General features: G+C 43.4%; 1 protein-coding gene across 2 annotated transcripts; it reads left to right on the plus strand.

Moving 5' to 3' along the window:
* The first annotated feature begins 6,194 nt into the window (after nucleotides 1-6,194).
* ZNF395 (zinc finger protein 395) lies at nucleotides 6,195-58,323 on the plus strand. 2 transcript variants are annotated; one of them, XM_077489253.1, is made up of 11 exons: nucleotides 6,195-6,400; nucleotides 29,884-30,119; nucleotides 32,183-32,430; nucleotides 32,705-32,938; nucleotides 35,324-35,430; nucleotides 36,760-36,995; nucleotides 38,983-39,083; nucleotides 39,365-39,623; nucleotides 41,214-41,306; nucleotides 43,550-43,653; nucleotides 45,564-58,323. In XM_077489253.1, exons 2-11 carry the CDS (start codon nucleotides 29,889-29,891, stop codon nucleotides 45,673-45,675), a joined length of 1,725 nt encoding a protein of 574 aa, XP_077345379.1. In that variant the 5' UTR covers nucleotides 6,195-6,400; nucleotides 29,884-29,888; the 3' UTR covers nucleotides 45,676-58,323. The 2 variants fall into 2 exon arrangements, with proteins under 2 accessions (XP_077345379.1, XP_077345380.1); XM_077489254.1 differs by lacking the exon at nucleotides 32,705-32,938 and having other exon boundaries at nucleotides 6,197-6,400.
* Nucleotides 58,324-72,089: the final 13,766 nt, after the last annotated feature.

Raw genomic sequence — 72,089 nt, forward strand, 5'->3', positions numbered from 1 at the left:
AAAGAGCGAACAAAAGTCCTTGATGGCTTAACTCCAAAGTAATAATGCATATAAAAGCAAAGGAGAAGGCCTTCAAAAAATACTGGGTTGAGGGATCATCATCAGCATTCAGACTTTATAAAGAATGCAACAAGAAATGTAAGTGTGCAACTAGGGTGGCTAAGATGGAACACAAAATACACATAGCGAAGGAGAGCAAAAAAAATCCTAAGAAATTCTTTAAGTATGTAAACAGTAAAAAAGGGAGGACAGACCATATTGGCCCCATAAAGAATGAGGACGGACATCTGGTTACAAAGGATGGAGAGATGCGAAGGTATTGAATTAATTCTTCTCCTCAGTCTTCACGAGGGAATCGGGGGGCTTCAGTAAACAAAACTGCAGTGTTTATCCTCATGACACATCACGGGAAGCACCTCCATAGTTAACAGAGGACAGAATTAAAATTAGACTTGGGAAACTTAACATTAATAAATCACCGGGACCAGATGGCTTGCACCCGTGGGTACTTAGGGAACTCAGTCAAGTAATTGCCAGGCCACTGTTCCTAATTTTTACTGACATTCAAGTAGAGGTACCAGCTGATTGGAGAAAAGCCAATGTAGCACCAACATTTAAAAAAGGCCCAAAATGCATCCCTTGGAATTTACATACCAGTTAGCCTAACATCAATAGTATGTAAACTCTTGGAGGGGGTGATAAGGGACGATATACAAGATTTTAGTAATGAGAATGATATCATTAGCAGTAATCAGCATGGATTCATGAAGAATCGTTCTTGCCAAACCAATCTGTTAACCTTCTATGAGGAGGTGAGTTGCCATCTAGATAAAGGAAGGCCCGGAGAAGTGGTGTATCTGGATTTTGCAAAAGCATTTGATACAATTCCCCATAAACATTTTCTGTACAAAATAAGGTCCATTGGCATGGACCATAGGGTGAGTAAATGGATTGAAAACTGGCTACAAGGGCGAGTTGATAGGGCGGTGATAAATGGGGAGTACTCGGAATGGTCAGAAGGTGGGTAAGTGGGGTCCCCCAGGGTTCAGTGCTGGGACCAATCATATTTAATGTGTTCATAAATGACCTGGAGGATGGGGTAAACAGTTCAATCTCTGTATTTGCGGATGATACTAAGTTAAGCAGGGCAAAAACTTCTCAGCAGGACGTGGAAACCTTGCAAAAAGATCTGAACAAATTAATGGCGTGGGCAACTACATGGCAAATGAGGTTCAATGTAGAAAAATGTAAAATAATGCATTTGGGTGGCAAAAATATGAATGCAATCTATACACTGGGGGGAGAACCTCTGGGGGAATCTAGGATGGAAAAGGACCTGGGGGTCCTAGTAAGTGATAGGCTTAGAGAGGGGATATGATTTCAATTTATAAATACCGTACTGGTGACCCCACAATAGGAAAAAACTTTTCCGCGGAAGGGAGTTTAACAAGACTCGTGGCCACTCGTTAAAATTATTTTTTTCTTCTTTACTGTAAGAGCGGCAAGGATGTGGAATTCCCTTCCACATGCGGTGGTCTCAGCGAGAAGCATCGATAGTTTAAAAAAACTATTAGATAAGCACCTGAGCGATCGCAACATACAGGGATATACAATGTAATACGGACATATAATCACACACATAGGTTGGACTTGATGGACTTGTGTCTTTTTTCAGCCTCACCTACTATATATATATATATAAAAAAAATGTACAGTAGAGGATGTATATGTTCTCTATAGAAGTTATATGTACAAAATCAGAGGGGTGTATATATATATATATATATATATATACTGAACACAGTATATAGTATGCATATATAATATACAGGAACTATATGCATACTATAAGAAATATATACAGAATAAGGGGGGGGGGGTAAGGGGGTACATTTACAATATACAACAGTATACCAAGCATGTGTATTGTATATGCACACTATAGGATGAATCATAATGGTATATACATAGTATAAGAGCTATGTGCACTATAAGGGCATTATATGTAAAGTGTATGCACAGTATGTAGTATTAGTAGTATATAAGGTGCATAAGAGGTATAGGTGGTATATAGGGTGCATATGTAAATTTATAAGAGGTATAGGTAGTATATGGGGTACACATGCATAGGTACTATATAGGTTGTATATGCACAGTATAGGTAGTAAACAGAGTGTATATGCCCAATATGAACTATAGATAGTATATAGGTTGCATATGCATAGTATGAGGAATAGGTGCTATATAAGGTGCATATGCACAGTATAGGAGGCATAGGTAATATATGGGGTGTATAGGAACAGAATCGTTAGTAAATAGGGTGTATATGCCCAATATGAGCTATAGATAGTATATAGGGTGTATATGCAAAGAATAAATTGTATAGGCACTATTTAACGTGCACATGCACAGTATAGGAGGTGTAGACAATATATAGGGTTATATGCACAGTACAGGCAGTATATAGGGTGTATATGCCCAATATGAGTACAGATAGTATATAGGGTGCATATGCACATAATAAAAGGTATAGGTACTATATAAGGTGTATATGCACAGTATAGGCAATATATAGGGTATATATGCACAGTATAGGTAGAAACTAGAGTGTATATGCACAGTGCAGTAGGTATAGGTAATATATAGGGTGTCTATGCACACTATAGGAAATATATATCATATATAGGGTGTATACGCATAGTATAGGAGATATGGGTAGTATATAGGATGTATGTGCACAGTATAAGAGGTATAGGTAGTATATAGGGTGCATATGCAAAGAATAAAAGGTATGTTGGTTGTATATGCACAGTATAAGATGTATGGGTAGTATAGTGGATATATGTGCCCAATATGAGCTATAAATAGTATATATAGTGCATATGCATAGTAAAAGAAGTATAGGTAGTATAAATGGTGTATATGCACAATATGAGCTATAGATAGTAAATAGGGGTACAGGTAAATCATAAGAGATATAGGTAGCATATAGGGTGTATATGCACAGTCCTGAATATATATATATATATATATATATATATATATGTATATATATATATATATATATATATATATATATATATATATATATATATATATATATATATATATATATATAATAAACAAACCGCCATGTTCTTTTCTGAAGAAGCCATACAGCAAAACATGTAGAAAACGTGACCACAGTAAATCATTATCATTAATAGGATGCCTTGCACACACCTATGGCTATCATTATACTGTATGTATTTTTTTTATGATATTGTGCATTTAACAAAATTTGTATATTTTTTTTTTTACATATTGTTGTTTCAATACTTTGCACCTTGAAAGTCATGTCTTCCAAATGTTTCCCATATATATATATATATATATATATATATATATATATATATATACACACACACAGTGCCTTGCAAAAGTATTCACCCCCTTGGTTTTTTACCTATTTTGTTACATTACAGCCTTTAGTTCATTGTCTTTTTAAATCTGAACTATATGTGACAAATCAGAACACAATAGTCTAAGTTGGTGAAGTAAAATTAAATATATACATAAAAATATTTTTCAGAAATAAAAAAATGATCATTGCCATGTGCGTATGTATTCACCCCCTTTGTTATAAAGCCCATAAAAAGCTCTGCTACAACCAATTACCTTCAGAAGTCACATAATTAGTGAAATTATGTCCACCTGTGTGCAATCTAAGGCTGGGTTCACACTGCTGCGGCTACGCGAACCGGATGTGATTCGCACTGCACTGCAGTGCGAATCACATCCGATCTCTGTGCGATGCGAGTTCAGCCATACAGATAGTATGGCTGAATTCGCATCGCACCCGCCCCAAACTCGCACAGGACCCTTTTTTTGGTCCGCAGCAGAATCGGATCGCATATGCGAACTGATCTGGGGGTGTCATTAACGTTTCACTGACACTCCCAGCAGTTCGCATAGGGCAGTGTGAACTGCCACCGGGAGGCATGCGATGCGGGAACCCGCTGCGAATCCTGCGTTCCTGCATCGCTGCAATGTGAACCCAGCCTAAGTGTCACATGATCTGTCATTACATATACACACCTTTTTGAAAGGCCCCAGAGGCTGCAACACCTAAGCAAGAGGCACCACTAACCAAACACTGCCATGAAGACCAAGGAACTCTCCAAACAAGTAAGGGACAATGTTGTTGAGAAGTACAAGTCAGGGTTAGGTTATAACATAATATCCAAATCTTTGATGACCCCTAGGAGCACCATCAAATCTATCATAACCAAATGGAAAGTACATGGCACAACAGCAACCCTGCCAAGAGAGGTCCGCACACCAAAACTCACGGACCGGACAAGGAGGGCATTAATCAGAGAGGCAGCACAGAGACCTAAGATAACCCTGGAGGAGCTGCAGAGTTCTACAGCAGAGACTGGAGTATCTGTACATAGGACCACAATAAGCTGTACGTTCCATAGAGTTGGGCTTTATGGCAGAGTGGCCAGAAGAAAGACATTACTTTCAGCGGCAAAACAAAATGACACGTTGTGAGTTTGTAAAAAGGCATGTGGGAGACTCCCAAAATATATGGAGGAAGGTGCTCTGGTCTGATGAGACTAAAATTGAACTTATTGGCCGTCAAAGAAAACGCTACGTCTGGCGCAAACCCAACACATCACCCAAAGAACACCATCCCCACTGTGAAACATGGTGGTGGCAGCATCATACTGTGAGGATGTTTTTTAGCAGTCGGGACTGGGAAACTGGTCAGAGTTGAGGGAAAGATGGACGGTGCTAAATACAGGAATATTTTTGAGCAAAACCTGTACCACTCTGTATGTGGTTTGAGGCTAGGAAGGAGGTTCACCTTCCAGCAGGACAATGACCCCAAACACACTGCTAAAGCAACACTTGAGTAGTTTAAGGGGAAACATATAAAGGTGTTGGAATGGCCTAGTCAAAGCCCAGACCTCAATCCAATAGAAAATCTGTGGTCAGACTTAAAGATTGCTGTTCACAAGCGCAAACCATCCAACTTGAAGGAACTGGAGCAGTTTTGCAAGGAGGAATGGGCAAAAATCCCAGTGGCAAGATGTGGCAATCTCATAGAGACTTATCCAAAGCAACTTGGAGAGGTGATAGCCGCAAAAGGTGGCTCTACAAAGTATTGAATTTAGGGGGGTGAATAGTTATGCACATTGACTTTTTCTGTTATTTTGTCCTATTCGTTGCTTCACAATAAAAAAAAAAAAAAACATCTTCAAAGTTGTGGGCATGTTCTGTAAATTAAATGATGCAAATCCTCAAACAATCCATGTTAATTCCATGTTGTGAGGCAACAAAACACGAAAAAATGGCAAGGGGGTGAATACTTTTGCAAGGCACTGTATACTCATGTATATGTACACAGTATATAGGAGGAAGGGTGGGATATATATATATATATATATATATATATATACACACAATATATAGGAGGGAGGATGATATATATGTATGTATGTATATATACCACATCCTCCCTCCTATATACTATATATATATATATATATATATATATATATATATATATATATATAGTATATAGCGAGAGAGAGAGTAGATATATAGGAAGGAGGAGGATTTTATAAATATATTTATATATACAGTATAGATATATAAGAATGGGGGAATGGGATATATATATATATATATATATATATATATATATAGTACAGATAGGGTGTGGGATATATATATACAGTATAGATCTATAAGAAGGGGGTGGGATATATATATATACATATATATATATATACATATATATATATAAGAAGGGGGTGGGATATATATACACAGTATAGATCTATAAGATGGGGGGGTGGGATCACACGTCGCCCAGTCCGCCGGCCGCCCTTCTCCTCCTCCGTTCTGTATAGGGAGGGGGCGTGTCCTCCGCCCGCTATATGTATAGGGGAAAGGGGCGTGTCTCTATAGCCCGCTGAATGATGTGTACAGGGAAGGGGGGCGTGTCACTTTCAGCGCGCTGTCTATGTACGAGGAGGGGGGCGTGTCCCCCTCAGCCTCGCTGTCTATGGACGAGGCGGGGGGCGTGTCCCCCCTCAGCCCGCTGATGTGTATGAGCGGTGGGGGGGTGGGCGTGTCCTAATGCGGGGAGGAGGGGCGTGTCCTCCGCGGGTCCCCGGCCACCAATCAGCGGCGGAGGGCAGAGCATGTGGGCAGCTTGTTTACAAGTAAGAGCTGTATCGGCTGTATCCCGGCCGGCGGGAGGAGGAGAGGCGGAGAGGAGAGTCAGTAGCGGGAGGGGGCGCTCCGGACATGTAAGGCTGAGGATCCCGCAGACGCACACCTCCATCCCCGGGGAGAGAGAGGAGCGACACCGGACACAGATCGGACGTGTGTGCGCAGGCTGCAGGTAAGAGGAGCGTGCATCCCGCCCGTCTCTACACCGGGGAGCGTGCACCGCTCCGCTGGGAGGGGGGCGGGGCGCACGGTGATCGGTGTATGGGGGAGGGGGCGCGCCGCCGCCATGTGACACATGTACACATATGATAAGGGGGGGAGGGGCCCCCTTGTTTATCCGCCGAGGGGGGCGTGGGCTCCCCCACACTCCATGACACAGGCATGTTCACCCCAGGCCCCGCCCACCGCGGCACACACCCCCCTCCGACCATCACAGCCGCGCCCACATTCTGAGCCGCTGGGGACACGCCCGCCGCCGAGCCCCGGGACACGCCCTCCTCCGCTCCCTATTGGCTGACATGGATTGGCGGCTCTGACGTCACACCTGGAGGCTCCCTTTAAATGTACACAGAGCAGGGGGGACGGACCGACCTGAGCCATGGAGAGCTGATTAGACTGCTCATTTCCGATCAACTTACCCCAACTGGCCTGTGATTGAATTCCCCCCCCCCCAGCGAACCGACCTATGATCGATTGAGCCATCCGACCTGCGATCAATCATCACCACCACCACCCCCCCCCCCCCCCTCCTTAGCCAACTGGCCTATGATTGATTATTCTGATCCAACCGGCCTGAGATCAATTCCTGAAGCCAAACAGCTTGCAATCGATTATTGACCCCCCCCCCAGCCCCTCCACAGTGATCCAACTGGCCTGAGATCGCTCATCGCCCCTCCATCCCAAGCCAACTGTCCTGAGATCAATTCCCTGGAGCCAACCATCCTGCGATCGATTGATTCCCCCCCCCCCCAAGAACACCAGCCTGCGATTAATCCCCCCAAGCCAACCGGTCCTCAACTTTAAAGTCCATTGCAGACCAGTTGGGGCGGCGGGGATCGATCACAGGTCTGTTGGCTCTGGGGGGGGTTGATCGCAGGTAAAGTCGAGCCAACCAACCCGAGATCAATTCCCTGGAGCCAACCAGCCTGCAGCCTTTTCCCGTTCCGACCTCTGCTGTATTCCATCACTTCATAGCGAGCACACACACACACACACACACGATACAATCTGCCCATAACTGTGTACTATGAAGGTCCCACTAAACATAGAATGGCTTGGGGGTAGAGATTGTGCAATCAGATTGTAAGCTCTGTAGCCATGTATCGGTTGGCTCTTGTTCTACGTGGTGCCTGTTGGGTGTGAAGGTGATTTGTACAATCAGATTGTACTGTGTGTGTTGTGTGCTTATGGAGGTTGTACAGATATTGTAGATGAACGGCAAGCTTTAGACTCCCCCATACACGTACAATCCACATTAGATCTGCCAATGACCATGTGGGACTGGGGTTGGATGCAGATTGTATGTTTCAATCGGCCCCCATATGGTGGTTGATAAGGTCTGAGGCTGAACACACATGGTGCAATCCTCTCTAGATCCACCAACCGTGACCCAGTGTGAGATTCTAATAAGGGCGATACAAATCTTCTTCTGTATTTTATTGTATGGTGTATGGAGCGTGTAAGCCGTCCGCTCTGTCTGTAGCCAATCAGGACCTGGCTGTGTAGAGTGGTGGGTGAATGTAATGAGGATTGTACAATCTGGTGTGTGTGTGTGTCTTTAAGGGGATTTATTTAACCTTCTCTTTTTTTTTTTTTTTTTCAAATTGTCAAACGGTCAGATTGTGTCTGAGATATATTCAGATATCGGATATGAGAGATCCCGAAGGTTCAGGAGAATCAATCACATTGCTGCAAAGGAGCTGACAATCTGATTGTGTACAGCACAGATCTGGTGTGGTGGGACAACAGTTGGCATACGGGGGGGAAATTGTGATCAACCTGAGAGGAAGTGTGTGTGATCGTCCCCCGGAGGGCGCTGCTGAGCCCGGAACTCCACTGCTGATTGGTTATGCATCCTGTACTGTGTGTATACAGTGTAGGGGGTGTGTCTGCAGTGTGTATGGGAGATGTGTGTAGGAACTGTATAAACAATATGTATAATGAGATGTGGAGGAGAGATCTCATCAATATAGGGTATCTATGTGTGTATACAGTACAGGGGGTGTACACTCCTAGAAGGGTTATAGAGGGTGTATGTACAGGGGGTACATACATGTATATATTGGTATAGATGGTGTGTGTAACATATGGTGTGTGTGTGTGTCTACATATTTAGTGTAGGGTGTATATAATGTAGGGTCTGTGTGTATATTTGTAGTATAGGCCTATATAATATAAGGTAGTATTGTAGTACGGGGTTTCTATATGGATGGCCTATACAATTATAGGATGTACATGGAGGATACATTGCGTGTATATATTGTGTGTGTGTGTGTGTGTATAGCAGGTACTTACTGTATATACAGTATACGATCTACACACACCCCACACACCCCCCCCCCCCACACACACACCCACAGCCAGCCACGCACACACACCACCACCACAAACACAACCCCCCCCCCCCACCCAACACACTCACACCACAACACCCCCACACCCAGCACACATACCCCAACACACACCACCACAACCCCCAGCACACACGCTTCCTGCACCCACACACATACGCCAACACACATCCCCACACACTAGGATGAATGCTAAGGTAGATTTCAACTTGGGGAGATCACCCCCTATAGGTCAGGGTTGGATCAAACTCTCTTCTGTGGCTGCCACATCCATCTTCTGATTGGTGGTGCCTCTTTGCGTTCTGTGAGCTTTCTACTTGAAAATCGGGTTTGTCTGGCCATGTTTTTGTTTTGCTCTTCCTGCATGTTGTAGTGTCTGTGTTGCAGTCCTGTTCCAGATCATGTGTGACTTGTTAGTAAATCTTGGCGCGGCGCTCCGTTCCTCAGACTGTCGTGTGAAGACGGTCGGAAGAGGTCCTCACACCTTGTGATCTGTCCTCCGTGGGATGTTTTATGTTCATGAATTCTCTAGTTCCTCTGTAAACACAGGCTTACAGTGTATCTAAATCCAAGAATAGAAATCCAATATATTGAATGCTCTCCAGTCCTTAGATGCTGCATTTGTTTTCTTTTTTTTCAGGTGAAGAACCTTTTCAGTTAGTACAGAAGCCAACCAGTTGGCCCTGCCAGAAATGTCCTGTCCTTGTCACTTCCTGCGACCATAGAACGATGTTCTCAGCATTCCTAGCTGTGAACTACAGAACACCTCCACCCCTTACAAGATGCCACCTCTCAGTCCCATGGAGGAAAAGAGCGTTTTTGTAGCCCAAGGCTGGTGCATTTCAAAAGAAGTAGTGGCTGTCCGTGGCAGCTGTCCCTCAGTCCCAAGTGGCAGCAGCTGTCCCTCGTTTCCCCCATCTGTCCCTCTTCCCCACCCCCTCTTAGTCCCAGATGGCAGCAGCTGCCCCTCATCCCCCCCCCCCCCCCCCAGTCCTAGGTGGCAGCAGCTGTCCCTTGTCCCCCCCCCCCCCCCCCCGTTCTAGGTGGCAGCAGCTGCCCCTCATCATCCTACCCCCCCTTAGTCACAGATGTTCCTCACCCCCCCATCCGCCAGTCCTAGGTGGCAGCAGCTGTCCCTTGTCTCCCCCTATTCCAGGTGGTGGCAGGTGTCCCTCGTTCCCACCCCCCTTAGTCCCAGATGGCAGCAGCTGTTCCTCACACCCCCCCCCCCCCCAGTCCTAGGTGGCAGCAGCTGTCCCTCGTTCCCACCCCCCCTTAGTCCCAGGTGGCAGGAGCTGTCTACCTCGTCCCAAGTGCCAGCTGCCGCCCCCCCCAGTCCCAAGTGGCAGCAGCTGTCCCTCGTTTCCCCCATCTGTCCCCCCCCCCCCCCCGGTCCCAGGTGGTGGAATCTGTCCCTCTTCCCCACCCCCTCTTAGTCCCAGATGGCAGCAGCTGCCCCTCATCCCCCCCCGTCCTAGGTGGCAGCAGCTGTCCCTTGTCCCCCCCCCCCCATCCCAGATGGCAGCAGCTGTCCCTCATTCCCCCCCCCCCCCGTTCTAGGTGGCAGCAGCTGCCCCTGATCATCCTACCCCCTTAGTCCCAGATGGCAGCAGCTGTCCCTCACCCCCCCCCCCCCCCCGCCAGTCCTAGGTGGCAGCAGCTGTCCCTTGTCTCCCCCTATTCCAGGTGGTGGCAGCTGTCCCTCGTTCCCACCCCCCTTAGTCCCAGGTGGCGGGAGCTGTCTTCCTTGTCCCGGGTGCCAGCTGCCACCCCCCCGTCCCAAGTGGCAGCAGCTGTCCCTAGTTTCCCCCATCTGCCCCCCCCCGGTCCCAGAGGGCAGCAGCTGTCCCTTATTCCCTCCGTCCCCCCAGTTCTAGGTGGCAGCAGCAGCTGTCCCTTGTCTCCCCCTTGTTCCAGGTGGTGGAGAAACTGTCCCTAGTCTTCCCCAGTCCCAGGTGGCAGCAGCTGTCCCTTGTCTCCCCCTATTCCAGGTGGCAGCAGCTGTCCCTCGTTCCCACCCCCCTTAGTCCCAGGTGGCGGGAGCTGTCTTCCTCGTCCCGGGTGCCAGCTGCCCCCCCCCCCAGTCCCAAGTGGCAGCAGCTGTCCCTCGTTTCCCCTATCTGCCCCCCCCCCCCCGGTCCCAGGTGGTGGCATCTGTCCCTCTTCCCCCACCCCCTCTTAGTCCCAGATGGCAGCAGCTGCCCCTCATTCCCCCCCAGTCCTAGGTGGCAGCAGCTGTCCCTTGTCCCCCCCATCCCAGATGGCAGCAGCTGTCCCCCATTCCCCCCCCCCATTCTAGGTGGCAGCAGCTGCCCCTCATCATCCTAGCCCCTTAGTCCAAGATGGCAGCAGCTGTTCCTCACCCCCCCCCCCCCCCCCCCCCGCCAGTCCTAGGTGGCAGCAGCTGTCCCTTGTCTCCCCCTATTCCAGGTGGTGGCAGCTGTCCCTCGTTCCCACCCCCCCTTAGTCCCAGGTAGCAGGAGCTGTCTTCCTCGTCCCGGGTGCCAGCTGCCGCCCCCCCCCCCCCCCCCCCAGTCCCAAGTGGCAGCAGCTGTCCCTCGTTCCCTCGTCTGCCCCCCCCCCCCCAGTCCCAGAGGGCAGCAGCTGTCCCTTATTCCCTCCATCCCCCCCCCGTTCTAGGTGGCAGCAGCTGTCCCTTGTCTCCCCCTTGTTCCAGGTGGTGGAGAAACTGTCCCTAGTCTTCCCCAGTCCCAGGTGGCGGCAGCTGTCCCTCGTCTGTTGGTTTTATCACAAAATTTAAAATGCAGCGAAATGCGTTATTGCAATGCACAACGGTCCATGGGAATGTGATGCCAATCCTGTTAATGAGGGGAAGCTGAACTCTCCGCAGCATTGGGGCTCCTTGCTGCGTTTTGCTTAATGGGTAATATTTCATGACATATCTGGCTGACCGTACGCGTTTCTCGTGAGTTGTATTCAAAGCGGAGTGACGGGCGTTCTTTCCCCAGATTGTAATGCTGATCATGTGACCACCTGCTACATTGTATGTGTAACAACCGTCATCAATATTGTATGATTGAGGATGTGTGTGTCGGGAGATCTCCTGACTGCTTGTTATGTCTGGATGAGCCAGATCTGACAAAGGCTGGGTCCTAGGGAATTTTAACCCAGAGTGTGGCCCCTGATGTCACTATGGGGCCACATCTAATGTAGGAGTGAGTGGTCAGAGACTGCAGACGCGGTGATGGGGGAGATGGTCAGAGACTGCAGACGCGGTGATGGGGGGAGATGGTCAGAGACTGCGGTGATGGGGGGAGATGGTCAGAGACTGCGGTGATGGGGGGAGATGGTCAGAGACTGCGGTGATGGGGGGAGATGGTCAGAGACTGCGGTGATGGGGGGAGATGGTCAGAGACTGCGGTGATGGGGGGAGATGGTCAGAGACTGCGGTGATGGGGGGAGATGGTCAGAGACTGCGGTGATGGGGGGAGATGGTCAGAGACTGCGGTGATGGGGGGAGATGGTCAGAGACTGCGGTGATGGGGGGAGATGTGCAAGGTAACATTGTAACCATTTTAGAACCGACATCCTATAGCAGTGATGGTGAACTTTGGCACCCCAGATGTTTTGGAACTACATTTCCCATGATGCTCATGCACTCTGTAGTGTAGTTGAGTATCATGGGAAATGTAGCTCCAAATCATCTGGGGTGCCAAGGTTCACCATCACTGGTCTACAGATATAATTGGATTTGGCATCTTACTAAAGTTTGTATAGCATTTAGTTTCCGGCATGTGGCGTGCTCTAGAAAGATGTGGTCCTTTGTGACTCTGCCTAAGTGGATGATGGGACCCCCGTGACCATGCCTAGCCTGAGGCGGACGATGGGCCTGGTCTGAGGCTGTAACTTCTAAAGCAGTAAAAGGCCTGGGGGGGGTGTGACGGAGGTAGAAGCTCATAGAGGAAAATTTCAAGCCAGAAGGAGATGTTGAATAACCAACCGTACAATCGTCCTCTAGGATGTTGGGTGGAGCCTATAAACGTTTGGTGAGTTGTGACTTTGTAGCGGTTATCAAACAGGAAGGTCCTCTGTTCAAATTGGAAGTTTATGGCGTCTGTTTTTTTTTTTTTAATACATTTTTTTTGCAAAAGCCTTCAAACTTCTGATCCGGTGAAATCCCAAGCGATTTCCCCTTTATCTGCTGACCCAGCAGCCTGTCTTGCCTTGGAGCAAATCCTCACCACACCCACCTGCGTTCTTATATGTTAGACATGTCAAGAATGTCGCCGGTTTCAATCTGCACTACGGATTGAGAACACACCGTTTGGCTGCGGCGCTCGCAGTCATATATATATATATATATATACACAGTGGTGTGAAAAAGTGTTTCCTCATTTCCTGTTCCTTTGCATGTTTGTCACACTTAAGTGTTTCGGAACATCAAACCAATTTAAACAATAGTCAAGGACAACACAAGTAAACACAAAATGCAATTTGTAAATGAAGGTGTTTATTATTAAAGGTGAAAAAAAATCCAAAACATCATGGCCCTGTGTGAAAAAGTGATTGCCCCCCTAAACCTAATAACTGGTTGGGCCACCCTTAGCAGCAACAACTGCAACCAAGCGTTTGCGATAACGTGCAATGAGGCTTTTACAGCGTCCTGGAGGAATTTTGGCCCACTCATCTTTGCAGAATTGTCCTAATTCAGTTACATTAGAGGGTTTTCGAGCATGAACGGGCCTTTTATAAGGTCATACCACAACATCTCAATAGGATTCAGGTCAGGACTTTGGCTAGGCCACTCCAAAGTCTTCCTTTTGTTTTTCTTCAGCCATTCGGTGGTGGACTTGCTGGTGTGTTTAGGATCATTGTCCTGCTGCAGAACCCAAGTTCGTTTCAGCTTGAGTACACGAACAGATGGTCGGACATTCTCCTTCAGGATCTCTTGGTAGACAGCAGAATTCATAGTTCCTTTTATCACGGCAAGTCTTCCAGGTCCTGAAGCAGCAAAACAGCCCCAGACCATCACACTACCACCACCATATTTTACTGTTGGTATAATGTTCTTTTTATGAAATGCAGTGTTCCTTCTACGCCAGACATACTTGGACACACACCTTCCAAAGAGTTCCACTTTTGTCTCATCGGTCCACAGAATGTTGTCCCAAAAGTCTTGGGGATCATCAAGATGTGTTGTGGAGAAATTGAGAGGAGCTTTGATGTTCTTTTTGCTCAGCAGTGGTTTTCTCCTTGGAACTCTGCCATGCAGGCCATTTTTGCCCAGTCTTTTCCTGATGGTGGAGGCATGAACGCTGACCTTAACTGAGGCAAGTGAGGCCTGCAGTTCCTTGGACGTTGTTGTGGGGTCTTTTGTGACCTCTTGGATGAGTCGTCGCTGCGCTCTTGGGGTAATTTTGGGCGGCCGGCCACTCCTGGGAAGGTTCACCACTGTTCCATGTCTTCGCCATTTGTGGATAATGGCTCTCACTGTGGTTCGCTGGATTCCCAAAGCTTTGGAAATGGCTTTATAACCCTTTCCAGACTGATAGATCTCAATTACTTTCTTTCTCAATTGTTCCTGAATTTCTTTGGGTCTCGGCATGATGTGTAGCTTTTAAGGATCTTCTGGTGGACCTTACTGTGTCAAGCAGCTCCTATTTAAGTGATGCCTTGATTGTGAACAGGTGTGGCAATAATCAGGCCTGGGTGTGGCTAGGAGAAATTGAACTCAGGTGTGGACAACCACAGTTATAGTATGTTTTAACAAGGGGGCAATCACTTTTTCACACAGGGCCATGATGGTTTGGATTTTTTTTCACCTTTAATAATAAACACCTTCATTTACAAATTACATTTTTGTGTTTACTTGTGTTGTCCTTGACTATTGTTTAAATTGGTTTGATGTTCCGAAACACTTAAGTGTGACAAACATGCAAAGGAACAGGAAATGAGGAAGGGGGCAAACACTTTTTCACACCACTGTATATATATATATATATATATATATTTTAGTATGTCGACCGATATGGGTTTTTCTCTGGCCGATACCGATATTTAGAAATCGCCACGGCCGATATATGATGCCGATTTTTTTGGGGCCGATATGTTAAGCCGATTGTTTATTTTTTCCCTTCATCTCATAATATCTAACAGTTTGACACCTTTCCCCACTGGGGCGTTTTTCAGGCGCTTTAAAAAAAGTGCCTGAAAAACGGCTCCCCTGCAGTCTGTGTGGAAGCCCCGAGTGCTTTCACACTGAGGAGATGCGCTGGCAGGACGTTAAAAAAAAAAAAAAAGTCCTGCAAGCAGCATCTTTCGAGTGGTGTATACCGCTCCTCCACCACTCCTGCCCATTGAAATGAATGGGCACTGCTGCCGAAGCACCTGCAATGCGATTTGGCAGTGGCGCTTCACGGGCACATTTAAACCCTTCCTGGGCCGCTAGCTGAATTATAAGTGCCCCGCTAAAATGACGGTAAAGCGCCGCTAAAACTGGCAGCGTTTTACCGTCAACGCCTACTTGCTCCAGTGAAAGCAGCCTTAAGACCCCTTTCACACCAGGGCGTTTTGCAGGCGCTATAGCGTTCGAAATAGCGCTTGCAAAACGCCCTAAAGAAGCTGCACCATTGTGTGTAGTGTGAAAGCCCGAGGGCTTTCACACTACACAGCGATGCGCTGGCAGGACGTCAGAAAAAAGTCCTGCCAGCAGCTTCTTTGGAGCGGTGAAGGAGCGGTGCGTTTACCGCTCCTCCCTATTGAAATCAATGGGGCAGCGCTGTAATACTGCCGGAAAAACGCCGCTATTGCGGCGTATTGCCGGTGGGTTTAACCCTTTCGCGGGCGATGGCGCGGGGGGGTAAAAGCGCCCCGCTAGCGCCCGAACTGCGCCGCAAATCCGGCGGTAAAACGCCGCTAAAAATAGCGGTGTTTTACCGCCCACGCTATCGGCGGTGTGGTGTGAAAGGGGTCTTAGTGATACAGAAAATTTCTTACATTTATTAAACAAAACAAACATCCAAACAGTTCACGTGTATGTATAATTTATATTACACAAAAACGGGTAATCAAAACTTTTGGATGAAAAAAAATGGGCTAACTTTACTGTTTTTTTTTTTTTTTTTATCTCTGTATTTTTTTCCCCCAAAAAATTGAGTTTGAAAGACCGCTGCGCAAATACAGTGTGACATAAAATATTGCAACAACCGCTATTTTATTCCCTAGGATCTCTGCTAAAAAAATAAGTTTTGGGGGTTCTAAGTGAATTTCTAGCAGAAAATACAGGATTTTTATTTGTAAGCATCAAGTGTCAAAAAAGATTTAGTCTTTAAATGGTTAAACTGAGAACTTCTACACACTGAGTGCCCGTTCACACAGGGGCGACACGACTTGCAGCGCAACTCAGACGCGACCTGCACACGACTTCAGCAGCGACTTGCAAAACGACGACTGTATAGAAGTCAATGGAAGTCGCCTGAAGTCGCCCCAAAAATAGTACAGGAACCTTTTTCTAAGTCGGAGCGACTTGAGTCGCTCCTATTAGAACGGTTCCATAGTACAGAACGGAGCGCGACTTGTCAGGCGACTAAGTCGCCTGACAAGTCGCGGTAGTGTGAACGGGCACTAAGTTGAATTCATTCAAGTGTAAACATTGTATCTTTCTGTTCTTTTCTTGGCAGCCTGCCCAGGAGACAAGTCGCTTCACTCAAGTCTCCAGGCAACTTGCACTGACTTCTATTACTGAAGTCATTTGCAAGTCGCAATCATCGGCCTTTTAACAGAACAATCGGGCCGATGCCGATTAAAAAAAAAAAAAAAAAACGAGAGAGGGAGAGAGGGAGAGAGGGAGAGAGGGAGAGAGGGAGAGAGGGAGAGAGGGAGAGAGGGAGAGAGGGAGAGAGGGAGAGAGGGAGAGAGGGAGAGAGAGATCTGACCTCCAGCCTTCCCTTGAGTCTTACACAGTTGTACCGACTCCCGATAAAGTCGGGGCGTATCTAAACTCTTGTTAGTAAATCCTGGCGCCATCTGCTCGCCGCTCTCCATTCCATGCCCTTGAAAAACATCACGCGGTGTAAACCGTATTCAATGGGGCTTTTTTATGCTTTTTGTATTTATTTTCTTGAATTTTTGTTTGTAAACGTTGTGCTTTAAATTTGTTTCTAAACCCATATCTCCGTAACGTAGATGGGAGGTGTTCTGTAGTCTACAGCGATGGCTGAGAATAATGCACAGGAACTTGTAAGCTAACTAGATTTCTGGCAGAATCTTACTCGGTGGTAATTTTTTTTTTTTTATTATTATTATTATTTATTTTTAAAGTGTATCTGGACCCAGAAATGTAATATTTAGCTGCCTTTTAGATGTGGCTGCATTAGTTTCTTTTTTGAGGATTTTCCACCTACCCCCACACACACCACCCCATTCAATTTCACCCGGTGATCCTGCTGCCAGTGTTACTTTTCATTATTTAATTATTATTTAAATCTACAATTTAGAAATGTGCAAAAAATAAAGTGACTATTATTTATTATTATTTTTTTTGTTCCATATTTCATCTTTATCTGCAGGTGTACAAAAAACGATTTGAATAAGTAATACGAATAAAGTGAATCAACAATAATGCATACTTCATCTTTAACGCGGTTTCATTAAATCGCATAATTTTCCAAAGAGTTTAGTGATTTATTTCTTGCTATTTCATCTTTATCTATGGATTTGGAATAAAAAAAAAAGAGCAAATTTCTTTTTTTAGGCAGATTTGGAAATGCGTTTTTTTTTTTTTTTTTTTTTGTGTTAATTTTTTTTTCTGCGACTTTCATTTCTTTTATACAGTCAACAAACTTTTGTACAATGACCGTATGAATTCTTTCTTGTTGGCTTTAATACAAATGAATTTTAAATGTTTATTAAAATAAAAATGTGTAATTTTGCACCTTTTTTAAACCCGCTTTCTATTTCTCCCTTTTGGAGAGAGCGGGAGAGGGGGAGAAGCGTCATATCCAGAGGTTGTCTTTGGGAAATAGACATATGAGTGCTGCCAGCATTGCTGCAGAGATTGGTGGGGGGGGGGGGTGGGGTCAGCCTGTCAGTGCTCAGACCATACATCACACACTGCATTAAATTGGTCTGCATGGCTGTCATCCCAGAAGGAAGCCTCTTCTAAAGGTGATGCACAAGAGAGCCTGCAAACCGTTTGCTGAAGACAAGACTAAGGACATGGATTACTGGAACCATGTCCTGTGGTCTGATGAGACCAAGATAAACTTATTTGGTTCAGATGGTGTGAAGCGTGTGTGGCGGCAACCAGGTGAGGAGTACAAAGACAAGTGTGTCTCTTGCCTACAATCAAGCATGGTGGTGGGAGTGTCATGGTCTGGGGCTGCATGAGTGCTGCCGGCACTGGGGAGCTACAGTTCATTGGGGGAACCATGAATGCCAACATGTACTGTGACATACTGAAGCAGAGCATGAACTTCGGAGACTGGGCCGCAGGGCAGTATTCCAACATAACGACCCCAAACACACCTCCAAGACAACCACTGCCTTGCTAAAGAAGCTGAGGGTAAAGGTGATGGACTGGCCAAGCATGTCTCCAGACCTAAACCCTATTGAGCATCTGTGGGACATCCTCAAACGGGAAGGTGGAGGAGCGCAAGATCTCTAACATCCACCAGCTCTGTGATGTCATCATGGGGGAGGGGTAACCTGTGAAGTTCTGGTGAACTCCATGCCCTAGAGCAGTGATGGCGAACCTTGGCACCCCAGATGTTTTGGAACTACATTTCCCATGATGCTCATCCACTCTGCAGTGTAGTTGAGCATCATGGGAAATGTAGTTTGAAAACATCTGGGGTGCCAAGGTTTGCCATCACTGCCCTAGAGGGTTGAGGCAGTGCTGGAAAATAATGGTGGCCACACAAAATATTGACACTTTGGGCCCAATTTGGACATTTTCACTTAGGGGTGTACTCACTTTTGTTTTAAATGGTTTAGACATTAATGGCTGTGTGTTGTTATTTTGAGAGGACAGCAAATTTACACTGTTATACAAGCTGTACACTCACTACTTTACATTGTAGCAAAGTGTCATTTCTTCAGTGTTGTCACATGAAAAGATAGAAGAAAATATTTACAAAAATGTGAGGGGTGTACTCACTTTTGTGTGTGTGTGTGTGTGTGTGTATATATATATATATATATATATATATATATATATATATATATATATATAATTATAATAAATATATAATATTTAAAAAAAATTTTTTTTATGTTTTATATATAACTTGGGCCACCCACAGTGAGGCACATCATTCCTCAAACTGGAAGACATACCCATCGTCCAGTTTCGGCTTTATCCGTGACGGCACACATGGCGGATGGGCCGAACAGACATACGTTTTTTTTCCCCCAGGCCGCCCCAAGAACTGCGGTGGGGGGGGGGGGGTGTTAAGCAAACGGCGCTTATTGCAAACCAGTGTGGGAATAGGGATCCTGTTTTCTGCACAGTCTGGTTTATGATTAGCAGGATTGCATGCGGCTGATATGACAACACGCTGACTGTCACCTCCAGGGCACGTCTGAGCTGTACCCCCCCCCCCCCTCCTCCTCCTTTCCTCCGCCCGGCTTTGCTGACATGTCAGGAATTTGTTAGAAAGTGCAATAGGCTACTAGGACAGGCGTGTGACAGCTGAGGGAAGGGAAGGGAAGGACTCCCAGAGCTCTACAGCTTCAAGGCAAACTCAGTGTGTTGTCGCTGTATGGGGGAGGGGCATTCCGTAGTGAGACATGATTTTTTATAAAAAAAAAATTCTTTTGGTTTTCTGCAAAAAAAAAATTGTCATGAACAATAAAACGGATCCACATTAATACATGCCGCATCTTTAACACGGTTTCATCAAAATGCATGTTCCGTAGAGGTGCGTCGTAAAACGCGGCGCACAGAAATGAACCGGCCGCATAAAGGTTTAAACAGACAAAGCAAAAAAAAGTTTTTACCACCTGCCCCAGTATATTTATAGGTACGGGCAGAGTCACATGTACGTGACCTACCTTCTCCCAGGTCCTCTCCATCTCCCGTCTGATCAATGTTTATAAACAATGTTACTTTGTATCTCTCTCTATCCTGTCTGATAAACGTCTCTCTCTCTCTCTCTCTCTCTCTCTCATGAGAGGGATACAATGTTACTTTGTATCTCTCTCTATCCTGTCTGATAAACGTCTCTCTCTCTCTCTCTCTCTCTCTCTCTCTCTCTCTCTCTCTCTCTCTCTCTCTCTCTCTCTCTCTCTCTCTCTCTCTCTCTCTCTCTCTCTCTCTCTCTCTCTCTCTCTCTCTCTCTCTCTCTCTCTCTCTCTCTCTCTCTCTCTCTCTCTCGAGAGAGAGAGAGAGAGAGAGAGAGAGAGAGAGAGAGAGATACAATGTTACTCTGTGTCTGTCTTCTAATTGATCAATGTTCACAAACAATATTATTCTGTATCTGTTGCCTGATGTATCTCTCCATCTCAATGTTTATAAACAATGTTACTTTGTATCTCTCTAACTCCAGTCTGATCATTGTTTATAAACATTGACCAGACTGGAGCTAGATAGATACAAAATAACATTGTATCTTTCTCCTATCTAATCAATGTTCATAAACATTATTCTGTATCTCCTGCCTGATCGATGTATCTCTTCATTTCAATGTTTATAAACAATGTTACTTTGCATCTCTCTAGCTCCTGTCTGATCATTGTTTATAAACAATGTTACTTTGACCAGACAGGAGCTAGAGAGCTACAAAGTAACATTATTTATAAACATTGAGATACAGTGCCTTGCGAAAGTATTCGGCCCCCTTGAACTTTTCAAGCTTTTGCCGCATTTCAGGCTTCAAACATAAAGATATAAAATTTTAATTTTTTTGTGAAGAATCACCAACAAGTGGGACACAATTGTGAAGTGGAGCGAAATCTATTGGATATTTTAAACTTTTTTAGCAAATAAAAAACTGAAAAGTGGTGCGTGCAAAATTATTCGGCCCCTTTACTTTCAGTGCAGCAAACTCACTCCAGAAGTTCAGCGAGGATCTCCGAATGATCCAATGTTGTCCTAAATGACTGATGGTGATAAATAGAATCCACCTGTGTGTAACCAAGTCTCTGTATAAATGCACCTGCTCTGTGATAGTCTCAGGGTTCTGTTGAAAGCGCAGAGAGCATCATGAAGACCAAGGAACACACCAGGCAGGTCCGTAATACTGTTGTGGAGAAGTTTAAAGCCGGATTTGGATACAAAAAGATTTCCCAAGCTTTAAACATCCCAAGGAGCACTGTGCAAGCGATCATTTTGAAATGGAAGGAGTATCAGACCACTGCAAATCTACTAAGACCTGGCCGTCGCTCTAAACTTTCAGCTCAGACAAGGAGAAGACTGATCAGAGATGCAGCCAAGAGGCCCATAATCACTCTGGATGAACTGCAGAGGACTACAGCTGAGGTGGGAGAGTCTGTCCATAGGACAACAATCAGTCATACACTGCACAAATCTGCCCATTATGGAAGAGTGGCAAGAAGAAAGCAATTTCTCAAAGATATCCATAAAAAGTCTCGTCTAAAGTTTGCCACAAGCCACCTGGGAGACACACCAAACATGTGGAAGAAGGTGCTCTGGTCAGATGAAACCAAAATCTAACTTTTTGCCCACAATGCAAAACGATATGTTTGGTGTAAAAGCAACACAGCTCATCACCCTCAACACACCATCCCCACTGTCAAACATGGTGGTGGCAGCATCATGGTTTGGGCCTGCTTTTCTTCAGCAGGGACAGGGAAGATGGTTAAAATTGAGGGGAAGATGGATGCAGCCAAATACAGGACCATTCTGGATGAAAACCTGTTGGAGTCTGCAAAAGACCTGAAACTGGGACGGAGATTTATCTTCCAACAAGACAATGATCCCAAACATACAGCAAAATCTACAAAGAATGGTTCACAAATAAACGTATCCAGGTGTTAGAATGGCCAAGTCAAAGTCCAGACCTGAATCCAATTGAGAATCTGTGGAAAGAGCTGAAAACTGCTGTTCACAAACGCTCTCCATCCAACCTCACTGAGCTCGAGCTGTTTTACAAGGAAGAATGGGCAAGAATTTCAGTCTCTCGATGTGCAAAACTGATAGAGACATACCCCAAGCGACTTGCAGCTGTAATCGCAGCAAAAGGTGTCTCTACAAAGTATTAACGCAAGGGGGCCGAATAATTTTGCACGCCCCACTTTTCATTTTTTTATTAGTTAAAAAAGTTTCAAAAATCCAATAGATTTCGTTCCACTTCACAATTGTGTCCCACTTGTTGGTGATTCTTCACAAAAAATACAAATTTTATATCTTTATGTTTGAAGCCTGAAATGTGGCAAAAGGTTGAAAAGTTCAAGGGGGCTGAATACTTTCGCAAGGCACTGTAAATACATCAATCAGGCAGATGCACAATAATTTTGTTTACGATCGATGTAGCTCCCTATTTCCTGCCTGATCGCTGTATCTCTCTATCTCAATGTTTATAAACAATGTTACTTTGTATCTCTCTCTCTCGTCTGATCATTGTTTATAAACTGTTACTTTGACCAGACTGGAGCTAGAGAGATACAAAGTAACATTGTTTATAAACATTGAGATTGTGATTGTGATTGTATCCATCTCAATGTTTATAAACAATGCTACTTTGTATCTCTCTAGCTCCAGTCTGGTCAAAGTAACAGTTTATAAACAATGATCAGACGAGAGAGAGATACAAAGTAACATTGTTTATAAACATTGAGATTGTATCCGTTTATAAACATTGAGATTGTTTTATAAACATTGAGATAGATACAATCTCAATGTTTATAAACAATGTTACTTTGTATCTCTCTAGCTCCCGTCTGGTCAAAGTAACATTGTTTATAAACAATGATCAGACGGGAGAGAGATGCAAAGTAACATTGTTTATAAACATTGAGATGGAGAGATACATCGATCAGGCAGGAGATGTAGAATAATATTATGAGCATTGATCAGATAGGAGATGGATACAATGTTGGGGCCGGTTCACACTGCGGGCGATGCGAGGCGACACCGACTTGCCTCGCCGCGACCTCAGCGGCGACTTGCAAATGACTTCTGTATAAAAGTCAATGCAAGTCGCCCCGAGGTCGCCCAAAAGTAGTACAGGAACCTTTTTTCTGAGTCGGAGCGACTCGAGTCGCTCCCCTCAGAACGGTTCCATTGTACAGAGCGGGGGCGACTTGTCAGATCGCGGCGAGGCAAGTCGTGTTGCCTCGCATCGCCCGCAGTGTGAACCGGCCCTTACTCTGTATCTCTCTCCCGTCTGATCAATGTTTATAAACAATGTTACTTTGTATCTCTCTAGCTCCAGTCTGGTCAAAGTAACATTGTTTATAAACATTGCTCAGGCGGGAGATAAAGAGACAAAATAACATTGTTAATAAACCTTGATCAAGCGGGAGATTCAGAATAATATTGTTTATGAACGTTGATCAGATGGGAGACGGATACAATGTAACATTGTTTATAAACATTGTATCTCTTGTCTGATCAATGTTTATAAACAATGTTACTTTGCATCTGAATAATTTTTATAAACTGTGTCAGATGGGTTTTATTTTATTTATTTTTTCCTTTTTGACAGCAGCAGGACTTCTGTATTTACACAGCAACTCCTGGCTGTCATTTTTGACAGTTATGCCGCGTACACACGATCGGCATTCCGGCCAGCAAAAGACCGATGAGAGCTTTTCATCGGAAAATTCGACCGTGTGTATGCTCCATCGGAATTTAGCTGGCCGAATTCCCGGCGGCAAAAATTTTGAGAGCATGTTCTCAATTTTTCCGACAGAAAAACGTTTTTATCGGAAATTTTGATCGTGTGTATGCAATTCCGATGCGCAAAAACTCACGCATGCTCAGATTCAACTAGGAGACGGAAGCTATTGGCTACTGGATATTGAACTCCCTTTTTCTAGTCCTGTTGTAGGTGTTGTGCGTCATCGCGTTCTTGACGGTTGGAATTTGGTGTGACCGTGTGTAGGCAAGAAAGCTTGAGCAAAATTCCGACGGGAAAACCATCAGAGCTTTTTCCGACCAAAAGTCCGATCGTGTGTACGCGGCATTAGGGTTTGCTGGCATATGTGAAGGGAGGGGAGAAGGGGTGGGGTGCGGAAGAGGGACAGAAGGACAGAACATATTACACATGCCCTGTTTAATTCATTAACCACTACAGATCCGCGCTATTGCCAAATGACGGCATCAGCGCGGACCTACATTTCCGGGACGACGTCTATTGACGTCGTCCCGGATACGAGCGGCCTGCGCGCCCCCTGAGGGGCGCGCGCGGCGCGCTCTGTGATCGGCGAGTCCGTGAGACTCGCCTGATCACCGATCCGTGCAAGGGGTCGATCCCGACCCCTTATCACGTGATCAGCTGTCAGCCAATGACAGCTGATCATGTGATAGAACGGAGCCGGTAATCGGCTATTATTCCTCCTCGCGCTGACAGCGCGAGGAGAGAAAAAAAAAGCTGATCACCGGCGGCCGTGATCGGGACATCAGTCCCGATCACGGCCAGCAATACAGCTGACCACCTGCCCCCTGCCAGTGCCCACCTGCCCACTGCCGTGCCATCCTGAATAAAAGTAAGTGCCCCCATCAGTGCCCATAGTGCCCACAGTGCCACCTACAGTGCCACCCACAATGCCACCCACAGTGCCATCCAGCAGTGCCACCAACAGTGCCACCCACAGTGCCCACAATCTGCCTCAAAGGTGCTGCGACCCAGTGCCGCCCATCAGTGCCCAGCAGTGCCGCCCATCAGTGCCACCTATCAGTGCCACCTATCAGTGCCCATCAGTCCCATCTATCAGTGGTACCTATCAGTGCCCATCCGTGCCACCCATCCATGCCACTTATCCGTGCCACCCATCCATGCCATCTTATCTGTGCCCATCTTTGCCCATCAGTGCCGCCTTATCTGTGCCCATCGGTGCCGCCTTATCTGTGCCTATTAGTGCCGCCTTAACTCTGCCTATCAGTGCCCACCAATGCAGCCCATCAGTGCCCACCAATGCAGCCCATCAGTGCCCACCAATGCAGCCATCAGTGCCGCCTAATCAGCGCACTTCAATGAAGGAGAAAAATGACCCGTTTGCAAAATTTTATAACAAACTATTAAAACATGATTTATTTATTTTATTTTTTTTGCATATTTTTTTGTTTGTTTAGCAAAAAATAAAACTCCGAGCTGTAACTAAATACCACCAAAAGAAAGCTCTATTTGTGGGAAAAAAATGATAAAAATTTCATTTGGGTACAGTGTTGTATGCCCGCGCAATTGTCATTCAAAGTGCATCAGCGCTGAAAGCTGAAAATTGGTCTGGGACTGAGGGGGGTTTAAGTGCCCAGTAAGCAAGTGGTTAAAGTTGTTTTGGCCTTGTCTAGCATCCCCGGTGTCTACTAAAATGAGTCTCCTTGGCCAGTTGCAAAGTATTGCAGTTGCTTCCTTCCGTTTCCCAATCCTTGCACACAGATGATCTGAAGGACACATTACATTGAAGCAGATGGATGGGTATGATGGCCAGGAAGCCAACGCTGCAGAATGCCGAGTTAATAGCGAATGCTTCTCCCCTGTTGGCAAAGGTCCTCTTCTTTGTACACTGGGTGAACACGCTCATTGTCACGTCTTCCCTGTCCCTCTCCCGAAAGCGTTCCTGGAAATTCCACCGCCCCAGGCCATGGCTCAACTGGGAGTATGAAGGCCGCCAAACCTTTCATATAGAGCTCATCTGCCGTCTAAATGGGTTTGGTCTCATTAAACTTGAAAATCGCATGTTTTCCATTTAGTGTTAAATTGGAACGTCGTCCTTCCCTTCCGTCTTGGACAGTTGTACCGGCTCCTCTCCTGGACTGAAATGGCTTGCTGTGAGCTTCCCACAATGGGCATTAGAAGCTGTAGCAAATGCCCTAGTCTCCGACCATCTCTGGTAGTAGGTAGCTTTATAATCCTCTGTAGGACCAAATGTGGGGCCCTCTGGGTATTTCAGGGGTCCCATTGGAGACCATTCATGTCTAGTACACTGACAATCGCGGGTGTAATGCCGCGTACACACGGCCGGACTTTATGACAGCAAAGGTCCGACAGAACGAGTCCGTCGGACAATTCGATCGTGTGTGGGCTCCATCGGACCTTTGCTTGCCAAAAATCCGGCGGACTTTAGAAATAGAACATGTTTTAAATTTCTTCCACCGGAACTCCGCCGGACCGAGAAATCCATTCGTCTGTATGCTGGTCCGATGGATAAAAACCGACGCTAGGGAAGCTATTGGCTACTGGCTATGAACTTCCTTATTCTAGTCCGGTCGTACGTCATCACGTTCGAATCCATCAGACTTTGGTGTGATTGTGTGTGGCCAAGTCTGTTCATTCGGAAAGACCGTCGTAAATCCGCTGAAAGTCCGTCGGAAAGACCGTTGGACCTAGTCCCTCAAAGTCCGGTCGTGTGTACGTGGCATTAAAGCGGGGTTCCACCCTAAAGTGGAACTTCCACTGATCGGAACCCTCCCCCCCTCCGGTGTCACAATTGGCACCTTACAGGGGGGAGGGGGTGGAGATACCTGTCAGACAGGTATTTACACCCACTTCCGGGCATAGACTCAGATGGGAGTCTGTCATTTCCTGTCCTGCCGCGCTGTCTGCTGGGACACACACGGGTCTCAGAGACAGCGCTATTGCGCTGCGCAACTCGCGCATGCGCAGTAGGGAACCGGGAAGTGAAGCCGATTCGCTTCACTTCCTGATTCCCTCACCTAGAATGGTGGCGGCAGCAGCCGAGAGCCGAGCGATCGATCGGCCTCGGCTGCCGGCATCGCTGGAACCTGGGACAAGGGAGTGTCCATTTATTAAAAGTCAGCAGCTGTAGTATTTATAGCTGCTGGCTTTTAATATATATATTTTTTTTTTAGGTGGAATCCCTCTTTAAGTGCAAATTTTAATGACAGGTCCACTTTATATTAGGCCAGAGACAGCATGTGCAACTACTGTAATGTGCTTTCAAAACTTCTACAGATCCTCTTCCGGGGGTTCCAGGGAATATTCCCAGCTGTGGGTGCCCAGTGTAGTTAGACATGAGTTTTTTTTTTTTTTTTTTTTTCCCTTAATATAAATATCCGTATTCCATATGGACGCAAGATGTGTGTGTGAAGGGTCTGGACATTTTTTGGTGCAGCACAAAAGTCTACATTACGAACCCCGTGTCTAGAGCATATTTCTCAATATTTTTTTTTTTTTTTGTAAATTACGTTTTATTAAGTTTTATAGTACAGGCATACAACAGTAAGCACGGCAAAACAACCAACCAGGTCACATTAGGTTGTAACCGATTTTTTCCAAAAACGCCCCAACACGGTCAAAATTTGCCCATACGAAAAAAAGGAGGAGGCATATATAGGATTCGCTGGGGCAATGACGCCCCCGTCAACCAGGGGAGATGATACATATATTAGATTTCCAGACCTCCCACCCTCAACCTCATCAGGGGGAGTATGGACCCTAATCCCTTTAGTAAATTATAACTTTATAATGTATGTACTGTATATACTCGAGTATAGGCCGACCCGAGTATAAGCCGAGGCCCCCAATTTACCCCAAAAAAACTGGGAAACGTATTGACTCGTGTATAAGCCGAGGGTGAGACATCCCTGTGTCCGTCCCTGTGTCCCGTCCGTCCCTGTGTCCATCCCTCTGTCCCGTCCGTCGCTGTGCTGTCCGTCCATCCCTGCCTACCTGTGCCAATCTGCAGCCTCTGTGTGCCACGCTCTCCTCCTGGCAGACGGCGGCCATTCTTCTGTTCAAAAGCCGCGCCTCCCTCTCTGTGATAGGCGGGCATCCTCTCATCCTCTCATCCTCATCCATAGTATGAGAATGAGCGGATGTCCGTGATAGGCGGAACACTGACTGCTGGGAAATTGAGTGTTCCGCCTATCACAGAGAGGGAGGTGTGGCTTTTGAATAGTAGAATGGCCGCCGTCTGTCTGCTCGACACGCTGATCGGGCAGGCAGACGGCGATGACTCGAGTATAAGCCGAGGGGGGCACTTTCAGCCTCAAAAAAGAGGCTGAAAATCTCGGCTTATACTCGAGTATATACGGTACTTCAAAATCACCCGCCACCTCAGGAACTCGATCCCTTGTTTATGTAGCTCTATCTTTTCAACATGGAGGAATCCTTAAAAATACCTTTCTAGTCTCCAGGAACCTCTGACAACGATTTCCAAATCTACAGGTCTCCATAGATTGGTGTGAAGAATGTAGGACTGAATAATAAGTAATGTGGAGTACTTGATGTGCTCAATCACTACAGGGATGGTCAATACGATGAGTAATAATGGCCAGAAAAGATACACAAACAGTGCAGATTACAGCGGTTCTTCATATGGATGCTCAGTGGGGAAATAACTGATTTTTATGGTGGTCAACAGGAGAAGGGTTACGTTATGTGTGTGGTCAATGAGAGAAGAGTTTAATTACACCGGTAGTTGATAGAAGGGTTCCATGATGTTGGTGTTCAGTGGGTGAAGCTTCCATTACATCTGTAATCAATAGGATAAGGGTTCCATTATGTTGGTCTGGTAAAAGGGTTCAGTTATGTTGGTGGTCTGTGGTAAAAGGGTTCAGTTATGTTGGTGGTCTGTGGTAAAAGGGTTCAGTTATGTTGGTGGTCAATGAGAGAAGGGTTCCTTTACACCGGTAGTCAATGGGAGAAGGGGTCCATTATACAGGTGGCCAATGGGAGAAGGGGTCCATTATACAGGTGGCCAATGGGAGAAGGGGTCCATTATACAGGTGGCCAATGGGAGAAGGGGTCCATTATACAGGTGGCCAATGGGAGAAGGGGTCCATTATACAGGTGGCCAATGGGAGAAGGGGTCCATTATACAGGTGGCCAATGGGAGAAGGGGTCCATTATACAGGTGGCCAATGGGAGAAGGGGTCTATTATACAGGTGGCCAATTGGAGTAGGGTTCCATTCTGCTGGTGGGAGTAGGGCTCCATTCTGCTGGTGGGTTCCATTATACTGTTGTCTACCTTTAACTCACTTCTGGTGTCCGTATTTTTTGCAACATCCTCAGCACTTCCTATAGGCATGTATTTGTGTGTGTTTGTGTGGTTTGTATGTATTGTGTGCAATAACGACCCAGGTCATTCCAGCATAGGGCTCACGTTGACTTCCCTATTTGATGTCCATTCAGCTTATCATCTGACTGAAGGGGGAAGTTTGGCATCATTTTAGATGTTTTTTTTTTTGTCATGTGCATATGCTGGTTTATATCATGTGCTCCTTGAGAATGCATGTTGGCATTGTCTTAACATTTTTTATTGTATTTAATTAGTAATCTATATGTATATAGCATTGGTTACTTTTTATGTTCAGAGGGATACTATTTGGTACTATGGCCTTCTTTTCCTTTCATTTTTTTTTTTTCTCTAATGTGGATACTTTTTGATTATTTGCACCAGCTAGTGGTCAAAATGTGGTATTTTTTGGATTGAGGTATTTCAGGAAAAAATAATGCATTATGGCCACTAATTAGCACTTGTGGTCTTAGGAAATAAGCATATTAGACAAAATACGGTGGGTTTTTCATTGTGGTGTGCAAATATTTGTCTTCCAATGGGGACACCTGTTTGAAGGGACAATTAAGATGGGCATTTCCCTCACGCTAGAGAGATTTCCTCTCATCACTTCCTGATTCCAGGTCCAGAAGTTATGAGAAATCTCCCCATCAGTAACCACACCGCAAAGAAAAATAAACTGATGGTCTCTTACGCATCCAAAAGGTTTTGGCTTTCTTGATGTCCTCTTGTACAATGCAGACATGGTCTTGTATTGTATGTGGAGGAGGTAACACAAGACCATGTCCTGGAGTCTCTTATAGAGGAAAAGGGGTTTGAGGGTGGATAGGAAAGAGGCAGAGTTTCAGATGGGGGGGTTAGTATGTGTCTGGAGAACATACACTGTGTTCATGGTTGATGTTCACTGAATATTCAAAATTTTTCATTATTTTTTTTTCCCCTTCCCCCTTTTTCTTTCTCTAGCCAATATGGCGAGCATACTATCTAAGCGGCTTGGGAAGAGGTCTTTGCTTGGAGCCCGGGTGTGTACCACCCCAATGTTATCCACAGACTGCATGACGGTGGAGTCGGCGGGAGACCTTGCAGTTTCAGCTCAACTAGGAGCTTATGAGGGTGGCTGCTACAAGGAGTGCTTGGAGGAGGCCATGTGTCCCACCAACTTGTCTACCAACCGCTTCAAGCTGTACCCAGGACAAAAGGTAGGACTTCTGCTGCTTTTTTTCAAGAATCCTAGTTGCCTAGGTGGATGCAGCATTGCACCGATGCTCCCATGCCCGGCTCTGAGACTGAGAACCAAGCGATCAAACACTGCTGATCGCTCAGCTCTCAGAGCTCCATGAACAGAGAGCCGGTGATGGTAAGTCTTATTATTCATGGTCCCTCATCTCTAGAGTAGTTACATTGTACCTTCAAGTATTCGCTGTAGGGTATGCTATGAGCGAAGGCCCTAGGCTGTAGAATAGTAATATTGAAAGTGGGCTTGCTATATAGCATAGTAGTCACTATACCATCATCTTAGCTGAAGATTACTACATCCAAGAATTTAATTCTCTCTGTATTATAGAAAAAAAAGGATCCAAGGGCTGGTGTTACCCCAATATCACCTCCATCCCTAATTCAATATATATTTTACCATGTATGTGGATTGTCTCATGCTCACATTATATGCATATTTTATCGGCATGTAGTTATTGCTGATGTGTTTCAGATGTGCAGCAATTGTAATAAATTTACATTATTTTACTTCAATGACATGTTTCTTGACTAACCATATTCACCTCGTTCAAAGGTGGACCGCTTGTATATATGTTTTTCTGTATTATAAGTCATTGTGAATTTTCAGATTAAGAATCTAATTTTTTCCATAAATTCATCCCATTCCACAAGGATTACCTGTCCAGATGACAAAGATGTTGTCTTTGTCTCTGTCATGATAAAAATTAATCTAGGCACACAAACGAGTACTTGTCAGAAAATATTCTTCATTGCTTGCCATTGCTTTCCTTTGCAGGAAATGGTGTGTGCATATGAGCACTTACTGTGACAAAAACGTCGTCTATGTACCTGTGCTATGAAAAAATGTGGCAAAAGCGCACAAACCAGTACTCGTCAGCAAACATGCTTCATTCTCACTACCTCCATTGTTTTTTCCCAAGTTCTACTTTTTTTTTCCTACTTTCCTATTGTGCACTTTCCTGGTTTCTGAGCGCTTACCAATTTTTTTAATGGTCCCTTCCATTATGTGCCTTCCCAATTTGATATAAATTTGCGTGCCTTTTTATCATTCTGTGCTGAATAGCATAGTCTTTAGTGACTGATGGAGTTTGTTTTATTAACCCTTGTCTCTGTTAAAGTTAAACATTTTGCTGTTGTGCATTGTTCACCCTCTGGTCATCTGAATGACATGAGTTTCACTTTCGATCTCTGCTTCCACTTTTGGGGAAGCAGAAGATCCAGTTCATGTGCCATTGGTCATATTTCATGTCTATATAGAGGGCTGCACAAAAGCCACACTGGATTAACTGGTAGCTTGGTGATCGCCACAAAAGCAGACTCTTTTGGGTCTGATCCTCCTTGACTTTCCCCACATTCATGGTTAAAGAGGGATTCCACCTAAAAAAAATAAAAAAAAAAAAAAAAAAAAAAAATATTAAAAGCCAGCAGCTATAAATACTACAGCTGCTGACTTTTAATAAATGGACACTCACCTGTTCCGGGTTCCAGCGATGCCGAGGCCGATGGATCGCTCGGCTCTCGGCTGCTGCCGTCACCATTCTAGGTGAGGGAATCGGGAAGTGAAGCGAATCGGCTTCACTTCCCGGTTCCCTACTGCGCATGCACGAGTCGCGCTGCGCAATAGAAATTCTCCGTGCTGTCACTGGGACCCGTGTGTGTCCCAGCAGACAGCGCGGCAGGACAGGATATGACATGCCCGGAAGTGGGTGTAAATACCTGTCTTTGACAGGTATCTCCACCCCCCTCCCCCCCTGTAAGGTGCCAATTGTGACACCGGAGGGGGGGAGGGTTCCGATTAGCGGAGGTTCCACTTTAGGGTGGAACCCCGCTTTAAGCCCCCTTTTGACTAAAACTCAATGGAGGACTACGAGACGGAGAACAATGTGCTTTGGTCAGGCCTTGTGAATAGTTTTGAGTTGCAATAAACTTTTTGGATCGAAAACATAAAAAAAGAGCATATGTGCAGGTTTTGTTTTATCTTTGAAGGGTGTAAGAATACATTGTAAGGTCTCTTTCCTTGTGATAGGTGTACATCACCCACAACGGAAAGGAATGGGTCGGTTTGGTGGAGCAGCACAATCACATCGACGATGAAGTGAAGATTTTCGTTCTGGAACTGGGGCTCCACCTGTGCAGGAAGACGGAGGATGTCCGTCTCGCAGAGACCCCCAGAGCCATGAGCATGCCGATGGAGCAGACTCTGTCCACCAGCCCTGTGGGGCCTGCCAGCGTGGCTCAGAGATCAGTGTCTCGCAGTATTGATGTCCCCAAGAGGTGAGCCCATTTTACTGCTTCCTTTACCAGCCAAAGAGTTAGGTCTATTAAAGCCAAAAGTTTTTTGTTTTGTATCGAGTAGGGGAGGATTTTCCCACTTCATCAAAATTGGAAAATAAAATAGTTTGTCTTTAAAGCGTATCTAAACCCAAAAACAAAAATGTTCTGTATTGCAGCTCACCAATCCTTGGATATGGCTGCTGCATTAGGCTTAGACTTTTTTTTCTTTTATTTTCACCTGGTGGTCCTGCCAGTAACACACTTTCTGTCTTAGGGCGGCTGCTTCTCTCTATGGAGGAGCAATGGAGCCCCCCTTGGAGAGCATCCTTTTCAACTTGGGGAGTACATTCTCATCACGGTATCTGTATGCCAGAATGAATGAACTCCTGAACATGCGGAGGAATTGTCTCATCCCATGCCCGCTAATCAAGACTGCTCAAAACTTGGTGGAAGCTGGGCAGAAGATGTTGCCAAGAGACCTCACTGAGGTTAGATGGTGGGAGCAAAGGTGAGTATTTGGGGCTTTACTTCTGCTTTAAGGATTGGTAATTTTACATATTTGATTTTGGGCTTGGATACACTTTAACAAGCTACTTATTAACATTTCTATAGCATAGGAAAGGTTTGCGGTTTGCTGTTTACCATCCTTAATAACTTTTTAGAGTGAGGTCACAGCTGAAATGTTTTTAGAAAGCTGCATGATTTAGTATGTACTTGTCCAGTACATCCCTCATTTTGAAATATATTTTTTTTTACCCTTGAAATTTTTGGATATCTGGGAAACCTTGAAAAAAGATTTTTGATCTAAAAGCTCACAGTACGGTAAATATCTGAATAACAAGAAAAACTTTGGTGGTACCATTAACTTTGTATTGGTGCTTTAGAGCTCATGCCAACTTTAAACACAATGCAAAGTTAGTTGGACCATTAAGCACTGATGCAAAGTTGGTGCTTGATGTTCAGTGGTCTTACAAGCTGTGCATCGCTGCTTGGTGGCCCCGCCAGGCTTTGCCATCGCTGCTTGGTGGCCCCGCCAGGCTTTGCCATCGCTCCTTGGTGGCCCCGCCAGCTTTTGCCATCGCTGCTTGGCGGCCCCGCTGCTCTCACCTGTAACTGGCCCTTGCAGCAAGGAGCATTGGAAGGTAACGCATAACAAAAAAGGACCAAGGAGAATTCCAAGCTCTACCGACCAGCCTGCGACCAACCAGATTAAACCTTTCTAACAGTATGTGTAGAAATACTATTTTTTTTATTAAAGCAGTCCTTAACAGTCCTAAATGCCAATAAAGAGCTGCAAAGCTAGTGGGGCTACCAAGCTGGTGGGGCTACCAAGCTGAGATGCAAAGCTAGTGGGGCCACCAAGCCGAGATGCAAAACAAAAAAGGACCAAGGAAAAAAATCCAAGAAGAATTCCAAGCTCTACTTACCGACTAGCCTACGACCAGATTAACCTGTCTAACAGTATGCGTTTAAAACGGGTTTAGTTGCACAAATTTGCAAATGCATCCGTAGGCTACAGAGCCTCGCCAATGCACCCTGGTATTTTTTAGTCCCATCTCTAACGTATGAGACTCCCCCAGTGGAAGCACATGCGTTCTGATGAGATAGATGAAGGCAGATGGCAATGCGTTGCCTGACCTAAAATCAAGCATACAAACGTTTTATTTTAGGTCAAGCAATGCATTGACACCTTTGCAGCCATTGTGCTACCTGCTGGGTGTTCAATGTGCCCCTGTACTTTTAAGGAGGGGTGGGCTCCCTCCAGTCCATCTGCCTTCATCGATCTCATCAGAACGCATGTGCTTCCACTGTGGAGCCTCTTATATGTTAGAGATAGGACTACAGATACCACGGTGCCTTTGGGCTCTGTAGGTTACAAATTTGTGAAGCTAAACCCCTTTTAAACGCATACTGTCAGACATGTTAATCTAGTCGCAGGCTCATCGGTAAGTAGAGCTTGGAATTCTCTTGGATTTTTTCCTTGGTCCTTTTTTGTTTTGCATCTCGGCTTTGTGGCCCCCACTAGCTTTGCAACTCGGCTTGGTGGCCCCACTAGCTTTGCAGCTCTTCATTGGTATTTAGGACCGTCAAGGGCTGCTTTAAAAAAAAAAAAAATTGTATTTCTTCTTCTGCAAAGTTTGCAGGGTGGCCTGATATGTTCCCTCAAAGAAGAGATTATTAGTAAAAGCTGGCAACACCCATTTATCATGTGTCCAAGTGTGTGTTGTTGTTCCTGTAACTAACCCAAGGACCTCATGACATTTCATAAGAAAATGGTACGATTTACTCACTCTGCTTCATGTGATAATTCTGTAGTATTCTTTGAAGCACTAAGTGAAGCCCCATGCTCTGAAAGCCTCTGTTCCAGGACAGAGAAGACATTATTCTTGCTCCGTGTTGTCAGCTCAGTGTGTGGAGCTTTAAGCATACTATTAGGCCGATGAACCAATCCACATGGTGTGTACTTGACCCAATCGGCTGTAGCTGCTTGGGGGGAACACTGAAGCTACAAATTCATTGCCACATAGCCCTGCAGCAGGACCCCTTGGAACCTCTTGTGGAATCCTAGAATTGCGTAGAACCCCAGTTGAGATACTCTGCATTAAGCAGATCTACAATAAAAGTTCCATACTTTTGGGAAGCCTAATATCCATGCTGTAGTTTCAGACATGGCAAGATCGATTAGCCATTCTTGGACAGGGTTCTACCCAGAGGATGTTTTGGGGTACCTTGACCAGTGACGGATTGACCTCCCATTTGATGTTGCCTGCATAGTTCCTATTTTCTGACCACATTTGTTTGCAGTTGCCAATTTTGAGAACCGATATGGTGAATTTTTCTGAAATATGTTTCTTCAACCAGATATGTGAAGAAGTTGTTTTCGTTCTAATAGGAGATCAGATGCCGTAGAGATGGATGAAATGATGGCAGCCATGGTCCTCACCAGCTTGTCCTGCAGCCCAATCGTCCAGAGTCCCCCCTGCAGTGACCTTATTCCAAGTAAGTACCCATGGAGATGGCTGGTATCTATATGCTGGTTCTGTGGGGGCTTATACTCTTCTTTTGAGGACCCTACCAGGCAAGGCCACTCGGGAACCATGGTTAACCACTTCTTGATAGTTTGCCAGTTCTGGGAAGGTGTCCATAGACGTCCTCCCGCTCCCCCTGGGGCATGCATCGGGCACAGTAAATGGCCATCACATTGGCCCTTTACCATGTGATCAGCTGTGTCCAATCATAGCTGGTCACATGTATATTGACTTGCAGGTTATCAGCAGTCCTTTTCTTCACACTTCACACACTGTCTCTGAAAGGTAACTGGCAAAACTGACAGTACATTGTTTACACTGATCAGGGCACTGATCATCAGTGCTGCCTCATCAGCGTTCATCAGTGTAGTCGTCGTACTTTCTCAAGCTTTTTACCCCAGGGGAACCCTTGAAATAATTTTCATTGGGAAAATGCCCCTTACATTAGTGATGAGCTTAACTATGTGGCCATATTTAGGTCAATTATGTCATAAGCTTTCCCACGCCTTTTGTGTACATGTAGTTGCAGGGTAGGGAATGACCCACCTGCAACTGATTGGGCTGGCACTTCTGAACCCAAGCCAATCTTTAGTGTAGAGGCACAGGAGCCTCGGCCTGGCTAGTGACTATGTTCTGGAACCACCGAAAGCCTTCTAATGGGGGTATTCTTGGTCCATCAGACATGTTTAAGTGGCCATAGCTCATGGAAGATTTTATTTATTTATTTTTTTTCTCGACCTTTACGCAAATGGCCATTGGTATACAACAGCTGCCCTCTCAAAGTACTTACCTTGGTCTTCAACACTTTAAGGAGACATGGTGGATCCCAACGTGCCTTCCTGCAATGACGGCTCTAAATCCTCTAAAGCCCCATACACACACGATTGGTTTTTCTGCTGAGTTTTTCCTTCAGATTTACCAAAACCATATAATATGAGGTCAAACCTTAGGAGTTTCAATTTGTATACTATCAGGCAGGCCCTTGCACTACATGGTTTTGGTAAATCAGCAGAACATCTAATAGTGTGTATGGGGCATTAGAATGCCGGAGTGCATTCTTTCTCAAGCTCCCATCTCTACCGGAAGACACAAGGACATCCCGCGAGCATCACGGAAGCATCAGGGGCCAAGGCGTTCCATGGGCATATGGAAATGGATGTTACAAAGACCTGACTAGGGCAGACACTTTCATTCCAGTGATCCCTACCAATGGGGAACAATGGATTTTTAAAATGTCGTAGTGTCTTTCATGATAGCACTGTACTAGGCTTAATATTCACACTTTCTTCTTTCTTCTAAGCCCCTCGAGTGACCTGCGACCTCTGGAAGGAAAGCGGCGACGTGTCGGACAGTGGGAGCAGTACAACCAGCGGGCACTGGAGTGCGGAATGTGGCGCCTCTACGCCTTCCCCTCCTCACACCGAAGCCAGCCCCAAGTATACAAACGAGGCGTTCAGCACTTCCCATGTGGATGAAGGCTTCGAGACTGACCCTGATCCCTTCCTTCTGGACGAGCCTGCCCCACGCAAGAGAAAGGTATGGCATGGTTCCTCAGTTGGAGGGGAAAAAAGCAACAATGTTTAAAAATTGCTTGTATTTTTTTTTATTGGGTTAATCAGTTGTAGACACATTGGGGGCTATTTACGAAAGGTAAATTCACTTTGCACTGCAAGTGCACTTGGAAGTGCAGTCGCTCTAAATCTAAGGGGTAGATCTGAAATGAGTGGAAGCTCTGCTGATTTTCTCATCCAATTATGTGCAAGCTAAAATGCTGTTTATTTTCCTGCATGTCCCCCTCGGATCTACAGCGACTTTACTTCCAAGTGCACTTTCAGTGCAAAGTGGATTTGCCTTCAGTAAATAAACCCTTAAGTGTGCTACGCAAACCCAAAAAAACTTTGCTGGCAATTCACGGCTGTCAAAATGACAGCCGGGAGTTACTGTTGGGCTCCATTCACGCTTGATCCAAGCTTCTTTGGTCATTTTGCACTTTTTTTTTGTGCTTGTACATTGTGTCTGTACAGACATCTGAGGCTTGAGCTTTTTTTAATATTATTCTTGATGACCAATGGAAAGCTTGTTACTGGGGAGGGAAATGGGTAATGTGTGTTTTTTGTGCATATTTTTCAGACGCTCCAATTGGTATTTATTGGGACCAATAACTCTTGAAGCTTAAAAGAAGCTCATGTACATTTTCAAGCTAAAGCGCTTCAAGTGACACCACATAACGGGGTCAATGGAGAACCATGGGATCTTGGCTGTTAAGTGCATATGATCTGGTTCACACCAGAACGCAGTGCGGGAACGTTTCCCACACAGCGTTCAAATCCATTGTCCCTTGTGATCTGCATGTGGATGCTAAAGTACTGTTAATAGCACCCCAAACGTGGATCGGAAATGCAATACTTTTTGCGTGGTCCGGTGCGTTTTGTAGCTCATTCAAATAATTAGGGTTTAAAAATGCACTGCATGGGAATGCATGCCAACCCCCACCTTCCCAAACTGAATGAGGCCCAACCGCTGCGCCTGTCTATAAACACGTCATCTGTCACATTGTTTATAAACATTGATCAGACAGGAAATAGAGAGAGATACAAAGTAACATTGCTTATAAACATTGATCAGACAGGAGGATACAAAAGTTAAATGCAATGTTAAATAAGTAACAAAGCTTCCATCCGCAAGTGATATCTGTCAAAGCAACCTGACAAGTTATAAAAAAAAAAACTTTTTCTTTTAACTCCTAGTTTTCTATTTTTTGTATTTTTGTTGCATTAAAAAGAGAAAAATTTGTAAATAGTTTGCAATGCTTTGCCTAGAGGCGATTCAGTTTGCATTGTGTGCTATACAAGTATTTCATTTCATTCATTCATTTCATTCATTCAATGCTTTGTGCCAAATCTCTACAGTGTAATAGGGCAAATTGTAGCATAACATAACTTTTTTTGTTGTTTACGGCAACTAGAATTTCATATACACACACACACACACACACACACACACACACACACACACACACACACACACACACACACACAATGTGTATATATATATATATCTCTCTATCTCATAATCTTTCTCATCATATATATATATATTTATATATTCATAATCTCTCTCATCATATATATATATATATATATATATATATATATATATATATATATATATATATATATATATATATATATATATATATATATATATATATATATATATATATATATATATATATATATTTTTTTTTTTTTAATTATTAAATTTTTTGTGTCTGGGTTGCATAAAAAAAGTTTTGCTAGACAATGTCATAAAAAGCTTTGTTATTGTTATGTAATACTTTGTTATCTTAACTAATGACCTCATTCTACGTGAATAAACAGGCTCATAAAACATAAAAATAAAACCAAGATTTGCAAGAAACTTCAGCTGCCCATATGCTTCGTACTATGGCTCGTTTTTTTGACATGCACTTTTCACCGTAGGCCTTGCTGACTTGCCAATCGTGTATCTATTTGCGTTGCAGAACTCTGTGAAAATCATGTACAAGTGTCTGTGGCCAAACTGCGGGAAGCTTCTGCGCTCCATCGTTGGCATTAAGCGCCACGTGAAAACCCAGCACCTCGGGTAAGGCTTCTTGCTCCTAATTGGCTGTATAAATATTTTGGGAAGGCAGACTTGCACTGTGGCCTTGTAGCACTGGGGTCATGGAATCTCTTATAAATGCATTTCTTTTTTTATTGAAAAAAAATATTTTTTTTCCTTCCATGCATTTTAGGTAATTGGGTTGGTGTAACGCGGCAAATGCTTTTTTTTATTTATTTTTATTTCATTTTTTATTTTTTTCCCCCCAAAATTAACATTTAATTTACTAATTGAGAGTCTAAAAATAGATTCCCCTTTTACAGAGATGGCGCAGATTCCGACCAGCGTAAGAGAGAGGAGGATTTTTACTACACCGAGGTCCAGCTAAAAGAGGAAGCCGAAGCAGAGAGCACACCCAGGAGCCCAAGCACGGCCACCACTCCGCTCCTCATCCAGCCGGTGACACCCAAACCTGACACTCCGGCTCTGGAGGTGCCCGGCTTGGAGTCTCCTCTTCCAAGTGCGCTCAGTCAGTCGGCTCCGGGCTCCTTCTGGCACATCCAGGCCGATCATGCCTATCAGGTATCCCATCTCTCCTTGTATTCCTGTATATTGTTGGGCTTGCTGCCTGCTTTTTTTTTTTTTAAGCTTGTTCACTTCATTTTAATTGCAGGTGAAAAAAAAAAATGTGCTGTATCTTGAATGTGCTTTTATCAAAATGCATGCATGTTGCAAAGATTTTTAACAGTAAATGTAAAATACATAAAAAAAAAAAAAAAAAACTATAGTGACAATGCACCACACCTAAACTGCAAAGGGGTGAACCCAGCCTTTCAAGTGCAAATAAAGGCTGTTGTGTGTTCTTTTTTTATTTATTTATTTTTTGTTTTTATTTCTTGAGGTCGTGTCTCATTTCATCACAGCCCATAAATTAGAGATGAGCTTCCATCTGCAAAAGTCGGTCAAAGCAACCTGACGAGAAGAATTTTTTTTTTTTTAATTATTATAATTTTTATTAACCATTTGTTTAACCTAATAAGTCCTATGTAGCTCCTTTACCTTCACTATTATTTTCTATTTTCTTTTTATTTCTATTTTTCTAACCGCTCATATTTAGACTTTTTATTCATTTATTTTTTTTTTGTGTTGCCATAAAAAAAAACTTCCCATTTTAAACAGTTTTGCTTTATGCCAGAATCATTATTTTTTTGTGTTGTTTTTTATTTTTTTGGCTCAAAGGGGAGGTCAATTGGCCATTTAAAGGGTGTATGCAGGATTGTTGTGTTTTTTTGCGTTGTAGAGTTCTTTTTTATTTATTTTTTTGGTAGGTTTTTTTTTACTGGTGCTTTTTTGGATTTTTTTTTTTTCTTTTTGCTTTGCGGGTTCTTTTATAGTTTATTTTTGTTTTTGTAGCGTGTGTGGTGTTATGTGTTTTCTTTAATTTTATTTATGGTTGAGTTTTTAGGTCTATTCCCCAACTCAGGACAATGGGCAGAGCCATGCCACTTGATGCTTTGTTGCCCTATCAGCCAGATACTCATCCAGAACAGCTTGTGTATAGTGCAAGTATAGCCTAATATCATTGAGCCATTTATTCCAAATTGCGTACAGCGGTTTCAGATTTTTTTTCACGCATCATTAGTGCACTTAGTAGAAACTATGCCCTTTATGGTATGGCTTGGGACCCATTGAGACAATATAACCATACAGCTTGTGGTGTGAAAAATTTAATAAAGCAATGAAAAGCTTATGCTAATCCTAGGCCTGACTTGGTCCCGTCTCTCCATAACCTCTGTGGTTAGCTGGCATGGCTCATGCCACGTAAGGTCCAGCGGGAAGGGATAAGAGTTGGTGGAGTGCTTTGCCTAAACTATTGCTAGGTGGTAGGTTTGTGTGTATGTATGTATATGTGTGTGTGTGTGTATATATATGTATATATGTATATGTATATATATATATATATATATATATATATATATATATATATATATATTCATAATATTATTATAATAATAATAATAATATTATTATTATATTTTATTATTATATTTTATTATTATTATAATATAATAAAATATAATAATTTATTATTATTATAATTGACTATAAACTAGGAATCTGACTGGGGTAGTGTAATACTTTGCATATAACTGTTGTTTAATCTCCCCTTAGGCTTTGCCTTCCATCCAGATCCCGGTATCCCCTCATATCTTCACCAGTATAAGCTGGGCAGCCGCTCCCTCCGCTCTCCCCACCCTGTCTCCAGTGAGTAAAAGCCGACGTGCCTGAATAAAAAAAAATCCTATATTTCCATTAAAGCCAAAGTTAAATTTGCTTATATTTTGCCTTCCCTGGTTCCTCCATGTTCCTCCTCATCAATATGCTAACGAAATTTTATTAAGTAACTTTTTTTTCCCCCCATTTTATACTGTATTTGATGCTATCATTTGGTCTTTGTGCTCTCAAGATTATAATACAGAAAAAAAATGGATGAAACATCCGCTATTGAATAGTAATGAAACATAAAAAATGTCGGTCAGGGTGTTTAGGGGGAATAAGGGTAAAATTGCAGTAGCTATTCCCTGAACACATACTTTGTGTTGCATATTTTGTATTTGGTGGGCTATAGGGAACAGAGGAGATCGGGGTTAGGATAGGCAAGCCTAAAAACTTGTGGAAGCACAAGTTTTAAACCCCCTCAAAGTGTAAGGGATTATTGTTGGGGGTTTAGATGTAGGCCGGTTTCGATGGGACCAACCAGCAGCACCATGACTTAAGAGCCTGGTGGAATACCGGCAACCTGGAAGCGCGCACGTTCAAAACCGTACCAAAAGTGTGAGGCTGTCGAGGGAGCATTGGGCTAAATGTTTGAATGTAGGCAAACCTCTGTGGGGCAAGCCAGCAGCACCATGTCTTAAAGGCTTGCTCTGGTCAGATGCCATCAGGGTCACCCTCTCAAAGATCTCCCTCAGAATTTGCACCCATCCTGCGAGTTGAGGTGATTTCCAGTAACTAGAGAGATCCACTCTCTACACTTACAGGTGAAGGCAGTGATGGAGAATGATTACCTTAATTTTGGAGAGAGGTTCTGGCAACATGGACAAGAGGGCCATCTCGGGGGTATGGAGGTTAAATATCTGCAATGTTGTCCGATATGTGGTAATGGTTCCTTTTCAAAAGTTTGTATACCCTTTCATAATGTATATTGCCCTCTTTGGCATCAGTGATTGTGTATGAGACCTTTTACCTCCTAATTTGGTGAAGCTGCCTTTTTTTTGCCACAAGACCTTCAGGTCCTGTAAATTCTTTGTGGAGAGCCTAATCTGTGTTCATGCTAGACAACCATGGTGGCTCAATGATGTTAGTCATGGGATGTGATGGTATCCTCAGACCCTTCTTGCCAAGAGACCTTCTGGTCCTTAAAATTCTTTGCGGAGAGCCCAAATGTGGTGGTCATGCTAGACAACCAAGTTGGCTCATTGATGTTGAGGTCAGGTGAATGTAATGGCATCCTCAGAACCTTCTTGCTACTTTACCTACAGGTAAATTCTTTGTGTAGAGCCTAAATGTGCTTTTCAGGCTAGACGATCAAGGTGGCTCCATAGTGTTGAAGTGATTGTAACGGCTCGGTTTAAAAAAAAAAAAACATGCTATAGTTACCTGCTCTGTGCAGATAGTTTTACACAGAGGAGCCCAGATCCTCCTCTTCTGGGGGTCCCTCTTTGCTGCTCCTAGTCCCTCCTTCCTTTGAGTGCCCCTCAACCAGTAGCTTTTTACAGGCCGTCACCCAAGCTGAGTCATAGCTCCGTGTATCTATTCAGACATGGCGCCCTGGCCCCGCCCCTCTCTCCCCTGATTGGCTGACTGACTTTGACAGCCGCGGGAGCCAATAGCGCCGCTGCTCTGTCTCAGCCAATCAGGAGGAGTGTACTGGGTGGCTGAGGGGGTTGTGGATATTGCTGGAGAGAGGTCAGGTAGGTAATTGGGGGGTGCTGGGGAGGCTGCTACACACAGAAGGTTTTTTCTTAATGCATAGAATGCATTCAGATAAAAAAAACCTCTGCCTTTACAACTCCTTTCAGGTCAGGTGATTGGCCTTTTTTTTTTTTTCTGCTGCAGCCTTTGGAAAGTCCAATGGCGGCCATTGTGCAACTTCCAGGCAAATGAATGCCTGCACATTTTTTGAATCCTTTTGACAAAATTTCCTATACCACCTCCCTGCTTCACAGTATGGATGGTGTAGTTCTCTTCATAGGCCTTGTTGACGCCTCTGCAAACAGTGTTGGTACTATGTTGGGTTTTGTTCTCGGTACTCCAACCAGTTTTATTCTAGCTGTTTTTTTAGGCTTCATTAGGTACAGGGGGATGTCAATTTATGAGCACATCTGTTTAGTTTTTGGTGTTCCTTCTGAAGTTATTATCCATCTACCATTCGAGGAATGTTAGATGGATAACGAGGAAACGTTTGTAGGTTCACAAGTTTATTTTGCCTCTGCTTTTATCCTCAGATCCGAAGCCGGTCATTGAGTTTTAGTGAGCAACAGCAGCAGACACCATCCATAAAGTCGCATCTGATTGTGGCTTCACCCCCTCGGGCCACCAATGGGAGCAGGTGAGATCTTTAGACTTCTCAGTACATATCAGAATCTCTATGCATATGAAGGAGCTCCAGACCCTCCTGTAGCCACGAAGGGAGCTCCAGACCCTCCTGTAGCCACGAAGGGAGCTCCAGACCCTCCTGTAGCTCCATAGTCTTTAGAAATAAGCCACATTGACCCAAGTTACTCTTGACGCCTTGTTATTTTGCATGTTGAATATGTGAATTCAGATCTAGGAATTCTGTTTTGAGCCTACCTAATCCCTGACCTAGCATCAGAGTCCCTGGCTGACCCTTTTTCTTTAGTAGAGATTATCTAACCAAATTTCTAGACCTTTGGTCGTGGGAGAAGCACTATAAGCACTATAAGCAGCATTTTCTCCAGAAAAGGTGAATATTTCCTCCCTTCTGCCACCCTACGTTTCATACCAGAAACTTGCATGTGTACACATTAGCAGATCTCAAGGCGAGTACTATAGAATTTGCCATGAGTGATGGCTCTGTGTCTGCTGGGGCTGCTGACATCAAATCCAAGATGGCGGCACCAAGCAGCAGTCTTGGGGCTTTTGGATGTTTGTTTACACAAGGAAGGCTTGTTTAGGTAAATAACATGCATAAAATAAATTAAATGCACATATAATCTTATGGCGAGATTGTTATTGAAATGGTCTGGTGACCGAGTTTCTTACAACTGAAGAAAGGTCACAGGACATAATTTGTTATGGGGTTAAGGTTTTAGGTAGGGTTGCACCGATACTAGTATTGGTACCAAGCCTTTGCACGAGTATCTGTATTCGTGAAAATGCTCCACTGCCTGATCCGATACCTGTTCTATCAGGCCAGGCATCCTCAGCATAGTGGGGGGCGAGCAGCCTCACAGATCGGTGCAGTGGTGGGGGGGGAGGTACAAGTACCGATCTCCCTGTATAGCTTTCAATAAAGCATCTGACGGCTGCTTCTCATCTCCCTTCCCTTGGCTGTCAAATGCTTTACTGAAAGCTATATAGGAAGATCGGTGCTTGTACCCCCCCCACCGCTGCACCGATCATCCCAGACTGTCCCCACTATGTCCTCCCCTGGCTCCTGGGTCCCCAATCAGCTCCACGTGCTCCTTGTTCTGTGCGGGTCCCCCTCTAACTCCCCCTTGTGCTCCTCGCGCTCTCTCGGTCCCCCTCCTCCTCCTGTATGGAGAGCGGTGTCGTTTACAGGCTCCTTCCTTTTTCTGAATGCACAGTCAGTGATCACTGAGCATCGTAAACTGGGTTTACGATGTTTCAGTTTATGAATAAAGAGGAGCCGCTGTCTCCTGTCCATTCATTTTCAGTGCAGCTGAGGCTGCAGAGAAAGGGACTGGGGAATCTGTATCCTCATTCCTTTTCCCTGTCTCAAAGGAGAGATGTCAGGGGTCTGTTTTAGACTCCTGATATCTCACCGAAGCCCACCTACCCCCCCAACAGGGCTTATTAAAAAAAGAAGAAAATAAAAAGAATTATAACAAATATTTAAGGGTTAAATTGTAAAAAAAAAAAAAAAAAAAAAAAAACACAAAAAAAGTCCACCCCCCACTCCAAAAAAAACATTGTAAAAAGAATACAACAAAAATATATAAATTTGTAAAAAAATTAAAAAAACTACTGACACAGTCCACACCTCATGAGTGCACATCAGTGCTGCATATTGCTTCTACTGTCACACGGCATTAAAATTGTTTACGGTAATCGGTATCGGCGAGTGCTTGAAAAGTATCAGAACTTGTATTCAGTCTTAAAGTGGTATCTGTGCAACCCTAGGTTTAGGAGATTGCAGTACCAATATATACATTGATTTTATAGTGTAAGGTTGTTTGTTTTTTTGTTTTTTTTATAAAATATATATTTATAATTTTTATTTTTTTTTCTTTGTTTTAAATTCTCTTTTCTTTAAAGGAAGGTTCGCGGTGAAGCAAAGAAGTGCCGCAAGGTTTATGGGATCGAACACCGGGACCAGTGGTGCACCGCCTGCCGGTGGAAAAAGGCCTGTCAGAGGTTCCTGGACTGACAGGCCGAGCACACACATCTGCTTAGAGGTGGCAAAGCTTCAGCATCTAAAGGGCTCATGGAGTCCACATGAAGCATCTCTAAGAGAAGGGTGGTGACTAAAGACTGTTTTGACTTGTAAATTCCAAAAAAAAAACCTGTACAACATTGTATGTTTTTGCCAGATTTTTTTTTTTTAAAGCTTCCCATTTTGTTTTTTAAATAGACTGTAGGGGTCTCCTTCCCCCCCCCCCCCCCCCTCTTTTTATTCCCCTTTTTTGTTTTTTGTTTTTTTTTGCTAAATGGACGTGCAGGGACCAAAATGTCTGAACTTCTTTTAACAATCCCTTCTGTCACTACAGTTTTTTGTAAAGAAATATCAAGATACCCGTCCGCTTGTAATATAGTGTCCGTCTCACCCAATCTGCTTGTAAAATGTCCTGAACATGCTACAGTATTTGTGCTTTTGTTTATTTTATTTTTTTACAACTTTTTTTTTTATTTTTTTCCCTGATTCAGAAAAGTGCGCCATGATTAAGTCACCCCTGTGATGTCAGGGGTCATTTGAAAAGCTTTTTGGGTTGCAAATGAAAACTGTACGCCAGTCATATTGTAATTTTACATACTGGGTGCTGGGGGGGGGGGGGGGCTTGGTTTGTTTTAATTTTGGAGACAAATATTATATTTGTGGTGCTGTCCATTTGCTCAGAGAAACAAGAAGTGGGTGCGGCCATGAGATTTTATGATATGACATTTCTGTGACATATTAAAAAGCTGATCTTATTTTTGAAATGGCTTTTTTAGTTGTCTGTTTTCATGAAGGTGGCCCATGGCCCTCGTTGCCCTCAGCGGCCCATGGCCCTCGTTTGCCCTCAGCGGCCCATGGCCCTCGTTTGCCCTCAGCGGCCCATGGCCCTCGTTTGCCCTCAGCGGCCCATGGCCCTCGTTTGCCCTCAGCGGCCCATGGCCCTCGTTTGCCCTCAGCGGCCCATGGCCCTCATTGCCTTCACTCTTCTGTCACTGACTAGGCTCAGGCAAGACTGTTCAGGCATTTTCCTTTCACTTTGACCTTCCTGATAGTGACTTTAAAAGTAGCAAAGGGATAGACAGCCAGGCAACTAGCATTTTGACAGAGATGAGCAATTCAGGACCTGCATTTCTTTCAGTGCAGATCAGGTCCAGAGTAGTCAAAACCACCGATCAGTGTAATTCCATACCAAGGGGGTCCCAAAAACCTTAGTCGGCTATATATTGGTACCCTGTTTATCTTTTGAGAGGAGGGAAATCACCTATACATGCTCCATGCTTCATTGTTAATCATGTGACTCTGGGAATCTGTAGGAAATTAATTGAAACTGTTTTGTGTATGAAGGGCAAACAGGATTTCCATTAGGTTTTAACCTTCTAATTAATTGAGAAGAGAGTGCCAAGAGATTACCACATTAATTTTAAAATGAATGCTCCAGCTTTGGGGCGGGGCTTCGATGGATTGAACTGTGCCTGCTTTTATTTGCCTGCAACATGGCTGGGTGCGACAACCAGGAAAACCTCCTTTCATTATGACTGCACTATTTTAAAATCACTTTAAAAATACCAATGCGTTTCAGAGTTTCAAGAGCCGAACCTCACACCCAGGTTTTCCTTTAAATAAGAGATTCTTAAAGAAGAAGTCTTACCATAGTCCTCTTCAGTCCATCAAGGGATGGATTGCGTGTAGCACTTAGTCCTGTTATGATCTGTGTTGTAAATGTTGAGCAAGCATGGTAGACTGTGCTCCCCCTCCCTCCACCGCTGTTTGACCATGTTGCTCAGGTGCGTGCCTGAGACCAGCACAGTCTCACTACTTATGTGTGACTACCTGGAACACATACTCAAACTGACCACATGGGGCGGTAAAAACTGAACTTAACTCAAGCTTTGCAATAGGATCACCCACAAATTGGGCTTCTTAAGGGGTGGAGCTCACAAGCACTTATAGATATGATTTTATGGAGAATTGTTCTCAAGAGATAATTTATTTAAAGATGAATCAGTGACCAGCGGGCAAAATGTTTTTTCTTTTCCTCGTTGGCCCTGATGAAGCCATTTTGAACCCCAAAACATGTTGAATTTTCAAATGAACTTTCTGAAAACACCTGATCTCTGATGGGTCCTTAATATAGAACAATAAATATGGGGACCATATTATTCTCTTGGCGCTCTCCTCTCTGTTCACCAAAAGACTCCCAAGTGCCTATTCATGGCCATGATCCTCTAGAGTAGCTTTTTATGACGTGGTGTTTTTTTTTTTTTTTAACACCCAACTGAGATACCCATGTCAGTGCAGCACCCTACCACCTTGTCTCTCAAGTTTGATTTGTCACAGCCCCAGCAGATTTTGCTTTTGGCATGGGAAGGTCTCATAATTCCAAAGCCAGAAAGGACAGGTGGTACTTTGGACTTGGCCTACAGCAAAAGGGCCATTATCACTTAGGAATCTTCTATAAGTGTTGCTCTGTTTCACAGCAGCCACAAAGGGTGGCATTGGTCTGCACTTTCTAGCCATTTCCAGCTCCACTGGAATCCTCACACCATTCCTTCAACATAGCAGGTCTTCCAGGTATGGGGAAGTATGTTCCGTTATGTGACCGATCAGGCCCTGAATGGCCAATTTCCCAGCCCACACACTGGGCTTTCACAAGTGGGTAGATGGGGGTGGATCTCTGAGTGGGCAGATGACAACTTTTTTTTTTTTAATGGAAACCTGCACCCGGAGTAATACATAGGGGGTTGTTGGACTCTTATGGAAATGTTGGTTGTTCTAATGACCCAAGACCCCTCAAAGGCCCAAATGTCTCATGGTTCCAAAGCCAGAATCTACGGCAAAAAACTGACCATTTTCATTTAGGAATCTTCTACAAAATGGTGCTCTGTTTTACAGCAGCCACAAATGGTGGCATTACTGTTCTACTCTACCAGCTAATTTTGAGTCCACTGCCATGTCGTGGGCCCACCAATATGTACAAGAAATCTGTACTAGGTTCAGCAGGGTCCAGGATATGTTACCCTTTGAGGTGCTTCTTTTCCTTCATCCGGACGTGGGCTTGTTTGTGACTTTGTAGCAGGGCAAACGGGCGTTATTTTGGTTTTCTTCTATCATTTTGCATACTTGAGCTGCTTTTATGATCCTGGGGCAAGGACGAAGGCAGATACAGTCCAGCCACAAATATACATGAATGGTTCAGTTTTATTTCAAGAGATGGTGAGGATTTTTTTAAAGAAAAATTAAATAGTTTGGCAGATCATGGCACTTACCATGTGTGCTGTGTGTTTTCCTTTCTGAAGGTTGTCATTGCTTGGCAGTATGTATCTGAAAATCCTCTTCTCGGTTTCCATGTTTTGAGATTACAATGTCCTTCTGATTCTGCATGCACTAATGCAAACCCAAAGCCCATGACATCAAGATGCCCATCCCCAGTCCCCTTCAAAGACATTTGATTGACATTGGGCTTGCAGCTCAAATATTTTAGTCCAGAGGGAACCATGGAATAATTTTGGGATGTTGTGGCACCACTGCTAAAACCAATTCAATTAGGGCAGGTAGAAATACCTCTTTTTAAAGTGGTGGTCAAAACGCCCCCCTACAGACGTCCAAAAAGGTCATTGTTGTCATGCCACTGTCCATCAGATGGCATTGGCCATGAAACCATCAAATAAGAGATCAATCAGCCATGGCTCAATGACCACCTAACAACCTTCTGGTTCCACTGAACTTCGGTTGAGAATGGCTGCTCTATCATCTCTATGATAGCGCTCAACAAACCCCTAGCGACTTCTGGAGGAACCCTAAGCTTCCGCTGAGCTATGGTTGAGAATGGCTGCTCTATCTTTATGATGGAGCTTAATTAACCTATAGCAGCTTCTGAAGGGAACCCTAGTGTTTCACTGAACTTTGGTTGAGAATGGCTGCTCTAATCATCTGTGTTCTGTTTAGATGGACCAGGGGACAATGGGACATATGGTCCTGATGGAAGGCAATCTTGTGACCTTTCTTTCAGATGCTCACTCCCCAACTGAGCAATGCAGGATGAGCAGTTTCCAGTAGTACATAATATGCTTGAACAAATATTGGGAAAACAAAAATATTGGGCAAGGTTTTTCTTGGTAGATTTAAATATAGGAAACCAAAAAATGTGGAGGGTTTAATACTACTTTAAAATATTTAGATGTTGCTTAAGCCAGCCATTACTGGTTCTCCTTTGATGCGTTTATTTTTTTTATATATTTCTCCTTTAAACAAACATGATTTCTGGGAGTGCTGGACATCTCCTGACTGGAACCCCTCTAAGTAAATTGCCTTGTGCAAAAACTTTTTAACCAGCCATTGGAGGGCTGCCATCTGTTAGAGGGAGACTGTGTAGCTTATTTCACCATTCCTCCTGACAGTTCTTCCAGCTGTTGAGATAAAATAAACTACGGGATAGGCCAACTAGAGCTTGTACTTTGAGGTGGGAAATCACCATTCTTCCTACCTAATGGGTCAAAGGACAATCACTGCTATTGCCTATTAAGGCCTATTAAACTGGCTGTCCCTAGGTATATGTATAATTCAAGTTCAAAACTATTCTATACTATTAAAACCAGGTATAAAGGCTTTAAAGGGCTCTAGTTTACCTTTAGATTACAAAGTCTTCCTTTAAATCCTTTGTATTGTTGTGGTCATTGTGCAGTACCAGATTTGAGCAGCAGGTTGCACTCTAGTAGCAGCTCCCGCTAAGTGTGAAGGGGTTGCCAGATGAATAGAGGATTCTAGGTGTCCTGGAAACCTCCTCTGAACACTGTAGGGGATTTCGGGCCATCTGGCTACATGAGAATTCAGCCCACCAACGTTCATAACAGCAAAGACTGCTATATATATATATATATATATATATATATATATATATATATATATATATATATATATATATATATATATATATATATATAATTATAATTTATTTTTTTGTAAGGATGCTTAAGCCATGACAAGTGCACTTTAAATTTAAAATTACTTTGTAACGGAGCACAGAAAATTAAAGGAAATACAATGAAAAATATTGTGGTGTTTTCTTACAATTCTTGATCCCTGACTATTAGGGGGAACATTTTGAGTTTTGTCAATGAAGAGTTCTGACCTGTAACATGATCTGATCATGTGTTGCTTAATTGTATTGGCTAATCAATACTTTAGAGTGCCCTTTTTCCTGAGATATTCTCATATCTTGTATTGACCTTATATCTTGGCTAGGAGCACAGCCATTCTCCACCAGGGTTCCGTGAAACCCTAAAGTTCCTTCAGAAGTTGCTAGGTGTTCCTTGAGAACATCGGATGGTGCCTGCATAAATCTGGGACCATCGTCCCCTAGCAGAGCCAGTGCCATGGCACGAGTGCTATTTTCACCTCAATGCTGCATTCTTGACCCCCGCCCTTTGACCCCCAATGAAACTGTGAATTCTTTGCACTGATTACTATTTCCAGCCATTTTCCTCTTCCTGAATATGGGCACCTCTCACCAATTCATAAGTTGGGGTCCATTCATACGGCAAAATTAGTGCAGAGAAATGCACATGCTGTGGCTTGCTGTGTTCTGTTTAACATGCACGTTTCACTTCTTGGAACGTTCAAAGGATCTACAGCACGGCAGAGGAGCCAAACTTGTGCTGGCCTGCTCTTTCTTGACATGCATTAGCGTGTGCTGAAAAAGTAGGGCTTGCTTTATATTTTTTCCAACTCCAAACCAGTGCATATCAGTGCAGTGCATCAGTGTGAACTTCTTCCATTCACATACCTTAGTGCTAAATCATCTGGTGCGAATGGACCCATAAAAATGCCCTTCTCCCATTGACCAGTGATGGCGGGCACCTACTCTGCTGGCCTCCAGTGTCGGTGGATGCGTGCTCCATTGGCCACCAAAGTTGGTGGATGCCGGCACCGCTGGCTGCAAAGGTTGATGGACCTTGGTGTTCAGATGAAATGTGTAAGAAAGCATTTCTACACTATGGGGGGTTATTTACTAAAGGAAAATACACTTTGCACTACAAGTGCACTTGGAAGTAAAGTCGCTGTAGATCCAAGGGGGACATGCAAGGAAAATAAAAAACAGCATTTTAGCATGCATATGATTGGATGATAAAATCAGCAGAGCTTCCACTTGTTTCAGATCTACCCCTTAGATTTAGAGCGACTGCACTTACAAGTGCACTTGCAGTGCAAAGTGCATTTGCCTTTCGTAAATAACCCCCTATATCTATAACTTGCTGATCTTGCAAATGTCACAAGCTGTAGACCTATTTTTTTCTCAGGACCCAAGTTCTTTCAAAGGTTTCCCTGGAGTAAAACGGTCAAGAAAATCCACTGTAGCCTATTGTGTTAATTGTTTATTTTGGCGCAGACCTCTATTTTAACCACTTTATCCCTAGTGGCTGTGCCTCCTTCCAGGACTAGGGCAGTTTTCGGGCTTTGAAGGAGAAAGTCTTCCTTTTTAGATCTATAAAGTATTAGTGCCTCCTTACAATCCAATGTTTCCCACTGTTGTTGTCAGACTGACACCATGAAGTTCCAGAACTCATGCTTCTACATTGCGTTTAATGGCTGCAGTTGAAACCTGAGCTTTAGATGGGTGGGTTGCAGACGTTTGACTTCACAGAACCTCTCATTTGTTTTTGTGTTGAGACGCATTTGCCCCCACACTACAGTCATGCCGTTGGTTCCTTTCAGCCTAAAAAGTAAAAACTGTTTGGATGACGGGTGCACTTTAAGGAAAATGAACCTTGGCACACATGCAATGCTGATACAGGGTCTATTGTGTTGCGTTATTTTTTTATTTTATTTTTTTCATTTTGAGGAATGTATCTGTACATTGGCAATTGCGCTTTTCTTTTGTAGCTGGGCTTGTGAGCGTAAATAGGCCAGGCGGTTTAAGAAATGGCTCTGGGCCTGGAGTTGATATCAAATATCTGTGATTTGGATATGGGCCCCTTTTTCGCGCTGCTTTGTGTATGGTGCCGTCTCTGGTTTATACTGGAAAAATTACCCCATGTGTTTTTTGTTTTTAAGTAAATGTAGCAGTTTTGTGTTCTTTATAATGTTGCTGCTGATCTGGATAGATTGTGACTTAAGCTTTTTAAATGATATTTTTTTTTTTTCTTTTTATTAAATATTTGACTTTGACCTATAAATTGGGTATATTGTGAAGAAACCGCTTAGGCCACCAATAAATTATTCCCAAGACTCCCGCCTCCTTACTACCATAAGACAATTAAGGGGAATAATCCAAAACCAAAATGCACTGAATCAGTCTTCATTTTCCTGAAGATTTTAGTGGCGAGAGATCTCCACTATCATTTGTCTCCTCCTCTCTGATGATGCCCCAACAAAGATTTCATGCTCTCGTATCTGAGATGCACAATTCTCTTTATTTTTGTGGAGGCGTTTGGGTGAAACTATTGTTTGGCTTTGTAATGACAGTAGATGTTTGGAACACTAGGTGCATCATACGACCATTGGAGTCTGAGATGTGCACTGGATCACCAACCAACCAAACCAAAGTTGGTGGAAACCTGACCATCACACCTATGTGAGCTTTTTAGGCATCCCACTCGAAAACCCATGGACGTTCTTGCAGTGTCAGCCCTCATTTTGAGGTTTTTACAGCCTTGGCTCTTTTGGGAAGGCTTCTAAAAGGGTGTGCCTTTGGGAATTTGTGCCTATTCAGCCAAAAGAGCATTTATGAGGTCTGGTACTGATGTTGGATGTGAAGACCTGGCTCACAACTGGTGTTTCAATTCATCCGAAAGGTATTCAGTAAGGTTGAGGTCAGGTACCGACCTCAACCTTACTGAATCAGTTGGATGAGAAGACTTGGCTTAAAATTGGCTTTCCAATTCATCCCAAAGGTGTTCAGTACCTGACCTCAACCCTACAGAACACCTTTGGGATGAATTGGAAAGCCAATTTTAAGTCAAGTCTTCTCATCCAACTGATTCAGTAAGGTTGAGGTCGGTACCTGACCTCAACCTTACTGAATACCTTTCGGATGAATTGAAACACCAGTTGTGAGCCAGGTCTTCACATCCAACATCAGTACCTGACCTCAACCCTACAGATGTTGGGTGAGAAGACCTGTGTTCCAATTCATCCCAAAGGCATTCAGTAGGATTGAGGTCAGGTACTGATGTTGAATGAAAATACTCGCCTTACAATTCGCATCCCAATTCATCCCAAAGGTGTTTAGTAGGGTTGGATGAGAAGACCTGGTTATCAGCCTGTGTTCCACTTCATCCTAAAGGTATTCAAGTAGGGTTGAGGTCAGGTACTGATGTTGGATGAAAAGACTTGGCTTTCATATGGTGTTCCAGGTCGTCCTGAGGGTATCTAATAAGGCTGAGGTCCAGGCCACTCCAGTTCTTTCACATAAAACTCTAAGTGGCTTGCAATAGGTCCAATTCATCCCAAAGGTGTTCAGTAGGGTTGACATTGTAGGCCACTCAAGTTCCTCTACATTGAAACCTTATACAAATATTTGGAGGATGGCCTAAAGGTGTTCAATAGGGTTGATGTGAAGGCCACTCCAGTTTCTCCTCCATTAGGATGGTGGCCCACTTTCCTTCGGCCATATAGCAGGTGTGATGGTCAGATGTCCACAATCTTTGAGCCACATAGTAAGGAAGATGGCACGTGATTCACCAAAAAAAAGTAAAATATCTGTTTTTGCCAGCCCTTAATTGTGAACCTAACAAACCACTCAGATGACGGGTAAATTATTCCCAATAAAAGTAGTTTTAAGCACCTTCCCATAAGGCTTTTGATACTTTTCTTGTGTGTTTTTTTTTTATTTTTTTATTATATCCTTGAAAAAAGTTGCATAAAAAAATATATATAAAATATATATATTTTTTTCCTAATTATTGTGAGTGGGGATTTCTAAAGTAAGACACTAGTTCTACCAACACCAGCAGTTTGTATACAATGAATGGCATTTATACACGCATACCCAACCGTTTCAATGCAGTGGTGTTTTACGACTTGTTTTGGTTAGTTGGCTGGTGAGGCAAAACTGTCTTCCACTACTGGTGAGATTGGTCAGCTTTACAATCTCCCATGGTGGATGTTTGGGCAGCAAAGTGGGTGAATGTTAGTCGAATGTGCATGCTTTCTTAGAAATGGGCATATTTATCTAAAGGAAGAAAATTCTGGATGACCATCGCTTTCTCTGAAAGCAGTCACAGGATCATTTGCCAATCCCATATTTAACGTCTTGATGGTAAAAAACAAAACAAAAACCCCTTTGTGTCATTAGTAGTCTTAGACTAGAAAAGGCTAAGACCGATATAAGTCGGTGAATTTCCTGTTGTATAATTTCCTTTCCTGTCTAAGGTGTGATGTTACATTTTTCAAGTAAGGGTGGTAATATTTTATGGTGCTCCAAAATACAGAGGGATCAACGTTTTTGTAATTGCAATAATTGTAAAACCTTCTGTGCTAAACGTATAGAAAATTCAAATTTAGAGCTCAACTCAAGTCTTCAAACCGAAAATATTGACCTCTTGTCAGACGTTGGGTATTCTATAAATCTTGACTAGTGCAGAAACCATAATGCATCACTGGTTACCTCTCATTTTATGAACATGGCAAATGTAAATGAGCAAAAAAAAAACATGTTAACAGCATAAAATACATGGTAATTTTTTAAATTACTAATAAAAAACAAAACAAAAAACATGTATATATGGTGCTAACTGGGCTCTAAATGTCTAAACTGTTGATTTTTATAGAATACTCCTAGATTATATCAGGTCTGTTGGGATATTCTTGTCGGGAAATAGAATTTTCTTTTTTTTTTTTTTTTTTGAATGGGAGTTCAATTTCCCAGTTGAGGTTTCTGGAATGTTAAAAATTTGGATGTAAAACCCTAATTGTATTCCTTTTCTGGCAGCTACTTTATTTTTTTATTTTTTAATTTCCTATCCATTTATTTTTGACACAATCTTAATTTAAAAAAATAAAATATATAGTCTAATGCCAAACCGCATAAAACTGCTTTATAAATTGAATGTTGGGCTACATTTTGTATTAAAGTTGTTTGTGAGGTGTTTTTCCCTTTTTTATTGTTAAAAAAAAAAAAAAAAAAAAGACCTTTTAAAGAAGTTTGAAAAAAATGTGGTATTTTTTTAATGAGGCTAAAATGAAATATGGGTGTGGAACGAAAAAAATAAAAAGGTTCAGAAGTGTTTAATCAGACAAATCAGTTTTAGGTGGAATGAGCAGACAAAGGCTCTCGAGGTTAGAATTTTTCTTTGTAATTTTTGTAAATAGTGCTTTTTTTCCCCCCCAATGGGAGCTTGGCTTTTAACCTATTTGTCACTATAGAGCAGGGGTAGGCAACCTTGGCCCCTATAACTGTGGTGACTACAAGTCCCATGAGACATTGCAAGACCCTGACGAGCATAGGAGGCATGACTCCTAGAGGCATTATGAGATTTGTAGTTTCACCACTGCTGGAGGGCCGACATTGCCTACCCCTGCTCTAGAGCGTTGTAGAAACTTGCTTCTTATTTTGTCATTAATATGAAAAGAAAATGCTACATTTTTCAAAAATGTTTTTGGGAGATCCTTCTCTTTTTATTTTTTAAGGATTTGTGGTGTGAATTTTTGAAATTTTTCCTTTTAAAACTGAGTTAAAAAAATTCAGCTGTAGATAAAAAGTCCTTTTTTGCGTTCATTATTTACAACACCCAAATATATATAGCAAAGCCATTAATGTTTTCGCTCGGATTTTCATTTTTTAGCACTTTGCACTCTTGGTAAACTTTTCCTGAACTTTCCATGCAGTAAGTTGTCCAGCTCTAAGATTTGAAAAATTTAAAACTGATTTATTTTTTTAGCGGAACTTCAGAAAGTTGTTGTGAAAACCTATCCCTGCTTTAGCAGGCAGCCCTGATTGGAGGGAACTGAATGCCACGCCTTAAATGGGCTTGGCTTAGCAAAAATGGGCTTTAGTTTTTGTACAGAGATGGGGAATTCAGGGCAGAATTACTGCAGGCTTAGGTACTGTTTTTGGATTTTTAGAATTTTTTAAAATGTTGGAATGTATTGATATGAAACAGACCTTGGAAGTCTGGATGTACTAGGAAGACTGTGTTCTATTAATTGGTAAAGGAAAATAAAATGCAAAAATCACAGGTTTCTTTTGAGCCCTATCAGCATTTTGTTTCATCAAATTGTATCTAAACCACAAATAAAAAATAAAATATAAATTAAAAATAGTTGCTGCTTGCCAGTCTTTGCATTGGGTGGCTGTATTTGTTCTTATTTTTTTTGTATTTTTTTTTACCATTTTAATCCTGTTAACTTCTTGTCCTAGGGTGACAACACTCATTGACTGTCCTGTGGAGGGATCTATGGTTGTCACTTTTGGTTGCTCCCCAGATTTGGGACTACAAACACGCCTTCCTCCCCATCATTACATTGGGAGTGTTGTCGTTTATAGAAGATAAAGGAAGATGACGTTGTTTGTGATTTATTTTTAATTCACAAGGTTACGCCATTTCTGCATCAACAGGACATTTTATACTAGATCCAAATAATCAAAGAATACATTTTGGACTTTTGAGATGCTTTGAGAATACACAAACCAGTATATCATTTTTTTTGTTTTGTTTTTTAAGTGTTTTATTGATTCAGCTTAAAAGTTTGATATAAGCAAATTAAAATTAATAAATATATCAATATTAAAGCATTCTTACATCTACAAATAGTGATTATTTAACTGGCTGAGATAACCTAAACAAACTAACTTAACAGTTAACTAGCTTAATTTAAATTGGTTAACTTTTTAAATAAATTTTTTTGTGTTTTTATTAATAGTTTAAAAGCATTATATAAGCAAATAAAAATAATATACATAATTTATACAGCATTCTCACTTCTACACATAGTGACTTTGTTAACTCATTTAATATAAATGAGTTAACTTTTAATTTAATATTTTATTAACACAGGTTAAAAGTGATATAAGCAAATGAAAATGAATTAACAAATCAACAATACAGGATTCTTACATCAACACATAGTGAGTGACTGTAAGTGGTTGGATTATTCTAAACGAACTATTGAGCTTAATTAACAGTTAACTTTAAGTTTTAAATGAGTTAACTTTAATTTAAATTCACGTTTTATTAATATCCTTTAAAAGCGTGATATAAGCAAATAAAAATTAATAAACATATAATATATATAATCTCACTTCTACATATAGGGACTAGGTAAGTGGTTGAATCAACCTCTATTACTGTGGATATTATTCTTTTATGTATAGTTTGTTCGTTTTTAGTTTTGCTTAAATAATTTTAATCCTCACTGTATCTCGAGGTCGTGAGCACTTATAATCCAAAAATGTGTGTGTGTGTTTTTTTTTTTTTTTTTTTTAATATGCTGTTGCCAATGCTATGTTGCTTTATATCAAGTATTTAATCCCGTTTTTATCATTTAAAATGCCAAAAAAAATATATATATACTGGTTTGTGTAATCTCATGGCACCATGAAAGTCCCAATTATTATTATTTTTTATTTTTTTTTTTAACAAGAAAGAAGTCCCAATTATTTAATTCTATATATGCAGAAAATGTTCTTAGCCTGAAAAAAGAAAACAAATGCATCTACCATATCGAAGGACTGGCGAACCGCAATTTATCAAGTTTTTGTTCTTGGGTTTAAATCTTTTAAATATCCCAGAACGCTTTCACAAATTGCAGCAGGGACCGTTCTGCTCTTGCAGCATACAAATTCTGGTTTGAGACTGCTAATCCTAATTCATATTGTATATAACCAATACATCTGCCGATCCCTTTTTTATTTTTTTACAGCTAGTCATTTATTTGGCAAAGGAAGACTTCAAGGTTTCCTAAATCTCTGGTCTTTTTTTTTCTTTTGTTCTTCAGTACAAGCTAATTTCAAACACTAACTGTGTACAAAAAATAATGGTCATTCTGTTTTTTTTTGTTTTTGTTTTTTTCTTGCAGAATAACACAAAGAAGGCAATTGTTAATTTGTAAAATGATTATGTTGTATATTGTGCATGTTCGTAACATTGACTTTTTATTATTTCCCTTTTACTGTTCTGCTGGTTTTTAAGCTGTCTTCCAAGTATTATTTCTATTGTAATACAAGAAACAAATGTGAACTCCTATGTTTATACAGCTGCGATATGAAATATATTTTATAAATAATAAAATTGTGTCGCTGCTTTTTTTTTTTTTTCTTCTTGTTTTATAAAACTGGCCTTGTGGGGAAATGGTAGTAAACAAGTCGCCACGCTCTACCCGGGTGTGAATTGGATAGGTGAAGAGGATTGGTGCTACAGTTGGGGTTCCAGTAAGCCTGACACATAAATCCTGTAAAGTAAGCGGACATACACGAGCCGGTTCTCGGCTTTTCTTTCCTCATGCTGATAGAGAAATAGAGGGACGATAACCGGCTTGTGTTAAAGGGACATCTACACTGCTTGTTATTGCAATCCTGACACTGATTATCAGAACAGTGCCCACCAGTGCTGCCAATTAGTGCATCCTCATCAGTGCCCATTGGCGCTGCCTCATCAGTGTCCATTAGTACAGCCTCATCGGTGCATCCTCATCAGTGCCCATTAGTACAACCTCATCATTGCATCCTCATCAGTGCCCATTAGTTCAGCCTCATCAGTGCATCCCCATTAGTGCAGCCTCATCAGTGTCCATTAGTACAGCCTCATCGGTGCATCCTCATCAGTGCCCATTGGCGCTGTCTCATCGGTGCATCCTCATCAGTGCCCATTAGTACAACCTCATCATTGCATCCTCATCAGTCCCCATTAGTGCAGCCTCATTAGTGCATCCCCATTAGTGCCCATTGGTGCATCCTCATCGGTGCCCATTGGTGATGCCTCATCAGTGCAGCCTCATCAGTTCCCATTAGTGCATCCCCATTAGTACAGCCTCCTCAGTGCATACTCATCAGTGCCTATTAGTTCATCCCTATTAGTACAACCTCATCAGTGCCCATCAATGAAGAAACAAAAATTACCTGTTTGTAAAATTTTATAACAAACTATGAAAAACCAAATGGGGAAATATAATAACCCCACACTACATGCACTCAATAAAAAATTGAAATAGAAAAAAAAAAAATTTCTTAACCGAAAGCTGCCCCCCAACTTTGTTATCACTACATTGTGTATAGAAATGTAACCAAATAATAGCAACGCGCATTCAGCTTAATTACTTATAAAGTGACGTGCAATAAATAGAGAATCTCCTATAATCCATCAATCAAATGATAAATCCATAAAATCATATGAACATGCGTGTTAAATCAAATATAATACATCTCATAATTGTGGACAAATGTCAAGAATCTGTATTTCGTGAATAAATGTGTAGTCCATAAATAAGTCCCATACACCACCGTTTCTCAACCCGTGGTACACACACCCCTGAGGGTATGCTGCCCAGAGCCGAGTGAGACTCCTCACTCTCACTCACTCCTGCTTTCACATACACAAGCGTGCCTCCTGGAGAGTGAGTCTGAGCATGCAACACTCCGGGCGGTGTGGTGTCGCTGGGGGGGCCTCTTTATCCAGAATGTACTGACACCATGCTTGCCTTGAATGTGATTTCTCACTGCTGCCTCATTTGACATTACACAAGCCCACCGCAGCCACTCGGGGAGTGACAGTCTGAGCAAACAGCTCTCTGGGTGGCTGCACACTAAATCCACTGCTCATAGCCCAGGTGCATGAGGAGGGGGGGATTTCCTGAGGGGGTCTGCACTGAAGGAGGGGGGGGGGGGGTTCCTGAGGGTGGGGGTATGCAAAGGAGAGGGTGTTCCTGAGGGGTGGTCTGCACTGATGGAGGAGGGTGGTTTATCCTGGGGGGGGTTGGTTTGGTAGGCTCTGCACTGATGAGGTTGCATTTGGTGGGCACTGCACTGATGAGGCTGCTTTGGTGGGCACTGCACTGATGAGGCTGCATTTGGTGGGCACTGGTAGGCTGTATTTGGGCACTGCACTGATGAGGCTGCATTTGGTGGGCACTGGTAGGCTGTATTTGGGCACTGCACTGATGAGGCTGCATTTGGTGGGCACTGCACTGGTAGGCTCATGTGCGTGCATGTGTGTTCATTTTGGATCATGTGCATGTGTCTGCAAATGTGTTAAATTAGAACTCTGGTTGTGTTTGTCAGTGTGTTAATTTTGGAGTTTTGAATACACTGGTTCAGGGGTTTATCCACTCCAGATGTTGAACCTCGGGTAGCAGTCTCTCAGAGACAGGTGTAGGTCAGCCAGAAAAGGAAAGCGCAAAGATCCAATAGTGCAGACCGTTTTAAAAGATTTATTGCAAAAAAGAACTATTGCACTTACATGTATACTGTAACAAACAGGCACATCATAGACTGCCAAAAGCCCTTCTCAAAGATGGCATCTCGATCCCACCTAGCGTGATGACGTCACTGCTCACCTCACGCGTTGCGCCCTGATTGGCTTTCTCAAAGGATCCTTCGGGGTCCACAGTACCAGATGTGGAGATGTGTTTTTTGAGGGTGTTTTTTTTTTTTCAGTCTTTTTTTTTCATTTGTTTAGCAAAAAATTAAAAATCCAGTGGTGATTAAATACCACCAAAAGAAAGCTCTATTTGTGTGGGAAAAATGATACAAATGTCCTATAGGTACAGTGTTGCATGACTGCGCAATTGTCATTGAAAGTGTGACAGCTCTGAAAGCTGAAAATTGGCCTTGGCAGGAAGGGGGTGAAAGTGCCTGGTAAGCAAGTGGTTAAAGCCCAACTCAGGAATTGGTAACCTCTCCAGCAAAGTGGACCACCCTCTACTCATCTGAAGGGTGGGTAGCATCCCCAGTGCAAAAGAACATAAAGTTGAATGTATCCATAAAGGCATTAGAGATGAAACATCAGCATTTGTAACCTATCAAACTGGGGGTGAGATTAGCACTTGGCTCAACGCGTTTCGTGAACTCAAGTTCCCGCTCCTTCAGGAGAGTGGATGAGGAATGTATTCTACAGTAAGACAAGAATGTACAGTGAGGGGAAAAGGTATTTGATCCACTGCTGATTTGGTACGTTTGCCCACTGACAAAGAAGTGACCATTCTATTGATTTAATGATAGGTTTATTTTAACAGTGAGAGACAGAATAACAACAAAAATATCCATAAAAACGCATTTCAAAAAAAGTTATAAATTGATTTACATTTTAATGAGTAAAATAAGTATTCGATCCCCTATAAATCAGCAAGATTTCTGGCTCCCAGGTGTCTTCTGTACAGGTAACGAGCTGAGATTAGGAGCACTCTCTTAATGAGAGTGCTCCTAATCTCATCTTGTTACCTGTAAAAAGGACACCTGTCCACAGAAGCAATCAATCAGATTCCAATCTCTCCACGATAGCCAAGACCAAAGAGCAGTCCAAGGATGTCAGGGACAAGATTGTAGACCTACACAAGGCTGGAATGGACTACAATATAAGACCGCAGCTTGGTGAGAGGGTGACAACAGTTGGTGCAACTATTTGAAAATGGAAGAAACAAAAAATAACTGTCAATCTCCCTCGGTCTGGGGCTCTGAATGATCATGAGAACGGTAAAGGAATCGGCCCAGAACTACACGGGAGAATCTTGTAAATGATCTCAAGGCAGCTGGGACCATAGTCACCAAGAAAACAATTAGTAACTAGTGATGGATGAACTTCCGACGGGACGTTTCACAAATGTGCACGTGGCCAAAAGTTTGCAAACCGCAAAGTTTGCGGCGGACCCCATTGAACCTTAAAAACCTCCAGGTCATATTTTCAGCCACAAAATACTTACTAGCTGTGCACACACAGTCCCACAACATGGACACTGACATAACAAAAGTATTAAGTGAATCTGGGATCAACAACGACAAGCATTCTTTTTTTATCTGTGAAATTTTGACAATTCAGGAGCGCATGAAGGCAATGGAGGAAAGGCAAGGTCAGGGCAGGCTATGAAGGGGTGCAGGAGATAATCAGTGCCACAGTCAGGGCAGCGCAGTCCTGTCCCAGTGTGAAAACCTGTGCTTGAGCCCCTTCCTCTGCCCGGCCCTTACCCCCACCTATGCAGGGCTCCACAGGGCTCTATGGACCTTAAGTCGCATCAAAGTGGGACCAAAGTAGTGCAGGGACTACTTTGAAGTCGCTGCGTCTTCAAGTCGCACAGATATAAACGGTACTCATTGGAAATCATGGAGTACGACTTGCCATGCGACTTTTCAGTCCCAAATTGCATGAAAAGTCGCACTAGTGGAAACCTAGCCTGAAAAACCTGGAAGCTGATTGGTTTCTCTGCACAGCTGCACCAGATTTTGCACTCGTCAGTTTTAGTAAATCAAACCCTATATACCAATGGGTAATGTTAAAGGGTAACTCCACTTTCGCGGGGAAGAAAAATAGCAAAATAAAGAAAAAATAATATAGCGTATACAATTGCGACACAAGTCATATTGTAATTGTAAGAGAACTAGTAGTTTCCGTCCTTTGTCCACTCACGCACGCAGATGCCTGTGCGCATCAATGCGCACGCGTGTGCGCGGCGGGTTGCGTGCACACGCAGACGTGCGCCCATGGCGTCAATTGGCGCCAGACGGCCTATCTAAAGAAATGCTCTGACCCCAGACGGTTGCTGACTGATCAACTTATTCTGATACCTTGCAACCGCTGTTCTCCTGCCTGATACCTCCTGACAAACCTGGCTTGCCCTGACCCTGCTCCTGGATCCTGTTCTTGCTCTGATTCCTTGTTCCTGACCCTGGCTATTCACTGGACTCCGTTTATGCTTGCTGCTCGGTGCTGCACCGCCCTCCAGTTACCCGACCTGGCTATCCTTGTGACCTTGTTTCTGCCTGCTGCCTTATACCTCACCACTCGCCTGTTACCGAACCTGGCTTCCCTCAAGACCCTGCTCTCGCTTCTGACCATTCTGTACGTGCCTGCTACCTTGACCCTGCAACCCACTGCAATCTCCTGCTGCAAGCCTATCAAGGACTTAACTACACCCCACGTTCCCGTGCCACTGTTCCAACGGAGTTCCCCTTTAAGCCCAGCTGATCTTTGGTACAAGACGACCCATCCTGTCCTGACGGCTCTCCTGCCTGTCCAAGATCGCTTCCTCTGCTGCAAGGCTCCGGGTCCACAGCTGCGGGCACTCATGTTCCTCCTGGCCCTTGATTCCCTCTGTTCCACTTCCAGTGGGACCTGGGCGGGAGATACAAGAGAGGCCGACCTCGTCAATTCAGTCTCCTCCAAGGTACGTGACAGTAATTTAATGTTATTAAAAATTACCTTTCCTTTTCAATCTGCAGCCACTGTAATTTTCTGAAAATGCATTGCAATATGGCTACCTGGAGTTGTTCTGTACACAGAAGCTGTACAGAATGCCACCCAGAAACATAATTTCCTGCTTGTGTGATTGGCTCACCAATTTTCCCAGATGTCTGCCTAAGATATGTCAGATTTCAGGCATCCCCTGCAACAATAATGTCGCTTTTGGTGAGATACTCCCAATATAGGAAATCACATCTAAAGGGATGCAGTCCCAGCAGATTTCCTCATTAGTGCCCTGCAGGTGCCACAGCTGACTGATAATTATGAAACCCCTCCCATTAGACCCACTCGGCACAGAGGAGCAAACAGAGATTCCTTCAGGTAGGAATCTGCAACAACGTTTGTTATAACCCTTGCAATGTACAGAGATCACCCAGAGGGGAATGTTTTTTCAAAAGTGGAGTTAAGCTTTAAGCTTGGGCAATAATCGAAACAGCCACTAGGTGTCACTCCTCCCTCTAAGACCGAAATTCCTTAAAGCGGGAGTCCACCGGGACTCCGCGTTTTTTTTTTTTTTTTAAAAGCCAGCAGCTACAAATACTGCAGCTGCTGACTTTTAAAATAGTGACACTTACCTGTCCAGCGCGCCCGCGATGTCGGCACCCGAAGCCGATCTGTAGATCGTATCTCAGGTGCTGCCGCCGCCATCTTGGGTATGGGAATCAGGAAATGGAGCCTTTCGGCTTCATTTCCCGGTTCCCTACTGCGCATGCGCGAGCCGCGCTGCGCAATAAGGACGGTCCCCACTGCCTCTGGGATCTGTGTGTTTTCCCAGCAGGCAGCGGGGCACTTGCGGGAAGGGGCGGGCACTTGCGGAAAGGGGCGTAATATACGCCCCTTTCCGCAGAGAGCTATCCCGGAAGTGGGTACAGATACCTGTACTGTACAGGTATCTGCACCCCCCTCCCCCCTGAAAGGTGCCAATTGTGGCGCCGGAGGGGGGGGAGGGTTCCGATGAGCGGAGGTCCACTTTAGGGTGGACCTCCGCTTTAAGAAACACCATATGGAAGACAACTTGAAGATTTATTTTTTTGACATGTACGATTTGTAGTTGTTAAAGCGGAGTTCCCCCCATATAAAAGTCAGCAGCTATGAAAAGTGTAGCTGCTGACTTTTTTTAACCACTTCAATACTAAGGGCGTCATATGACGTTCTTGACTTTTGTGCTGGGATATCTGAATGATGCCTGTAGCTACAGGCATCATTCAGATATCCTTTTTTCAAGTCGGCGATTCTGTGCACAATAAGAACCATCAAAGTGGCATTTATGCCGTTTGATCGTTCTTATAGGCGGCGGGAGGGAAGGACCCCCTTCCTGCCGCCATCCGGTGCTTCTCTGGGCCCGGATAAAGACTCGGCCAGCGCCAGATGACGACGATAGAGATTGCCGGTGACCAGATGGTGACGTCCTTGACTTTGTGCGGGGATATCTGAACGATGCCTGCAGCTACAGGCATCGTTCAGATATTATTTTTTCAAGCCGGCGCTTCTGTGCACGATAAGAACGATCAAAGTGGCAGTTCCACCGCTTGATCATTCTTATAGGCGACAGGAGGGAACGCCCCCCCCCCCCCCCCTCCTGCCGCCATCTGGTGCTTCTCTGGGCCCGGAGAAAGAATTGATTGCCGGTGACCAGATAGTGATGTCTTTGACTTTGTGCGGGGATATCTGAATGATGCATGCAGCTACAGGCATCATTCAGATATCCTTTTTTCAAGCCGGCGATTCTGTGCACCATAAGAATGATCAAAGCAGCAGTTCCGCCACTTGATCGTTCTTATAGGCGATGGGAGGGGACGTCCCCCCCCCCTCCCACCGCCATCCGGTGCTTCTCTGGGCCCGGATAAAGACTCGGCCAGCGCCAGATGACGACGATAGAGATTGCCGGCGACCAGATGGTGACGTCCTTGACTTTGTGCGGGGATATCTGAACGATGCCTGCAGCTACAGGCATCGTTCAGATATTATTTTTTCAAGCCGGCGCTTCTGTGCACGATAAGAACGATCAAAGTGGCAGTTCCACCGCTTGATCATTCTTATAGGCGACAGGAGGGAACGCCCCCCCCCCTCCTGCCGCCATCTGGTGCTTCTCTGGGCCCAGAGAAAGAATTGATTGCCGGTGACCAGATAGTGATGTCTTTGACTTTGTGCGGGGATATCTGAATGATGCATGCAGCTACAGGCATCATTCAGATATCCTTTTTTCAAGCCGGCGATTCTGTGCACCATAAGAATGATCAAAGCAGCAGTTCCGCCACTTGATCGTTCTTATAGTGCTTCTCTGGGCCCGGAGAAAGAATCGGCCGGCGCCGGATGACGACGATAGAGATTGCCGGTAACCAGATGGTCACCAGTCATCTCTATGACCGTTGGAGGCCCGGGTGCAACGTTATGACGTCACGCCTGGGTTCCCAGAAGCAAACAAAGCCGCGATTGCAGCTATCAGCATGAGATTGGTGAATTTTTTTTTCTCGATCTCACGCTTTCAAGCCTGGAGGAGAGATGTGGGGGTCTTATTCACTCCGCATCTCTCCATAAAGAGGACCCGTCACACACCATTCCTATTACAAGGGATGTTTACATTCCTTGTAATAGGAATAAAAGTGTTTTAAAAAAAAAGGTAAAAAAAAGTGCAAAAATAAAAAAATTAAGTAAAATAAAAAAATATAAGCGCGGTAGCGCGTGTTCAGAAGCGAACGCACATGTAACTCCCCCCACATATGTAAACGTAAAACCACACATGTGGGATATGGCTGCGTGCGTTAGAGCGTGTGCAACAATTCTAGCACTATACCTCCTCTAAACTGGTAACCTGTAAGAATGTTCAAAGCGTCGCCTATGGAGATTTCTAAGTACCAAAGTTTGGCGCTATTCCATGAGTGTGCGCAATTTTAAAGCGTGACATGTTAGGTATCTATTTACTTGGCGTAACAATATCTTTCACATTATACAAAAAAATTGGGCTAACTTTACTATTTTGTTATATTTTAATTAATGAAACCGCCCCCCCCCCCAAAAAAAAGGCGTTTAAAAAATGATTGGGCAAACACCGTGCATTTTATTCCCTAGGGTGTCTGATAAAAAAAAAATATATAATGTTTGGAGGTTCTGAGTAATTTTCTAGCAAAACAATGAACAATGATGAGTTTTACATGTAGGAGAGAAGTGCCAGAATAGGCCCAGTATGGAAGTGGTTAATCAGACATTTACCTGTCCCAGGGTCCAGCGATGCCAGAGAATGAAGCCCCGCTCATCTCCCCCTCCTCTCTGAGGTGCCGGCATTGTCACTGTGGGCGCCCCGCTGTGGCTTCACAGCCGGGCACACACTGCGCATGTGACTGGCCGAGAAATCATCTGGGACCTGTGACTTGTCTCAGATAATTGCAGAGAGGGAGGGGGGGGGGGGGGAGGTGAACTTCCACTGTGTCCCAGGAGGAAGTGGGAGCTTGAGCCCTCTAAAAAGAGGGTATCCGCTCCCCCCCCAAAAAAATGATAAAACAAAGAAATAAAAATGATACAATTTAAATAGACAACAAATGACATTTAATTGCCGGATTCTTACAAAAAAAACAGCACGCACACCCCTCCAAAGGTCCCCCAAAATACATACAATTGCAAAAAAAAGTATGTGAACCCTTTTGGAATGATATGGATTTCTGCAAAAATTGGTCATAAAATGTGATCTGATCTTCATCTAAGCCACAACAATAGACAATCACAGTCTGCTTAAACTAATAACACACAAAAAATTAAATGCTATCATTTTTTATTAAACACACCATGTAAACGTTCACAGTGCAGGTGGAAAAAGTATGTGAGCCCCTAGACTAATGAGATCTCCAAGAGCTAATTGGAGTGAGGTGTCAGCCAACTGGAGTCCAATCAATGAGATGAGATTGGAGGTGTTGGTTACAGCTGTCCCGCCCTATAAAAAACACACACCAGTTCTGGGTTTGCTTTTCACAAGAGGCATTGCCTGATGTGAATGATGCCTCGCACAAAAGAGCTCTCAGAAGACCTACGATTAAGAATTGTTGACTTCCATAAAGCTGGAAAGGGTTATAAAAGTATCTTCAAAAGCCTTGCTGTTCATCAGTCCATGGTAAGACAAATTGTTTTTTAAATGGAGAAAGTTCAGCACTGCTGCTACTCTCCCTAAGAGTGGGCGTACTGTAAAGATGACTGCAAGACTGCTCAATTTGGTGAGGAAGAATCCTAGAGTTTCAGCTAAAGACTTACAAAAGTCTCTGGCATATGCTAACATCCCTGTTAGCGAATCTACAATACGTAAAACAATAAACAAGAATGGATTTCATGGGAGGATACCACAGAGGAAGCCACTGCTGTCCAAAAAATCATTGCTGCACATTTACAGTTTGCACAAGAGCACCTGGATGTTCCACAGCAGTACTGGCAAAATATTCTGTGGACAGATGAAGCCAAAGTTGAGTTGTTTGGCAGAAACACACAACACTATGCATGGAGAAAAAGAGGCACAGCACACCAACATCAAAACCTCATCCCAACTGTGAAGTATGGTGATAGTTTGGGGCCACTTTGCTGCATCGGGGCCTGGACGGATTGCTATCTTCGAAGGAAAAATGAATTCCCAAGTTTATCAAGACATTTTGCAAGAGAACTTAAGGCCATCTGTCCACGAGCTGAAGCTCAACAGAAGATGGATGTTGCAGCAGGACAACGACCCAAAGCATAGAAGTAAATCAACAACAGAATGGCTTAAACAGAAGAAAATATGCCTTCTGGAGCGGCCCAGTCAGAGTCCTGACCTCAACCCGATTGAGATGCTGTGGTATGACCTCAAGAAAGCGATTCACACCAGACATCCCAAGAATATTGCTGAACTGAAACAGTTCTGTAAAGAGGAATGGTCAAGAATTACTCCTGACCGTTGTGCACGTCTGATCTGCAACTACAGGAAACGTTTGGTTGGAGTTATTACTTCCCAAAAGAGGTTCAACCAGTTATTAAATCCAAGGGTTCACATACTTTTTTCCACCTGCACTGTGAATGTTTACATGGTGTGTTCAATAAAAACATTTACTTCTTTGTGTGTTATTAGTTTAAGCAGACTGTGATTGTCTATTGTTGTGACTTCGATGAAGATCAGATCACATTTTATGACCAATTTCAATTTGTGCAGAAATCCACATCATTCCAAAAGGGTTCACATACTTTTTTACAACTGTAGCAGACCCTTCGATGGTTTTGCTTTCATTCTTTTTTCTTTTTTTTTTCTAAAGCTGTCAGTGAAATGTCATTTGCCATCCATTTTAAACACTTTTTTTCCTCTTGTAAATGTCAATGCTGCTGCAGCACCTTCTGCACATCACAGAGATGCGCCCCCCTCACAAACAGGATTAGGTCCCCCCCCCCCCCCCCACCCAAGGCATGTTATTTAAAGGAATTGGGCATTTTTAATGTTTCACTTTAAGTATTAAAATGAAATAACTGCTTCTGGTTGAATAGAATAAAAAAAATATATATATACATTGGTATATTCCCTAGGGCAGCGCCCTTTGTTATTTTTGACACCCCTTGCCTATTAATCTGGAAAATTGGCTTTTTTTTTTTGACACATTTGACTCCCATTGATTTCAGTGGGGTTTGGGTTCGGCATCCAAACTTCTCTGAAGTTCATCAAACTCTGCCTGAATCGAAGCCCAGGGAAGTTAAGGGGGTATAAACATGATATATTGTTCATGCGAACTATAGAATTGTAAATACTTTTTCCTTTTACGTGATTTTAAGATTTATTGGGTAAAAAATATTTTTTATGATATTGTTTTTATTGATTTATTGTTTGTTAAATTGGCACCTGAAAAGTCCTCTTCACAAAAAGGGATTTTCTCTGGTATGCTCAGGTCTGATGGGGATGTGGTGCTTTTAAAGCAACTGTACAATCAGATTGTATAGTGTATGGTTGGCTTAAGAAAGATAATTCTTATGAAAAATCTGTCTTAGCCCCTGTACACACAGTCGGAGATTCTGCCAACCAAATCCGTCGGATTTTGTCCGTCAGATTTAGTCTGACGGATTGTGTCCGAAACTGTTGCATACACACGGTTGGACTAAGTTGTCGAAAAATCCGATCTTTCAGAACGTGATGACGTAATTTCATTACGATGGGACTAGATTCAGGCTAGTAGCCAATAGCTTTGATGTAGGAATTTGATCTGAGCATGCGTGGCACTTGGTCCGATCAAAATTCTCTACACATGATCGGAGTATGTCCGATCGAACCAGTTGGTCGGGAAATATTTCCAACATGTTGGAAAATTGGGTCCGACGGAGATTCGGACGGAATCAGTCCGATGCATACCACACACAGTCGGATTATCTGACGACACGGTCCGATAAGACGCATTCCGACAGATTCTCCGACCGTGTGTACGCGGCATTATGCAGCCATAAGCCCTTTCCACCCCCCACCCTGCAGATTTACATCTTCCTGACAAGTAACTTAATTGCAGCTGCAGCATCCTCTGTTAAACTGATCAGAAAAATATCCGTGATTGTGACGTTCTATTTCAATTGATAGTAAGAAATCAATAGTACTCTGCTGCTGTGATCTTTTTTTATTTATCTTTAATTTATTTTTTTCAAGCTCTGTTTCAGGCATCTTCACGCAATGCATAGACCGCTAACTACATTTTGGCTTCAGACAACTGTTATGTGTAATAATAATATTAATAATATGTCTGTATTGAGTATGTGAAATAAAATAGAGAAATTCAGGGTGCCGGAGAAAATCCAAAAGACAGTTTACATGGAATCAGAAATGTAAGTTCCCATTGCCACAGCTGCATTCTTTAGGTTAATCGCAAGAGAGCGCTAATACATTACTATATTTTCCATATAAATGGGATAGCTGCATTCTTTAGGTTGACCACATGAGGGAGCTAACGCATTACTATATTTTTCTTTTAATTGAGATAGTTGCGTGCTTTTGATTGGCCACATGAAGGAGCTAATACATTACTATATTTTCAAATGTTCATTCAACTGTACTTCCAACAAGAGTAACTCAATGCAAAAATAAGAAGTCATTAAAAAATATATGTTCTAAATAAAAGCCCTTCATACCCCCTTTCACCAGCTGTGATGAGCAAATCTATAAGCATCCTTTTTACAGGATTTACCAATCAGCTTGCTTTGAATTGATCTATTATAATTATAATAGCTTTGGGACAGTTTATTTATTTACACAATTAAAATTTATATATATATATATATATATATATATATATATATATATATATATATATATATATATATATATATATATATATATATATATATATATATATATATATATATATATAATATATATATATATATATATATATATATACACACACTGCTCAAAAAAAATAAAGGAACACTTTTTAGTCAAATTATAGCATCAAGTCAAGTTTCAGCTGCTAGATGGGCAACGATGAGACGACCTCCAAAACAGGAATGGTTTTACAGGTGGAGGCCACTGAAATTTTTTTCCCTACTCATCATATTTTCTGACTGGTTTTCACTAGTTTTGCATTTGACTCGAATCGGTGTCACTACTGATACCATGAGGCGATACCTGGACCCAGGGGCGGACTGACAACTCATGGGGCCCCCGGGCAATAGGAGAAGATTATGGGGGCCCCGGGCAATAGGAGATTATGGGGCCCCCAGGCAATAGGAGATTATGGGGCCCCCAGGCAATAGGAGATTATGGGGCCCCCAGGCAATAGATTATTGCCACACAGTATACACACACATACAGTATACACACACAGACACACACACAGAATACACATACACACACTGAAAAGGTACTAGAGAGGTGGGGCAGATATAATCTTGGGATTTTTTTAAAAAAAACACAGATTTTTACATACTGTCCCTGGTTTTATTGAGGCTGGCAACCCTGATGGGGCCCCTTGATGGCATGGGGTCCTCGGGCAGTGCCCGAGTGCCCGAATGGTCAGTCCGCCATTGCCTGGACCCTATAGAGGTTGCACA

This window comes from Lithobates pipiens, unplaced genomic scaffold (assembly GCF_037356315.1).
Source record: "Lithobates pipiens isolate NorthernLeopardFrog02 unplaced genomic scaffold, aLitPip1_a1.2 Scaffold_18, whole genome shotgun sequence".
Taxonomy (NCBI): domain Eukaryota; kingdom Metazoa; phylum Chordata; class Amphibia; order Anura; family Ranidae; genus Lithobates; species Lithobates pipiens.

Excerpts from the sequence above, each read along its gene's own strand:
- ZNF395 (XM_077489253.1), top strand. The coding sequence starts at position 29,889 with ATGGCGAGCATACTATCTAAGCGGCTTGGGAAGAGGTCTTTGCTTGGA. Across the intron at positions 35,431-36,759 it reads CTGCAGTGACCTTATTCCAA|CCCCTCGAGTGACCTGCGAC; the intron begins GTAAGTACCCAT and ends CTTTCTTCTAAG. Across the intron at positions 39,084-39,364 it reads GTGAAAACCCAGCACCTCGG|AGATGGCGCAGATTCCGACC; the intron begins GTAAGGCTTCTT and ends CCCCTTTTACAG.